At 34.1% G+C, this 59,404-nt stretch overlaps 3 protein-coding genes and 1 non-coding gene across 4 annotated transcripts; 3 read left to right on the plus strand and 1 right to left on the minus strand.

The window, feature by feature from the left end:
• Positions 1 to 1,427: 1,427 nt before the first annotated feature.
• Smp_070030 (snf7-related) lies at positions 1,428 to 6,866 on the plus strand. Its single transcript, XM_018797052.1, has 3 exons — positions 1,428 to 1,512; positions 4,064 to 4,410; positions 6,441 to 6,866. Exons 2-3 carry the CDS (start codon positions 4,072 to 4,074, stop codon positions 6,696 to 6,698), a joined length of 597 nt encoding a protein of 198 aa, XP_018652132.1. The 5' UTR covers positions 1,428 to 1,512; positions 4,064 to 4,071; the 3' UTR covers positions 6,699 to 6,866.
• Positions 6,867 to 31,142: 24,276 nt separating this feature from the next.
• Smp_160180 (hypothetical protein) lies at positions 31,143 to 41,977 on the plus strand (the record flags this gene model as incomplete). The annotated part of the gene is made up of 6 exons (XM_018797053.1): positions 31,143 to 31,151; positions 33,786 to 34,056; positions 35,469 to 35,605; positions 38,282 to 38,381; positions 40,503 to 40,646; positions 41,895 to 41,977. 6 exons carry the CDS (start codon positions 31,143 to 31,145, stop codon positions 41,975 to 41,977), a joined length of 744 nt encoding a protein of 247 aa, XP_018652133.1.
• Smp_tRNA_00667_Gln_TTG.1.1 lies at positions 37,144 to 37,210 on the plus strand. Its single transcript has one exon. It is a non-coding gene (tRNA).
• Positions 41,978 to 44,629: 2,652 nt separating the features above from the next.
• Positions 44,630 to 59,075, minus strand: Smp_160190 (hypothetical protein; the record flags this gene model as incomplete). The annotated part of the gene is made up of 5 exons (XM_018797055.1): positions 44,630 to 44,985; positions 50,522 to 50,781; positions 52,256 to 52,656; positions 55,874 to 56,045; positions 59,032 to 59,075. 5 exons carry the CDS (start codon positions 59,073 to 59,075, stop codon positions 44,630 to 44,632), a joined length of 1,233 nt encoding a protein of 410 aa, XP_018652134.1.
• Between the last annotated feature and the right edge of the window lie 329 nt (positions 59,076 to 59,404).

A 59,404-nucleotide genomic window follows, 5' to 3' on the forward strand; every position in this document is an offset into this window, starting at 1 on the left:
AATATAGCGAATGAATTTATGCTACGTAAGTTAACCATACATGCAATTTTTTGTTTGCTCAAGTAATACCACTTACCACTGAGATTGACTTTCAGAAACCAAATAGTGGAAAATCACAGTCTTTTAAAACCTTAAATAGCTTGATTCGTGAAAAATTTTAAATTCTTTTCATTGTTTACTTGAGACGTTGTCGGAAAAATACGTTGTCATCATATCTTCTCACTCTAGAGGTGATACTATTGCACTTCGACTAGTTCAAACATGAACAAGCCAAAAAATATTTGTACGAGGAAGTCAACTCTCATCAGCTCCTTCAGTGAAATTAGAGTCGCAACCTCTTTAGTGAAGATGAATATAGGAGGAACAAATTCACGATACATCATGCGATGCATAGATCTTTTTGTCTAGACAGCTCAATAATATGATTCGTTATTAAACCACACATAATCAGCATTTGCTTAGTTACATCCGTGGACCTCGATCTTGTATTATACTACAGAATTTCAGATAATAGATCCCGATAATCCATTATATTCTAACCATAAAAGGGTATTCCAGAAGTCCTCAAAACGTATTGGCTAGGTATTAGCCTTTACATTATAATAACAAGGAGGTCAGTGCAAGGTATGGGGCTGTGCAGTAAGTAGGTTCTCGTTCAATGGCACATCACGTTTAGGTTTAATCGTTTACTAGACATAATAAATCGATATGATTCTCGATCGGATTGTCTAACTCTGCAGAGTTTCAAGTTGGAGTTCTTTATAGACAGGCTATTACAGATGTCTGGGACGACAACAAGATGTTGAATGGACACGACTTTTTTCTTGTGCAGAAGCATACTCATATCTCAATATTCTGAGACTTCAGTTTTTACAAGAGCCAACTTCTCTGGACACAGACGCTGAAGAAGCAAGTAGGAGCCGTCGCAGTGAGATAGGGTATCCACTGAAATTTATCAATTTGTAATCACAATTAAGTCTTCTTTGCTGATCATGCCAATATAGGCTTCTATTTTGTTCGTAAGACTGAACTAGAACGCCGCGAGAACAAAAGACTCTGGAGCCTTAAGCACTGAATCAATTTTGACTTAGTGTGCCTGAAGGTCTGTCCTCGATCCAAAATAAATACTAAATAGAAGTTCTTATTGAAGACGTTGTCAATCAGTCTGACCCACAATCAGTTACTAAGACTTTTAGATGTCCTGAAAACATCAGTGATCACATTTTCAGGTCGCCTAAATGGAAAACTATTGACAAAATACATTTGGGCTTATTTCGTTGACCGACTTCCTTTCTAATAAACCAGCTTGTCCCTTGATTACAAAAACCTAATCACCTGGATAACTATAATGCATATTTACCAGAGCTTCTTGTTGAACATTATATCCAAACGTTTAAACTCAAGTCTGTGACTAACAGAGATGCTGGTTCAAATGCATACTCAACAGATATTTTAGTAATGAAGTACTGGACTAGCTAATAGCAAACTAGAACGATATCCTTGATTGTAAATGTAAGAACCATCAAATGTATTTCAATTTCTTGAAAGCAACTGACTGACCCAATTATGTTGTTATTACCAATAGTTACAAACGTATCGCAATTTAATCACAGTTTGTCGAATGCCTTAAATTACTTTAAAGTGGTTGACTACGTGATATCATAGCAGATTGTAGCTGTAAATAATTCCCCAACATCAATAGCTTTATAAGTGTTCGACATTGGATGCTGACCACATTGTTTTAAGTCGACTCGTTTAACTGAAGGCTTTCGATCATGCATCCGTACCAGATCACGTTTCGACCCAGCGTGGGACACTGCTCCTACGTTCACTAGCCAGATTAGAGTAGACGTTTCTCGATATATTGATAACGCATCAAATATATCTTTCCTACCTCTTCGCACCTGACTTCTGATTTCGATTGGTTGGGGAACGCTTCGTACACGGAAGGTGTTACTGGTAGCTAGTTGTAAAATTAGAATACTAGTCGTATCTTCAAGATTATTTGTTCCTCAGGATATACTGATGGATTCCCTCTGACCCCTATATTTGAACTCCTGTTATTCTTCCTTCATGTAATTGAATCTCTTCACTTTGTGGCACACAAAGTATCTCACTCTGGTAAACAAAACTTTGGCACGAGGTTAACAACTAGAATGATAGGCTTACACTTGATGAGAATCTGACTACAATTTGAATCTGAGCAAATGTCAGCAGCCTTACTTTCGATCATTCAAGATTTAAAGCTGAACCATTACGGGAAAGTTCAGGTCATTATGCATCCTAAGTATTTGTTTTCAAGAAAAAGATTTTCAACATTCTGAACCACTTGAACCATATTCGACCTCGATTCAAGGATTCCATTTGAACCATTTCATAAATAGGATCAATTCTCGCTACAAAAGAAGTAATTAATTAGTTTCTCTAAGTTCAGTATTCTGTTACTAAATTTATGTTGCTTTAAATTGTTTTCTTCAGTCATACCTCGGCAATGGCTTTAAAATGGCCTTTTAATGCTACCAAGCACATGGAAAGATAAAAAGTTAGACATTGTCCTACACAGATAAATTACTTGAGAACCTTATTCTCGCTACCTTAAAGTTAGTTCTTCAGGTGTGACATACATATGCTAGCGCTGATGAGATATTAAGCTCTCTTCAAGATGTTTTTAATGACTACTTAACGAGACATTATTTTCAGCTGAATCCCTTCCAAAGTCTTCTATGTAACTTGGTTACGAATGACAAAATTTCAGGCGTCTTTACTGGCTCTCGAGAAATCGCCATATATATTCACATTAGATGACCATATAAAACTCACTTTATTAACATTGTCGTTGTCACATTTACCCCACAGTTAAACGGGACCATACTTAACTTTTTCTAACTTTTCTCTTCCATGTTTACAACCACCTTCAATACTTTTTATTGATACATTTTAGGCTGGACAGTAACTGGAGCGGAACGTTGGTATATTAGCAATTGCGGATTTCCTAAAACTAACTTATAAATGGGTGGTTTATTTTGACTGTCAAGGGTTTTTTGGCTGCAGTTGTTGACATTCATTTATCCAAAACATACCGATATAGGCTCTGATATATTTGTTAATTTAACTAGCACTATTAAGCCTTATTTAGCGAACTCAGTTGTGTCAGAAAACAGGGAACCAAGCAGTTTTAGATTAATATGACGGTTTCATTTCAATAGGTAAATTTTTGACTTTACAGATGACTCTGGATATTACAGTAGCTCTATTTTAGTGACCTGACAGACTTCAAAAGTCAACTATTCAACATATAGTTTCCAGAACGCATTAGGTTAATTATTTATGACAGTTGCTTGGCGTACTTATCAAGCCGTCGATAAAAATACATCTAGAAGTTATAGAGAAAGCTGATAGCCAAACGTTCCATTCCATTTGAGTTCCGTGATTACTTTAAAACTGAGTAACGTTGTCTTGATTCACTTACATTTATAATCGTACAGGTAGATTGCTCATTTGGGGGAAATATCTCGAAGCCCGAATAAAGCACCACTGTTAAATTCTAAGGGGTATTTAAACTTTTTGCACCAACAAGTCATTATCCTAATGCTTTTATTAACTCCGTAAGATCAGACCTCATGCTATACAGTTTAGACCGCTAGTGTTATTTACCAGATTCCAGAATTGATCATTACCGGCTTTTGGTAACTTATGGCCACAGCGTTCTAAGAACGGATGTTGTAGAATGAAATCGCGAATGTATGTTGCATCAAATTTCAAGTATTCATAAGGGGTAATAAAATTTTGCGCTAACTCTCCTTGCTCTTGCTTTCAGTTACATTTGGAGATAGATTTACGTATGATAATTAATTACAACTTTTATGAGAGCCCTTTCCCTTTCAAACGAACAACATTTTTTAGTGACTGTCCCTAAAATGACGCCTATATGGTTGAATTCTAACAAAGTTGGTTTACTTTTCAGGCTTTCGGCTCACCGTTTTGTTAATATCAGTTTTAATAGCAATATTAATAATATTTTTATCACATTATTACAGTCGGAAGAGTACTTTAAACTTTTTAGATAAACCAATGGCATCTGTGGTAATACAAAAACTCAAAAAAGCTCAAAAACAAGGAAAAGAAGATAATCAAGCTATACAGAGGTCGATCGGGCGAAATATTACTGAATTGGAAAGGGAAGAAAAAGATTTAGAAGATGAGATAAGAAGAGCTGCTATGAAGAACAACAGAGCAGCTTGTACTATGTTAGCACAAGAGTTAACAAAGATTCGTGCTTTAAAGTCAAGAAATTCTCGTTTTGCAGATCACATGAACATTGTGCAGAGAAAACAAACATCTTCACTGTACGCAGCCAAATATGGTGAATCACTTGAAGCGGCTGCAAAAACCATGCAAAATTTCAACAAGGTATCAATTAATTCAGTTACATTACTGTAGTAACCCTTAAATTTGATACGTTAATTGGACCGAAAAATCGATCCCTTATCTTGATCATATATTCCAGTCATAACACACAAGTCATTTTGTGCCTTTATTTGGTAGTTAGTTGTTGGCTAAAGGCTGAATGTAGTACCAGCCAATCACGTGGTGGAACTATAAAAATAATTGTTTTGTTGTCCAGCTCCAACGTTTTTAAAACAGTAATCTAGGTATTGTGATTCTTCAGTTTATACGAGAATACGTGGCATTATATTAGCTGAGTAACGGGATTTGTTGCATATTCCTATTTTTCTTAGTAAAGTGCTTGTTGCTTTTCAACATCAATCATACTCAACTTTCTGCTAATCAACTAGGAAATTAGCTATGAAGTTTTTGAATCCACAACCCGAACATAATATTCAGAGCCAGCCATATTCAAGGGAGTTACAAATTACAGACCGCTATATATGGGAAATAGCCGTAAGCATGATTGTACAACTCTAATAAACGATATCGTAGAAAAAAATACAATTTTTAAAGCATAAATCGTTATTCAAACTTAAAATTATCTTTTTACTCACACAAGAAAAATTTCAACCACTAAAGTGGCATTCCTGGAGCGGAAAAATGTATATATTATCTAAATAGGAGCCTCTTTAGGCATTATTAGACTATTTTAAGTCTAAGGATTCTGAATGTTATTAAAAAAGATTAATGCTTACTATAAATAGCTGATAATTTAGTTCCATCAGGGAGTTTCAACCTTTTCTGATGGAGTTTTGTCCTCTGACCTGGATGGTTTGGTAGTGAAGCTTTCGTATTTATTCTGAATGACATCATCAGCACAAACTTCAGGTAAAAGTGAAGTAGAACAACATATATAAGCGAACAATATTGTTTTCGATTAGATCCTCATCAGGCTTTACTCTAATATACAGTAATATTTATATGCATATACGAAATTATTAAACCAATCAAGGCAGTTTATGAGTCAATGATAACAGTGGAATAGATTACATGATCAAAATTAATAATAAGTGAAAAGTACCCATCGCTATACCATCAATTTGTCTATAATATGTATTATTAAAGACAAAATGAACATTCATTGTACATTTCAAAAGTAACTCTTTAAGACTGACCTCAGGAATTCCGACATTGATTTGTTTTTCATGCAATTGTTGACACACAAAATCAATAGTCTTAGTTAGTGGAACGTTGGTGAACAGGGAAGCTACATCTAAAGAATGTTCATTTTGTCTTTAATAATACATATTATAGACAAATTGATGGTATAGCGATGGGTTCACCTCTAGGTCCTATCCTAGCGGACTTTTTTCTTGCGAAACTAGAGAATGGACCCCTCAAAGATGTTATCAACAAGCTTGACTTCTATTGTCGGTACGTTGATGACACTTTTATTATCGTGGATCAGGACATTGGCAAAGTCGAACTACTCGAACAGTTTAACAATAAACATCAAGCTATTAAATTCACATGTGAAGAGGAAATAGATAATAAATTAAATTTCCTTGACGTATTGTTAATAAAAAAAGCGAACGGTTCCATCAGTAGAAGTGTGTTTAGGAAAAGCTCTTCATCTAGCCAGTACACACACTTCTTAAGCTTCGTACCTATCTACTATAAAAGGAACTTAGTCAAATGTTTGGCAAATAGAGCTAGGAAGATTTGCTCAGTCGATTCTATCAACAATGAGTTAGAGGTTATCCATAATATGTTGATTGAAAGGGGTTATCCACAAGGATTCCTGAAGAAACATTTACATTCAACAAATAAGAAAGTAAAGATATCAACAGCTGCGAAGAAACCACTCTTCCTGAAACTACAGTTCAACGGCGATTTAGCTGATGATGTACTACGAGATAGACTGACTAAAGTCAAAACTTCTTTCCAGGAATATCATCATTAAAGTCAATTCAGCAAATACAGACGGTTATTTAGGACGTGTAACTAAAAGACATTTAATTTTAATCAACCTGGTGTTTCCTTAATTTTAGGCCATGGACAAAACGAAGGTCTCTGGTCAACTTCAACAGTTCGATAGGGAAGCATTACAAATGGATATGTCTGAAGATACCTTAGACACCATGCTATCTTCACTATGCGAATCTGACGAGGAGGACGTTGATGAGTGTATAACAAACATTTTAAGTGAGTCGCCAAGTTACCTATCTGATATATGGCCCTCTCTTCCTGATACACCTTTAACAAAGTCCAGTTCTACTTCTAAACAATTTCGTGATAATATAGTTTAATAACTTCTATGCAAGTATGTACACATTTTAGTCCCTCCAAGCAAAAACATTCCTAAGATACATTCATAACTGTGTACGTTTTTGAAACGAACTTCAGATAACTCTTGCCTTTTTTATACTTAAATTTTTGACTTTATGATTCAAACATAATAAACGAAATTTCAGTGTAAATTTTTAACTTCTATTATATATGACCATGAGAATTTAGTTTGAAGCTTCTGGTATATAATGTTTTACTTCTAAAACCCAATCACATTTGACCGACCATTTTATGCCTTTTAAATGTTTACATCTTCAGTCATACTTTGAATAATCGATTTCCATCTTGAGGTAAGTTTTCCACAAACTAAAAGTAAGAGTTTTAAGTATCACATAATTTTTGGAGTATAAACGTGTTTCATGTGATCAGAAAGTCGCTGGAAAATTATAAAAAGGGATCTTAACTTTACTATTTACTTAACATCTGTAAGGTTGTTTGCGTTACTGATTGGGTTCAGGGTAATATCTTGTTACCAATGATGAGAACCAATCAGGCTATGTTTGATAAAACGAAAGACTTTCATTGACATTTACTATATCCAAGTAATTTGCCACAACTCAACCGAAATTCCAACCAGATATGTTTAAATTACATCCAGTTGTTACAGATCATTTTCAGCAATATAACTCTTGACAACCTCTGGGTAGCATTCGATTCTTAACCCAATCAGACTTAACACAGTGAATGAAAATATTCATTTAAAGGTAGATACATTTCAAATTCATGATAACTTGAATTATTTTTCTCAAAAAACGTACTTTCTTAAATACGAAATATGAAAAATAGGCAGTAAATGAAATTATGAGGCACTGGTTATGTTCATCAGGAATTATTATTGATATAACTTTGAATATATTGACCCTTTAATAGCTCTATGCTCTGAAAAAAGTTTTCAAATGTTGTTTACAGTGATCGCTATGGACTGTAGTGTTTAATCTTTTTTATAATTTGATGGGACCACTCCGAATATTTTAAATGTTTCTTCATATCGTACTACGAATAATTTCACTGACTACATAATTAATGTTACCTTTATACATGACTTTAATTTCGTAATTTGGGTTCACACCTTTGGATTGAATATTACTCCCAACAATATGATCAGCAAGTAATTCAGTTAAGGCAACTAGCTATAGATCCCTCTTATTAAAGTTTTTCGACAAGTCAGAAGGGTTTTCATCAACAAACCATTTAACGAATAAGTGTAAAAATATGAAAATAATAATACTAGACGACTAAATCTGCTTTTAACAAACTAACATATCATCTATATACGGGATCTTCATTATTAATTTATGTTACTATAACCGTAAAGTGGCACAAATATTCACAATTAGACTGTAACGAGTCTAAAGAGGAAAGTTACTTAAAACCAATGAACAATAGTCGTTCCCGATGACGATTAGTCTCTTTATTTACCAGTAGATTGTAGTCTTTACTTAGATACACAGATATTTATCTAAAATGTAAATAATAAGAACAATTCCAGCTGATAATCAGTTAAACTTAAATGTTTGAAAAAGTATGACTTCCTTTAATTTTCAGGGCAGTCAATAAAAATCAATATGGGACCTGAAGCATTTGTAAACCAATACGATATACCACATCAAGTCATAGACATACATAGATTACTGTTATATCTCGATGCGATTTATGAGTGGTAACTTTGAGAATTATTTGTGGACCAATATGATATGTGTATTTCCTATTGTATAGTTGTTAAGTAACTTAAGTATTCATATTAATGTTCCATTTATTATGAGCTTTATTTTGACCCATGGACCATTACTGTACGATTTACCATTCCTGAGTTATCCGCAGTCTATTAATTACTGTTCCCCCTATTCACAGCCACATTCGGCCAAATCTTGTACAAATGTTATTTTCTATTTTATGGTACGATGTGGTCAGGCTGTTTGGTATATAAACCCAGTATGTTTGTGAATAATGATTCATATTGCAGAGGCTGTTATTGGTGTTCCGGACTTAACTGGCTAAACTAAGCAGAAAGCAGGACTGATAAGTACTCAAGACTGCTCATACAGTTTTCGTGTATCACTTATCCGATCGATAATTCACTCCTTTCTAATTGGCGGTCTTATCACGTCATATATTAAACAGGGCAGGCACGCACTCACTTGATATAACAATTACGAATCCCAGTTAACAAAAAAGCTAGATACAGAGTCGTTTATGCTGAATAACTATCTTAATATATTTAAATTTATCTGGATTACATGTAATTCAGCTGGAACTCGAATTTAATGGATAGTGTAAGTGTTAATGTTTATTTGCGAAAAATAACATAACTACATCAAATCACGTACGTTTCAAAATCCTTATAGGTTGTTTAACAAAATAACATTCATCAGTCAAATAAATGACTGTCATTCGTTTTGACACACTGAAAATTAAATAAGTCAAAGATCTAAATTTCAGAAAGACGATCTCGTGAAATAAATAAATTTAAAAAGTAAGGACTGATTTGCAGAAGTTTACTAAGAACTTTCGATTTGATCGAAATTAGCAAAGAAGCATAGTATGTAAATAAATATTGGACTGACAAGTAAAGTTAGTCTTCGGATAAATTTAAAGTTTAATATTTCCCAGATAATGAATCAGGAAGAGTAGAAGTTTTGTTCTCTGACCTGGATAGCTTAGTCACAAAGTTTTCATAGTTCCTCTAAATAACATCAGCACAAACTCTAGGTAGAAGTCCTGACGAATTTATTCAGGGGAACAATGAAATCTTTGTTACTTAACAATCGAACTATGAGATTGAAACTCTTCTACAACCTTTAACCTGACCTACAAATCTTCCCTACTATCTCGAGGAGTTAGTTCATAATATCAGCTCAAAGTGCACCTACATGTAGGCGGTCAGGTGGAAATAAATTTCAACTATTGCGTTTTTTTAAATTTTTTTTATTTTCGATCTTTCAAATTTTTCAAACTTTGGTTTTGTTAACGTTTTAATTTCTGATCTTAATCTGATGTAACTAGTCTGATAATCTTACTACATTATTTTCATTGCACCCATTTTACGCATTAACAGATAACGCAAAACATTTATAATAATAATAATATATTCTGAAAATAATAATAACAGAATTCACACCAGTTTACAGGCTTGATCAGTTTGATATAAATAGCAACATTTAATGTAGAGAACAAACATGAGATTTAAGATTGTTTTATGTTTGCTGGTTCAGTAATTGTTAAGTAGTTTATTTATGACATGTATCACGGCAATCCAATGCATCAGCAGGGAGCTTTTAATTTTTTCTTAAGTGGATAGCCTAATGATTTATGAACGTTTCTCTTTAAGGTTATTTCCAGTGCCAGTACGAGTTATTGATAAATATCTACAACTAGAGAAAGTAAGATTAAAGCAGAGAACACGGAACAACAAAACAATGATTGCCAAAATATGCCGGTCAAGTTTACCCCTGTTTATGTTAGAAATTATTCAAACGTGCTAGAGTTACTAGTGACAGTGTTAATGTAAAGTGACAGCAAGTAAGTGGTTAAACATTTAAAGTTCCTATAATCTCACTTGTGAAGTAAGATACACTTACAGGCGCTAGAGCATTTAATTCATTTTCAGAGGAGCAGTATGCATCAATGGAGCGAACAAATAATGGGAGAGATTTTAACTGCTTATGCAAATTCACTTAAGTTTTAATTTCCGAATTTTTTTTGTTACTAACTGATTATTATATTGTTAAATTCAATCACTAACATCATTCTACGATCGATTTTCTATTAAGTTGTAAATCTTATATATTAGTGTAGAGGCCTAATGGAGTACGAATTAAAAAGAAGTATTTCATCAATCAATTTTTATTTTGAAGTAAATTTCATTAACATAATACGTAATTTATTTATTTACTTTACTTAAAAATGTTCAAAAAACTTACTCATTTAATAGACCTTTAAATCAGATGATGTCTACGTAATCAATTTTTTTATTTTTGTCAGAAAATATGTAAACAGATTTATGTTTGTTTTTATGGAGACGACTTAATTATGTTATAATAAAAAAAACGTGTACTGGTGTTTACATGAATGATCAACTCACCAGTTTACTATTTTAGTGATCAATTACAATGTAATTCACTTAATAAACATCTATCATGGTAGAACTAAAATCAATAAATTTGAACTGTTTTGTTTGTTAACAGAAAATATGGTAAATATCAAACAACGGTCTTATTAACCTAAATTTCTTGTGTGTTGATGCTTTGCGAAGAAGACGTCTTCAACTAATGATTTCTTCTTTGAGAATGAATAGACTTCATTATATTAAGTTGTTTCCAAAACCACATAAACCTTTACTAGTTGACTAGTTATCTCTCCAAACTGTCTATCAGAAATTCAGTCTCCGAATAATTCACCTTCACTGAGTCAAAACGAATAACAATATTTCGTTAGACAACTTGTAAAAAACCTCAGAAGTGTATGTGATACGGAGTCGTTACGTTATTTTTCATGAATAAAAATTAGCTCTTACATAATCCATGGAATATTGTTGAAAAAATTATTTAATCCAAAGTCGAACCACGTCTTTAAACGCTTTACAGCTAATTAACTGTTCAGGTTATCAGCAAATAAAATCGGATGGTAATAAAAACAGTTAAACAAACTTATCTCACGAAAACGTTTGCTGAAAAAACGGACTTGATTCAAAATATTTTCACGAAATAGTTGAATACAAAAAAGAATGATGACTGCTGTGACCTGATGTAAAAAGTAATTATAATATGAAAAATCATGAGCTAACATCAGATAAAAGATCATTGAGAACAATAGAGTACTAAATAGCTGTTAACCCCAGTGTTACTCCATATACAGTATACATAATTACTGTAGATGACTTCAATTTTAGATTGTTCAAATGTGTTGTCGTCAAAACAGCATAAAACACATAACTATCTTGTATTCCAGATTCTGTGAACCATAATCATTATCATGAATTAAATAATAAAAACATATACGTGTGGTTTGTGAAAATTTTTGATATAGATTGTTATGCTCAGGAGATAGAATGAATGAATAGTTGATAATTGTCAGAAAAAGCCCTATGAAAAATGGAGTTCCAAAGAAATTCATTGCGAAATATGTAAAATGGTATCCTAAAAACCATGAGCAACTGACTATTTTCAAAATACTTATCTTCATATGTTTTCCATCCGAGTGAAATAAAATGTCCAGAAGGATTGATGAAAGATTTAGAGTGGCACCGAAATTAAGCCTATCTGAAGCTCTATTGGTTCACTGAGCAATAACAAACGCTTGTCAAATCATTCAGTGTTAGACCAATAATCTTCCGACTTCCACCTTCTGTTACATTTATCAATTTACATGTAGGGAAGATCGATAGAAGAATTTCTGCTAAATTTTCTGGACACATTCCTAGGAACCTATACTTGAAAGATAGCGAAAGGTTTACAATTGTAGTCAATAGGCACCTGATGGACTGTGAATATAATATACCTTTAAGGAGGCCTGCTTGAATATCTGGGCTACCTGTTCCGATCGATCAAGATATGAGAAAAGGAAACTTGTTGAAATACTTTGTACGGATAATTCTATATTATACCAAAAATATAATATTGAATAAATTCATTAATAATAACAACAATATGATTTTCAAAGCGTTCAAAGCCATCGACAAACAGCCATCACCAATTATGTTCCATGTGTCAGAGGTAGCTGATATCAGATAATTTCAGTCTTATCTGTGGGAATGGAATGAAAGCGTGGAAAATCTTTGTTTGTCATGGCAATCGTGGTTTCAATCAAGTAATCTATGTTTCTTACATTGTCTTATTCACGCCCAAATATCAGCTTAATTTTAGTTCTAATGATGTTGGTCAAGAAGATTTTATTCGAGTTTAAGAAGGTATAGCAGTAATTAGTTTGGGCCAGCACTTTATTTAACATTTTTATTCCGAACTTGGTGTAGTCAACTGACTAAATCTTCATTCTGACTTTTATGGTTTTTACATCAATGAAATCCTTACTAATGTTATTTTTGAGCCAGTCTCAAGAATAGTTGACAGTACTTAAGTGAACCATACATTACTTTACAATTCCATTTACCTATGTACTTCTAAATAGCTCCACAAATGAATATCACTAATCACTGTGCTCAAATATAAATTGCCAGTCTAATATAAGTCACATATTTTTCCACTAAACTTTATGAAATTACTTCGAAACCATTTTGATAATGTAAATAAGAACATGGTTTATAAATAAACTGTCCCGTTTTGAATGAAATCATTACTAGGCGTTGCTTGAAGATACAGTAATAATAAAATGTATATTTGAAAAATATAAAATCGAGTTGATGATAACAGTGAGATGGATTATGTAAATGATCGTAATAAATAAAATGTAGGAATCAGTGGTACGATGGTATTATAATAGTACCTTTTTTTAATAATAGTAATAATGAATATGAAGACAAGAAACAAGTCGAAATCGAGACGATAAAATTATCAAGAAACCATTACAAATTGTGTTTGCAGGTTTTAGTATAATTGGTTTAAAGAACAAATACCAATGGTACACAAGAAACTGGAGAAATAAAAACGGACAAATCGGTAAGAAGAATTTGAAAACCCATTATCAAGCCTTCTCTAGCCAAGAAATGAACGGGGATGTTACAAAATTCTTCCAAATAAAAAGCTGAAGAACACTGGTTTGAATCGCTAGAGCTTCAGAAATGCATGAACCCACAATTCGATGTTCATCAGTGGTATCTGTAGTGGAATAGTACGTTTGTGTTTTCAAGGTCAATATTGGATTCAAAAGAATCAATAGAAACAGCATTAGGCAGAACACTTGAAAAACTAAATTTTAACAAACATTTTCTTATTGTACTGCATTTTTTTTAATGACTTTGAAAGGTATAACAGTAAATTATGGAAATTTCATCTGAATTGTAAATCGTCTTTTAATATGCGTATAATTTGTAAGTTAAATAATACTTTTACCTAGTCATCTAAAAATGACATTTTTCTACTCACATGAGTGTATGCATCATGATTCTCCACAACCAATACTTTACTTGCAGACTATTTAATATAGTAAGTAGTGCTGTATACGTGCAACACATAAAACTTGAAAGCATGTGATATTTCTAGTCTGTACTTAATATTGATAATAGGTGTCGAAATATTGTTTATTGATCTGCTCTTTTAAAAAAAATTTGAAGCTATAAAGGCTGAAAATTATCACCGGTCTGTTCATCTGATGCGTTTTACAAACTAAATTTGAGTTAAGGGATTCTTCACAAATTATCAGAATACACCAAAAAAACTGGAATCTACTTATATGATAAAAAGTGAATGAATTATAGATAAACCTAATAGATTAATACTAAACAATCGATAATTTTCCAGTTATACATAATTCATTCGATGTTAATTAACTTGACAAGAATAGAAATCAATTAAATTCTTTTGATTTTAATAGTTGAGATCATGAGTCAATTAAAGCTAGACCATTATGGAAAACCTGGAAGCACTGGAAGGCCGTTTCGTCCCAGTGTGGGACTCCTTAGCACTTCTTATCCATGATCCCGCCTCTTTAAATTCGAACCCAGGACCTATCGGTCTCGTGCGCGAACGCTTAACATCTAAACCGCTGAACCGGCATCCAACGGTGTTAATGTCTAACTTCGACTAATCCATGAAAGTGAGTGACACATCACCATTGTCTTCAGCGAGTTAATATCTCACAACAGATCCGGTTGAACTCCACTGGTCAATGCTTCTCACTAGAACTCCATGAAATACCTATTGAAGCCAGTCACTAGTGAGTAACTATTAAAATTACTAAAATATCTACAAACACCCCTACTGATATTAATTTTTGAGTTTAAATGGATAGATAATCAAACTTCATTAAATGGTAGCCTTTGATTTCTCCTATGATCAACGGTTAGCGAAAAGAGAGTAAATAGTAAAGTACTAGAACTAACAGTTGAAGCTGAACAGACAGCAAATATGGATAAATAACACATAGCGTCACATATTTTAAATGACATAGGTTACTGGCTATCTACATACTTCCTGGAATGTCTATAACCAATCTAATGTTTTGGATAGAAACTTTGTAATATTCTATCTATTTTAGTATTTCTTAATTCTGCTTTAAAATAGGTATATTTTCGAAGTTTAAATCAAATTATTTTTCGTGGTTTACACTAGACCTGAAATTATACTTTAATTTACGGTTCAGCTAGTCACAAAAAGCATTTAAAACTTCATTACTACACACCATTCTCAAGATAATTCACACTTATTATATTGTGAAAAATATCGTTGGTTTGTTGAATGATCTAGTCCTAATCTACTGAAACTATATCGATCATTAGTGACTCAACTTGGTTACCTGACCATATATTTAGGCAATGGCTCAATTATTAGAACATTCGGGATTCAAGCTGTAAGTTATAGATTCTAATCCCGATCCATCTACTTCCTTCTGAGCAACCGGATAGTATCACTAACTCTCAGTTAAATAAGATGGCTTATACCAAAGTGTAATTACGTGTACTTGTTAAACGAGTGACATTCTGATAAGTCTTCTAACTGAACACTAGATTTGGTTCCTAAGTTCTTCTAGTAACCTCCAGGCTAAATCTACGCAGTAACTTGGACACGAGAGAAAAGTCGCAAAATATGGAAGAAAACGCTTTACTCCAAAGGTTCATGCCTGTACAGAAAATCTAGGATTTTCACAGTTCTTTAGATGGCCTTGGGTTTCTAAAAAATCCTGGAATGCTACTGAACATAGTAGTAGTAGTAGCAGTCATCCAATTAGAAACTCAGCATGTGACTTTCAACTTTCTAGTGAATGCTGATCGGATAGGATGCTTCTCAGTGTTTTCAAAGCCTTTTCTAGCTGTTTTTTTAGTTTTCTGGATCTCCCCAACACATTCAAAGGAAGTGACAGGAATTATTGACGGAGGATACCATCTATTGGATGAAATTAGTTCAATTTATTTTCCAACCTGCCCCATGTCACTTAAATAACTTTATCACATTAATATTGTTATGAGTATAAATATTTTTTGCATTTATGGTATAACAATTTTAATAATTTAAAAGAAAATAGATGATTACTGTAAGTAGTTAAGACAATTATTTATACAACAAAACTTTGAGTATTGTACAATGAGCAACAAGAAAACACAATACATTTAACTCAGAGGAAGAACAGATACATATTGTTACATAAGCGAAAGATTTAGGAGTACATCTTTAAAAAAATGCATAGCGGTCTAAAGTTATCTTACTAAACGAAAATCTGTAAATTAAAATTCTCTAGAATTCTATTGTCAACTGATCATTTAAGAGATTTTTGGCAAAACGGTTATATATCATTAATTGTGTTGATCCACAGTACTACGATAAAACGTGACTCCCTAGAAAAAGCTCAGTAATACTTGGTAAACCTACAGATTTGCGCAATTAAAATATATTGGTTTTTATGATGCTTGTGACAGTTGATAAAATATTATTATTGTACAGCACATTCGTTAAAACTCAACTTTAAGAAAACTAGTCCACTAAGATGAATTCGCTATCAATTGTTTACAACTTAATTGAAAAAAAGATTTATGAGATGATCTTCACCACCGACTGAGAATAATAATAAATCTAGCATCTTTGGACAGTTTATATTACAGTATTTTGATAATTGTCGTAAATTCAATCCTACATAATATCAATACTAATCATATACAGGGTCATAAGTTGGGGTTTTGCCCTTATTTATGATCCATCTGTTTTCATTATTTTTTCATTTCCTTTCATTCAGTGGCAAAGCTGTCACTAAGCTCAAGTATATTGGAACTTATTGTAACTGTGAATGATTTCACTGTAATTCTAGTTTAATCAAACAATGCCCCCTTCACTTTAAGCTTTTGTTAGTCTAGAACGTGGATATTTTCGAATTTTGATAACTAATCATACCTCAGTAGAAAATTTCACATGAATTTTTTCTCAATAATATTTCCTTAATCGTCTATGCTACTTATTAGTAGCTTGTTTACAGAATAATAAATTTAGTGTAAGCCTGCAAACATAATGGCAAACAGCGAAATTTATCATGTCCATGTTCTTTTGATAGTTGCTTACACCATAAAAAATTAACTTTGGAGGAAAATGTTGAACCTGCAAGAATTATGTTTCACAGACAAAAATAAAAAAGATTTTGATTGCTGTTACGTTTTTGGTAATTCACCTCATTAACTTTTGTGTAATTTATAGAGGATAACGTCAGTTAATGAAAGTTTAAAGCGCATTGTTAATACGAATACAGACTTTTGATACACATTTCCATTAGTCTATAACACATGAGAAATAAAGGATTCGTTTTTAACCATGTGTATCTGACCAGACATAGAGACGATAACAATCCTTATCAGTTCATTCTATAGACTAGGTGTACATTGATGATAAATAAAAAATGACTTTCTTTCTGATAAAATGTTTTATCTAAAAATTGAACATGTGTATGCCTTCTAGGCATCACAATATTGAAATGCTGCTTCCAAATAAACTAGTTGTATGTTACCTGTGTTTAACATATCAATATCAACACATTATTAGTTTGTTTATAAATAACCAATGTTGTGGTAACTATTCCTAATTGTTGGTTAACTTTCTATAGGTCAAGCTGTAATAAGACTAACAGGCGTTACTTACCCTTTGATGACTGATCATTATGTCGTAAATTTCGACTTACAAAATATCAGTAATGGGTAAAATAATTCACTGGTTTTATACCAGATGACTTTATCATGATCTTATATGTCTTTTAAATGTACTATTTAACATAGACCATATATCCAAGGTTTTATACTCCATATTTTATAAATTTTCACCGAGATTTTTACTCCTCTCTGTTTTTCTTTCATAAACGTTCAATAAACCTAGATCTACCCATGGAAAACTTACGTAGTTCCATTCCATGAAAAGATGATAGCAATTAACATTTGTTTACACTTTATTCTGAATATTATTTATTTCTATCTTTTATGTTATCCATAGTACATACAAAGTTGAAGATGATATATACTTTACTACTACAGAATTTTTTTATAATCATGGAGGAGTTTTTTTGAAAGAGGATAAAGACCATTAGGGTTACTTTTTAGCGACAATTAGTTTCTGTGAATTAAGTTTTGCGGTTTCAACAAGCTATATGAATTTATGAGTGTTTGTATTGATGGACTAGTTGACACCACATTGATTCTAAACTTAATTGTAATATTATAAATTTAGACAAGTTAATGAACCATCATAACTTTAGTCTACGAGTCCATGAGATGTGTCTAATCTCATTTACTGTATAAAATTAATTGAATTAAATTATTCTTTTAAATTAAAATATTTGAAGGGGAATATTTAGTTAAGGCTATATCGAGGCAATACGCACAGTAAGCACATATGCCAATTAGAGACTGAGCAGTTGCAGTCCTAACACACCTATGGGAAGATTCAAACAAACAATACTAAATGAAATTATATTTACTTATTGTTTAAAATGACATTGCGTCATTTAGTTCATAAGAACGTGAAAACATTTGTCATATTTATATACAGGGAATCGAAATAGAAAAACAGATTAATCAGAAGGCATAACAATTGATCCATAGTTTTCTAACAGTACGTCATAGTAGCTCAAAGGAGAGAAAATATTTTCAAAATGAAGTCGATCAACCAAAAAAGAAAGTTGATTAATGAGTAATTTTTGCATGACTTTCACATCCTTCCCCACCCCCCTTACTCTCTTCCTAGAAACATACAATACTTGTTGTATTCATTTAAAGAAACATTACTATAAATACCATCAAGTATCAAATGGGATATTATCTGTTCACATGACAATGAACAAATCATTGTACTCAGTAAATACCATCTGATCGGATAAAATTGATAACAACTGAAATCATTAGTTGCCTATTGATAGATTAATCACGCTAAAAGTCCGAACATTTATTATCTATATTCCACATAACATCGTCAGTTCTAACCTAAACAATATTTCTGAATTAAAAAAATTTTGTTGTTGTTACATTTCAGCATGAAACTATGTAAAACAGAATAGAATTATACTCACTTAGTATTGTTTGTTTGAATCTTCCCATTGATGTTTAGGACTGCAACTGGTCAGTCTCTAATTGGCATATGTGCATACTGAGATGCAGGTACATCCAGCTGAGGAGTCCCAAATAGGACGAAACGCGCGTCCTAAATTCCACTGCTAGCCACTATCCATCTTTGCTTAGAATAAAATTATGTCATTAATAATCAATAGATACATTATTTATTCAAATGTTAAACAATTTATTCTCGACATTCATTCTTTTAAGGCTATTTAATGTCATACACAGTATAGTATCATTTTGTACAATTATTCAGTTAATTATTATGAAATTACACTGAACCTAGTTTAGTCAGTTGTATATTCTCGTCAATATGTGATTCATCGTGTTAATTAATAGTATTACAATCATCTATTCAATAGTTGACAATGTTACTGTCATCTTCTATTTTTCATTATCTTGTTCTATTTACTGCACAAAAATGATGACAGTTGTGTATATTAATCACTACAGTTAATTTTTTTCTGGTGCCAATTTTAAACAAAACAATCATAAAAATGAGTTATTACTACATTACTAAGAATATAGTCAATGTCTGCATAGTAATTGAAATCGATTTCACTAGATTTATATTAGTAGAATGAAGATAGTAAACAGTGAAAGTTCTGATCACCATATATTTCCTTTGATTGTTCTATAATTTGTTTATCTATTTCTGTGACTTTGTTTTTAAGTAGGTAATGACGATGATGATGATAATAATCTTGAGTTGAACGAAGTTACATAATAGTTTCTTTGTATTTTTACTCCTGTCATTGTTCTCCCATTATTCTATTTTCGCTAGTCTTTTATTCATTGTTAATATTCATTTCTCATATGCTTCTAGTAACAATACAATGTATACAGATATTAGAATGTCATAAAATTACAATCGGTTATATAAAATGGTAACTATATAGAATAACAGTGGAATTCAAGAAGTACGTTTCATCCCATTTAAGACTGGTCGATTGGATATCTCTCAATACTATATATTCACACTCAGTACTTTTCAATTCAAACAAGATAACTCAAACCCTTCCTAGTAAAGATAAAAAAATAACTAGCTTCTGAATAAAAAACCGCTGATTAAAAGTACAAATAATCGGGTTCATCGAATTATTTTTCTGGGTTCGAATCTCGCGAGGCGGGATCGTGGATTCGCACCGCTGAGGAGTCCCACAATGGGACGAAACGACCATCCAGTGCTTCCAGGTTTTCTATGGTTATCTAGCTTCAATTGACTCATGATTTCAACTATACATAAATAATTTTGATTCAGTTTGAAAAATTATTTATCCTTACATGCATTAAATAACACATAATTATGTGATGACTAGTCAATCAATGTATATACATTGTCAACTTGTTTCCTGAGGTTCAAAGTCATCAAGAAGAAGAATGGTAATAAAGAAAATAGCAACTTTTAGGTCCGAGAATAAAGTCACCAACTATACCAGTGCGTATCAACAGTTAACAATTATTGATGGTTAACCCAAATCTTAGGTCTTTCTATACATGGAGTGATAGATTGGGAATGGATAACCCCGAAAATAATGCGCTCTGCCCAGATTTTCGATGCTTATGGGCGGTTAAGAATTATGGAGCTTATAAAACAAGGATAACCATTCATAGTAAGTTGATGTACATCGGCTCCACACAGTTATCCGCCAAGTTCTTTGGTTATATCGTCAGGCTAGTGTGACTATTTCAGGTCTCTTGAGAGGAAGCAGTGTCCTAACCTTACACAACCCCAAAAGTCCTCGTCTTTAATTCATAAATTTTCTCCTGCTCATCTAATCAACCTCATATTTTTAACTTCATCTTCTCCTTTGGAAGAACACGTTATAGCTCCTACAGTGCGTTTGTCTGCGTGTAATTAGGTACCAAAAAATCTTGACCGTAGCATTTCTTGTAGTCCTGTTATGGAGGAGATATTTCGTTTATTTAATAAGACAAAACTTCGACTGTCAAAATCAGTGACTAGATTTATAACTAATAAATGAACTAAGTGATATAATATGACCGAGTAACAGCTACCGACGAAAACACATTATTGTATCAAGCTCCTAAATTATTAGAAATCAAGGGCAAGAACATTACCAAATAAACAGGTTTCTTGGTATCGCAATCTAATATGTTTATGTACAGAATCAGAACACAAAGTAAGCGGGATGAAACCTCAGAGGCGATTAGAACAAACTAGCTTGCAGGTCGTTAATTTTTCCGTCAATTAAAATCTGCCGGTTAAGCCAAATTGTTAAACATAATACCAAGTCCATTTCGGCCATAAAAGTTTCATAAGTGTTTATGGAAGACCCAATCGAATATTGAGAGCAAAGTGAGAGAGACTTGTATATCGAGGTAGCTTGTACCAATTAATATTCCGTTGTTGAAACAGCACTGACATCTTTTAGAAACCTTAAACGAAATATAAAAACTCGATGAAATTCGAAGGTCCCCATCAATTTAATAGATGCTTAAAACTTATCTGAAACGTAATAATGAGAGGAGGTAACCGAAATAGAGTCACAAAATGTTTGCGCAGTTATCATAAACAGTAACGTACGGAGAGAGATGATATAGGCCGTGATGATAGATAACACCTGTTAAATAATTAGGTTAGATAAAAAAAACAGGAATAAAAGAGCTGGTTATTAGTATAGACCAGCTGGCAATCCGCTGGCATACTGCGTAGCTGAAACGAGGAGTAGTTATATTTACATCTAATCACTCTCCAGATTTCCCTAACGAATTTACAGCCTGAATTTAATGTTGACAAAATTCCTTCAAATATTGAAAAATTATTCAACAGTAGAAATAACTTAAAGTATACTATAACGACTTGACCCAAGTGGTCGTTAGGGACAGTGGATCAGTACTGACCGATAAATCTAAATATAAGAAGCTAAAAGTAATTTCACCAGACTGCTTATGATTGCTGATCATCTCGGCATATATAAAAACTAAACCTGGATAAATGAGGTGAATTTCGATCCTCGGAGTAGATATGTGGATCAAATATTCATCGTTTAATAGGTTTTTTAAAAAGTCGACACGCAAGTAATCGCTTTCAGTTCTATTTTGTTATCTGAAACCGATGTTTTGATGGACAAGCTATTTGTCAGTGTCTGTTAATTTAGGCTTATCATTGAAATATATCAGCCTACCTAATGATCATTACTAGGACTTCATTAGTTGAATCAGAACGACCAAATCAAGTGACCTTAATACCCGCTTTTTACTTTTCCCGATTTCAGCTGTTTTGTCTAAGATATGTTCCTGCAGATTTTGCTCTTATTTTTCTCTTTTTACGGAACAGTCTTCTGACTGTAACCTTCTAGCCAACCAACCTAGTGTACTTAGGTAAGTTAGTTATATTTGATGAAGATGCTAAGAATGTATGATATTCCAAGCTTCTTGAGCGACAGCGCAAGGATGATTGAAACGTAAAGTGATACTTCGAAACATCTTTGTGCCAATGGCTCTACTGAACATAAGTAATGAAGTCGTCTGGTGCACTGACAACTACCCATAACTCATAGGTCTCACCAGTTTCACCGAAATGATGACTGAATAACTCTCGGTACTGGTAATGAATCTCTCCCAGACCTTAAAAACTTGGACGATCTATGATACCTGTGAGATATTCATCTGTCGATTAAGGTCAGTTATGTTGTTCAGCATTAATTTTAGCTGTGAAACGTGGTATATGAATGTAGATAACAGGAAGAGGTTGTAATTTTACCACAAAAATCATCGAAACATCCCTTAATTATGGTGCAGCTAACATGAGAGTAATCCAAAGGTTAGGCACGGTATATCAGTCAACAATAATGGATTGGTGAGACTGTATATATTCACTGATTTAAGTGTTTTCCGCTACCTTCCTTAAAGTTAAACCTTGGCTTGTATTCGGGCAGGATCGAATAAATCTTTTCCAAGCAAAAGACACAGCCTCAACTCACAAAATCCATTGGTTGCTGATCTAAACGATGCCGTTAAATACGGGCTGCCCGGATGGATTCATGATAATTGAAATAATTAAGCTAGTATATTATTCAATACCATTACTACCTTGATATCGTTTCTTCCTTTAGAGCTATCTTTCTTGTACTTCTCTCTCCTTTTCTCTTCATTTTGGCATTACAACTAGAATTGATACTATTACGTCAACTGAATATATCCATTCCAAATTATATTGTTTGTTGACCTCTATTTTCACCCTTGACTATTCATTTATTTTCTAGTAATTCAAATTGTCCTCATTGAATATTTCGTATAACAATGGCTTCCCAAATGTATGATTAATCAATTTGTTTGTTGCTCTGTCAATCGAAATTCATATGATGTGTATTTGAGGATTGACTCTGTTAACAAACTACTCACAAACCAACTTTATTCAGTTCACTATTCCAACAATTAATTTTTATCATAACAAGTAAATTTAAAATCAACTCCCCGATCATTTTAAATCAATCAAAACAGATAAGTTTGAAAAAATGATAGTAGGAAAACATGTCTGGTAAATTTGACCAAGGTCAAAGTTGACTATAAATGTACTAGACACAAAGAATTCATAAAGTGTTGCAAATATGTCTATTTTAAGGTTTAATAACAGTTTTGAATTTTCTCTCCTTAAATAGAAAAATATTGATTTGGTCTGTTGATGTGTTTTTTGTGTGGAGGTGAATGGCAGAAAAATTTAGCATTCCATGCTTTCTCAGATATATTTGATTCCCACCAATTACGAGTTCAGAAATCTGTCGCAAGGTAGCCATTAGTGAGCCCGAAAGGCACTCAAATAGACAAACAAAAATAAATAATGTTGGACCTAAGAGGAATATGAAAGTATAACTATCAGCTATAAAGAAAAACATTGCATCAAGTCTAATTAAGCATAATAGTATCATGGTTACCATCTAATTATTTATGGAAAAACAATGTCTCAGAATAAACTCAAATCGAAGTAATAATTGACACTAGATAATTACACAAAAATTCCACATATTCTTGAGTCCAAATGTATTTTTATTGGTTTTTTGAATCTTCCCATTGATATTTAAGACTGCAACCTATCAGCCTCTTTTTGAATATATGCCTTTTCTGCAGATTGTCTTGATATTGATATTAAATCATCAGCATTATAAGCAGGTTCGGGTGGTGGTTAGAAATAAAATCCAAGTCGCGTATTTCGTTCCATTCAGGACTCTTTAGCTAGAAGTACCCGCATCCCAGAGTTTATTAAAACCATAGGACTTGAATCCAGTACCATTCGCTTCAAACGCCATTGTGTTGTCCACTTGGACACTGAGTCCAGATAGCCACTGGCTTTTGCAAGTATATTTTTTATTGTGAATGGTAACTATTTTAATATGTTAAAAAATGATTAATTTCTCAAGATTTCTTAGAACTATAAAACATCAACCTATGTGAAAACAAAAATCAAACACTAGGAATTTCAGCGTACAATACATATTTTGACAAGTGGATAAGTAAGAAGACGAAGATAATCTTTATCAGAATTATGTGATATATTAGCGCAACACATTTCGAACAATCTGATCACACATATACTTGTTAAGAACATTTATATATAAAAATAAAAGGTTAGCTAGACAAATGAAGGGTGACAAGAGATAAAGATAATAAACAAAATAATATGAAAAACAATTTGAAACCTCATCACGCTGGATAATAAGCAAATATTACCAGGGTAAGTTTAAGGTGATGACAAACTATTTTTAAATACATAAAGGAAAATTAAATTTTCGTGTGGATAAGGCTTTAATGAACCTAAGTATACGCCCTTTTACTCTTTTGTACAACACCACAAAAGCCGTGTTAAGATCAATCTTATGACCTGTTTCAACTGTGTCTGGCAATAGAGGATGATGGATGTTTATCATCTACTCTTATTGGGTCATTTGATTTTATCTGCTTTTGCGATCATTTATGAACATGTTCAGACATCCTAATTTGGAGATCATGATTATTCCTTAGAATTCAAACTGAAAAAAATCATTCTGTTACTGTCTTCCCAAAATATATGCAATAATCAAGAATCTTTGATGGGAAATACCATATTCGAATGATTCTTTAAAATTTTCATTAATTACTTAACCATGTTGCATTATCTAAAAAGTTTGTATTTATACTGACAGCATACAATCCGTATAAAACGCATACACACATGTAGAAGGGCTGCTTATATGTCTGTCAAGTACTAATAACGAATATTTTTTTATGATTTGATGTGTATTTAGTATAGACATGAAAATTCTGTTAGAAAAATTAAAATTAATTCGATTACCTGAAGTAAAACAACAACTTAACAAATAGATCAGAAGGGGTTTTGTGGAGATTTCAGTATTTTCATAGTTGAAATCATGAGTCAATTGAAGCTAGACCACCGTGGAAAACAAATAGAATTGTTTGTAAAATAAATTCTAAGTATTATGCAAGATTTAAAAAAATAATTCATATTAAAACCTTTCAATATAATCTTTATACTAGAAGTAAAATGGTTGAATACAACTTATATCTACACTTAAAAATAATTTTCAAGCGACAGAAAAGATTCATGATGTAATTAAACGTCCCAGCGATAAGAGTGTCCAGTACTGCAGGATAAAAGATTATTAGAATAACACAGATACGTGTTGTTCTAATTGAAATTATGGAAATGTTTGATATTTAAAAATGACTGCAGTCTTAATGTATGTCCGAAGGGGAACGGACATACATTAAGGAAATCACCAATGTGTATTACAAGGCAATCCCTAACTTGGAATCCGGAAGGGAAGCGGAAAAGAGGAAGGCCAAAGAACACATTACGCCGGGAAATAGAAGCAGATATGAAAAGGATGAATAGCAACTGGAAAGAACTGGAAAGGAAGGCTCAGGATAGAGTTGGATGGAGAATGCTGGTGAGCGGCCTATGCTCCTCGACGAGGGGTAACAGGCGTAAGTAAGTAAGTAAGCAGTCTAATACCTATAGACCGACATGCAATGTTTTATGGCGTAAGAGTAGATTGGAAGAAAGCTAGGGGTGGATTGAACCATGTTGGTAGGTGTAGACTACCTGGTTGGGATTCGTGAAATGATAGAAATCGATGGTTAGAGACCTTTAATGACATGGCTCAAAATCGTTTGCAAAGGCGCAAATGCATCCACTCTTTGTGTTCTGCCAAATTCTAATCTTCTGAATGCTTCATGTCTCTATCTTTTTCTCTTTCCAAATTTATTTCACTGGATTATACTCCTTCAATAACATCTTCAAACCCTCATCTTTCACATAATGCTTATACTCTTACTACTTCTACCACTATGGGATTTGAATCGACAACTTCATCTCTGTACTAATGTGGTATGGCAACTCGAACTGATGTACGTACGTACGAAGTTCTACGTTTTGACTGACTGACTGACTAATACCTATTGAATAATTTACCTACAGAAAAATATCTTTATGCTGAAGTTGTTTTCCACTACAGGTCGTACCGTCAATAAGGATTGACTATTGTAATGTAATGTTCTTAATTCTGACACTTCAATTTAACGTTAATTAAATACTCCATCCTATAGAAATATGATAGCTAACTATCAATGCGACTGATAAATTATTATTAGTTATCAAAAATCTAGAGGGCTTTGTTAAAAATCGTTTTATATATTCTCTATCCTCATTTTCATTTAAGAAAATAAATTCATTCATCACATAAATGACTATAACTCTGTATATCTTAAAATACAGATGTTTTACTAAACAGAAGTGATTTTCAATTTTTTTTCTCCTCTCTGAAGAATTGAAACAATTAATTTCAAAAGAGAAAATTAACAGTTAGTTGCCATCTATCAACACACCTGTAAATAAACATGTAAATTTGCTTAACAAACAAATGAATGCATGGAGAAAGAAAAAAACTTCTGTTCATCTTTATCATTATGTCTGCCATTTCTATAATTTTACAAGTGCTTTCTTTTTAGTCCCTAAACATTTGTTCACATATGGCCAATAGTGAATAACAGGCAAATTAATACTACTATTCAATTTATCTATATAGTATATTTATGCACACATGCACATATATACAATAATGCATAAATCATATTAACAATCAGTTATTGTTTTTTTTACTCCATTTATTTGTGTTGTGCTGTAAAGAATTCACAGTTGTGCTTTGTTATTGTTGTTTTCTTTCATTGTGTTACTATAAGTTTTATGGGTTGTAACAGAAGATAAACTGAACTGTTCATTGGTTATTAAATCTTGTCTTGATTCTATTGTTCTTCATACCATATCCTATTTCCTCATATCCTTATTTCTTTCTTTTTTTCTCCTCGACATTCTTACACTCTTGGTTCTCTCTATAGTATAGTTATTCTTAATGAAAATCTTAGCACCTTAATATATACATGTAGATATACGCACAGAATGACAAGTATCATAGTTATATAAAAGCGTGAAAATAGTTCACTGATCATAAAATAAACTATGAAACATTGTACAGATTAATAATTATGTTATGATTAACAGACAATCGAGTTATTTCTATTTAATTATCAATTTGTACATAATCCTGATGAAGTTTTAACCAGTAAACACAAAACAAGGATGATAAAAATGTTAGACACTGAGAATAATTCATGACTGGTGAGTTAAAGTCTGGTTACTTTTTAGTTATCTTTTTGTTTGTAACTTCCTATTTAATAAATTTGAGAGGCGAAGCAAATTTATAAACAATGAATGGATTTATGTCAAGTAATTGTCGACAAGTTCAATTCGATTTACTTAAGATAGCTGACAATAAAAATTGGAGGCAATGAATGAGATATCCCAGTATCGGTCACAGTTGTGCAGATACATTCAATCTTTGAGTGCCACTTGATATCAAGCTTAAAAATTGTTTCGGATATTTTATTCGATAGATTCATTTCCCTCAAATATTATTCTCTGTGCATAATCTTTTTACTACCACGGATGCTACTAAAACTTCGGCAATTATCGTAAGTTCGTCTTGTTGTCCTAATGCAGCGTGGTAACTTGAGTTGATCCACGTTTGTACCAGTTTATTTGGTTTTTATGACTGAATGACAGTGAAACTTAGGCTTTGATTAATATTGGTAATTCTAATCAGCTGTTCAAGAAATGTAATTTTGGTTTTGTAACAGACGATCGGTACATTACCAACATATACAGGATTATATAAGCATTTGAATCTGATGAATATCACAAGTTCCGACAAGAAACAATGTAAATATCACAACATTCATAGAGAACGAAATATTACATTTACCTTAATAGGGTTCGTAGCGATTCCAAATAAACCATTATCGTTATTAGGAAAGTTTTATTCTGTGTTCCATTATTTGTATCCTGAAATTCATTCTTACAGCATTTTTATTGATTGTTATGATGCGAAAACTAATCACTCCCACAACTTTGGTAAAAAAAACGGTAACGGAATTGTATTCTGAGAAACTAGAGCTATCATCTGTAAATTTAAATTATCAGAAGAGGTGCTTCCAGGTTTTCCCTGGTGGTCTAGCTTCAATGGACTCACGCTTTTAACTATGTAAATTTAAACTCAACGCAATATACCATATATTTAAAATAAATTGTCCGTGAATCGAATATTAGGTAGTCCGAAGAAAAATATAAGAATAATAAACAATTTCAGGAAGTTTCTAAATTTATTACACAATGAAAACATTTTGTTTTCATTATATACTTTTCACATTATCAGACTATAAAATAACTATAGTATTATACAATTTTCGGCGGCCTATACTCCATTGGGAGTAACAGGCGTAAGTAAGTAAGTATGTATTATACAATTTAACCCCTAAGTTGAATTCTTATTTGTGAATATGCTTTGATTAATATAGTACCCTACTTTATAAGATACTATTGGTAAATACTCCTACAAATCAAACAATAGATTCCTTCATTAATTTAAATAGTTCTAATTCAAATATAAAGTTTATTGGCATCAGATAGTCTGAAAAATGTCTAAATAAAAAAAGCATGAAAAATAAAATCATGTAACAAATAACATGACACCAAATTTAAATAATTTTTATAAGCTAATGAACCAACCATTCAAATCATCTTGGAATTCTTCTCTTATTATATAATTGTTATTTCTATTGTGTCAGTGAAAAACTTGGATTAATATATGAATATTTCTATTTATAGAAATGTTATGGCTCGTACGTTGAAACGCTTTATTCGGATCCTAGCTATTCGGATAACCCCAGGATAGCACTACTCAGCGACTTGAAAGACCAGAGAGAAGACACGAGTATCAGAGAAGCACTTTACTACAAGGTTCAATTATGTACAGAAAAACAGGGGTTTTATAGTAATTAAAAGACCTTGAGATTCCATAGTAACAGTATGTAACAGCCAATCAGGACCTTGTTATTTTAGTAGCATAGCTTCTAACTAATCGCTGATTGGTTGGGCTCTTTATGAGCCTCTCTAGAGTTTATTGTAAGCCGACCTAACACCTCCCAGTCCAAGAGTTATCTTGAACTTGGAGATCGTCGATTCTGATTTTAAAAAATTATCTGTAAGTTGAAATTCTCCAACATTTCCTCCCCCACGAAATAATGTTGGATCTTCATATCTCCAAAACGGGGGGGGGGAGAAATATTCTATGTTTCATAAAATCTTTATATGAAATGTCATATTGAAATAAACTTAGCAACTGTATTCAGCTGTTGCTAGTTTTTGATAGATTGTTATAAGACTTTATAAGAATTTTGTGTAACAAAATGCAAGCAAATACATCAGGTATTAAAAAAATATTTTTTATAAATTTCCAGTAAAAACATTAATTGTACATCAAAAAAGTAATTCGAATTAAAACATTCCAGCTGTTTATCTTTTAAAGACATGGTTACAAGTGGATTTCCTTACGCCATAGTTACTCATTTTCATATTATATAACGATAGTTTGTGTTTTTTTTCACCATTCGTCCCTTGTCTGCAAAAAAAGTGAATTTTATTTATCAAATCTGTTTTCCCTAAATAAAAAGGCAATAAAGTAGAACATGAAAATTTGGAATGTATGGAATGCAAAATGTATGTATGTGTGTATGAAAAAGTGAGTGTATACATGAGTGTGTCAATTTTTTTAAAAAAAAGGGATATGTAGCTTTTCAGTACCTTACAAGATGGTTTCTAGCATTTTTATCGTTATCTTTTGAAGAAAAACAAACAATTACTAAAAGGCAACTATACAGAGAGGAAATTTAAATAAGCAAGCTTTTTTTCAAAAGCAGTGATCTACTTAATTTAAATACAAGATTTATTGTTAAAAGAAAAGAAAATATATTGAATTCAAACTATCGAGTTGCATTTGTAGCAGGTTATTGTAGGGTAGTTAGTTCGAAAACATTGACTTTATGAAAGATGTTTACCGTTTGGAAAAATATCATATTTCTGTATTGATTACTTTTAGGTTTTTATATATCCATGGTGCTTTTGTTGTATTCTTGGTAGCCATGCCCACTTGTCTATTCTACATAACGCACATATATTTGATTATCAGAGTTCAGGAAATGCCATGAGTGGAGAACTGGTTCTTAATTCATTCTAACATTACATTACAAATATAATAACTCAAAATGTAATTTTAATAGTTGAGATCATGAATAAATTGAAGCTATACCATCATGGAAAACCTGGAAGCACTGGACGGCCGTTTCGTCCCATTATGGGACTCCTCAACTGTTAAAATTACTATAATATCCACAAAACCCCTTCTGATAACTCAAAATGTCCAAAAATCAACAACAAGAAACATATTAGACGATATAAAGGTATATATCAGAAATGCTGTGGATAGATACATGGTTGTTTTTTTCCTTATTACTGAAGACTCAAATAACAGCGACGTAATTTATTAACAAAATTAAAATATCCGAAAAAATAATAAATCAAGCAATGATGGAGATCACAAACTAAGATGCATTGATTTGAGGACTGTTTAACCGTTACTTATAGTTTATAATGTTTTTAAATCTTGCCAATGAAATAATAAAAGTAGCTTATGTAAAACAATGGGTACTAAGGCAATAAACATGCAGTTTTAACAAATATCATTGAATTTATAATTAGATTTGGATAAAAACTCATTAGCTTTTAATATGCAGTGAATTAAAGTTACGCTTTTCCAAGAAGTTTACAATAGTCTGTGTCACTATTTTATCTGAAATTCGTTCGATGGACCCGGTACGCGGACGATGATAGTCTTCTATTTAAATCCCGTAAGCTGAGGATAAATATTACCCATGTTAGCCAGTTTATTCTCATAGCTAGCATTCTTTAGCGCCACTGGGTTAACAATGTTCTAGTCTTAAAGTTGAGCATCTAATTAAATAAACCGAAAACTCCACAGTATAGATTTACGTTACTGGTGAGTATTCGATAGCAGTCAAACTAAACAGATATAGTTATTCGTTTGCGTATCAAATACGAATGATGAACCCAGGGGACGTACTTAAAATGAGATTATTTTCTACTTTGATTTGAATATTTCACATAATGACGGGTAAATCTGACTTATGCTCAATGAGTCATCACATCTAACTAACTGTATATTTATCGGCTTACCTGTATCTGAAACACTAGGCTTGTAAATAATCAATTTATACCATTACTCTGTATAATTTAAGAGTATTTGAAGAGCAGGTAAGCATTACACAACAATGAAGATCTGTTATATCTTTTATTTTTTACCAGTATTATGATCGGAATATACATTTCTAAGTTCTTTGATATCGTCTATTTTATAAGTTCAAAGCCTTAGTGAATTACATTCTTCTAATATAGTTATGCATAAAAACGTGGCTAATTTTATCCACTTAGCCACAATAAGCATGAAGTCATCACCCTTTTTATAAACACACAAATAAATCCTCTCATTTCTCATTTATTTTCTTCAATCAGCGTTAGTGATTATCATTTATATTACACAACCTTTATATCAGCCCATTAAAGTCATTAATCCGATAGTTAGTATCCCTACTCTTATAATATACCTTTTATCTTTAATAACCTGCTTAAATAACTAAATATTGTAGAAAAGTCTTGACCATAACGCATAACATTGATATTTTCATACCTAAAGTGTCTAAATTAATGCTTGTATACTAAATTACAGCTTTCGAAAACCTACTCTTAAGAAACAATCCTTAAGTGGAAGAGCTACTTTTTCGAAATTTTTTATCATAATTAGTGTCATATAATAAAACATAGTTGCACCAATCGAATCACACTTGACGGAGAAGTTTTGGAGGATGTGAAAACCTTTACATATCTGGGTAGTATCATTGATGAACACAGTGGATCTGATGCAGATGTAAAGACGGGGATCAACAAAGCAAGAGCAGCATATTAACAACTGAAAAACATCTGGAACTCAAAACAACAACTCAAAAACCAACATTAAGATCAGAATTTTCAAAACAAACGTCAAGACAGTTCTACTGTATGAGGCAGAAACCTGGAGAACTACGAAAACCATCATCCAGAAGATACAAGTGTTTATTAACAGTTGTCTACACAAAAACCTTCGGATCCGTAGGCCAAACACTATCAACAACAACCTACTGTGAAAGAGAACAAACCAGATTTCAGTGGTGGAAGAAATCAGGAAGAAGCGCTGGAAGCGGATAGGACACATATTGAGGAAATCACCCAACTGCGTCACGATGCAAGCCCTCACTTAAAATCCTGAAGGTCAAAGGAGAAGAGGAAGACCAAAGAACACATTACGCCGAGAAATAAAGATAGACATGAGATGAATGAACCAAAATTGGATAGAACTAGGAAGGAAGGCCCAGGACAAAGTGAGTTCGAGAATGCTGGTCGGCGGCCTTTGCTCCATTGGGAGTAACAGGCGTAAGTACGTAGTAAAATATACTGAAATATGCGAATAGAAAATGAGAGTACACTCGTGTTTTGCCTTCAAAGTACATTTGGCCAAATCAAAATAACACATTACTTTAGCAAATTCCTTTAACACTTAAACATTCAGACAAACTCTTATGATTCAAAATTGTTTTCTTTAACATTTTCTTAACTCGAACAGTCGTTAAAAATCAGTCGAGTGTTGTTTATGGATGAGATCATGAGTCAATTGAAGCTAGACCACCATCGAAAACCTAGAAGCACTGGACGGCCGTTTCATCCTATTGTGGGACTCCTCAGCAGTGCGCATCCACGATCCCGCCTCGCGAGATTCAAACCCAGGACCTACCAGTCTCGCGTCAGAGCGCTTAACCACTAGACCACTGAGCCGGCATCCGACGGTGTTAATGTTAAAGTTATTATTGTTTAGTAAAAGTTATAGCATAAAACTTTTAAAAAAAAACTAACACAATCTGCTAGTAGGATTTTATCAAAATATTTAATTTAAACACTAAATTAAGTATTTACCCATATAACTGATAGTAATATACTTGACAAGTAGTTTTTTTCGTCTGAGTACTAAATAGTTGATTGTCAATTAAAAGACATTACCAGTATATTCAGCTGAATTTCAGTAATATTCAACTTCTATACTATTGGAAGTTTTCTTAATGTTGAACTGAAAATTCCCAGCTTAAAAAAATTGTGTACTTTAACTTTTTCATCATGTGACCTTATTTATCTGAGTTTATTCTCCATGAGTATTTAAACTACATCCTCAGTTGATTGTACAAGTTCAAATTTATTACTAATTAAAGACTATTTTGTTGGTCAGGTCAAAAGCTAATGAGTATTAAGAACCTTCAAGAACAGTTGTCTCTTCAAAATGTTGAACACTTTCAATACATTGATAACTTAATATCATGGTTTTGTACTATTTCTTCTTTTCTATAGAATAAAATGACAATAATGTACAACGGTTGGATATGGAGAAAATATAATTCCCTTATATTTATTGTATTACTTACAGAAATTTATATATATTTATGCAAATATTATTATCCAGATTTATTGTATATCAATTTTCTAAATGGAGTTAATGGTCAATTAAATCTTTGGGTAGATCGTCAATTAGTTATACAGATTATTGAATCAATGCCAAATAATCAAAATATCCCAAGTAAATTACGTTGTCCAAGAAGACTACCTGAAATTCATAGACATAGTAAGTTATGTTCATATATTTTTGATCTGCTTAAATGTTTTTTTTTCATCAAACCTATAAAAATGTAAAATATTTAAAAATAAGCTGACTGTGAAAATCTTTGATAGTCTCATATCGACACTTACTTGCTTACACCTGTCACCCCTCGTGGAGGAACATAGGCCACCCACCAGCATTCTCCACCCAACTCTGTCCTGGGCAATCATTTCCAGTTGTTATTCATCTTTTTCATATATGCTTATTCCTTCAACTCCCAGTGCAGAGTTTAAATGGTCTGAATTATTTTTTCTGGTTAGCGTTCTTTTAGCGAGTTAGTTTTTCTACAAGAGGGGGCCGCCAACCCCATGCCCAACCCTCCTCCCTTACCGGGCCTTGGGACCGGCAGTAGCTCTAAAAGAGCTGCAGGCGGAGTTTCACATCGACACTACATATTTATAATTAATAGTAAATTCCAGCAAAACTATGATTTGATTTTGCTGTCAAAGAGCTATTAACAATACATAAACAGAATCTGAGTTTTGTTCACCAACAAAGAATTGATGAGTTCGAGTCTCAGGGTTACCACTTGACTAGCTACATATGCGCATTATGGATCCCACTTTTAGCAACTATCCTAAATAAAGTATGCTCATTAAGATTGTTAACCACATGAGATCTAACTGATCAATGGTTCATTTTTTCAATTTAAATAACATACTCGAGGATATTATGAGTTGTGTAAATTTAAAATAAATCATTCAAATAATTTTATTTACGAAAACTGAACAACAAGAAACTGACAAGATAATTCATTCATAGAATTGAAGTTTCAAGAATTAATTCTTTACATTTGATTTATAATGTGAGATCCTTACTGCTTATTGTTCATTTTTACATCTAAAACTAATGTGACTAAAGCCGGAAATTATTTTTCCCACGTTCATCACTATTATTGTAGAGTGTATGTCTTCATTAGTCGACCAGATCCATTTTATTTAGTGTGGTTTACAAAAATAGTTAACTCACTAACCCACTTCAAGCTACAAAATATAATCCAGTTGGCAACTATAAGTTATTGACAACAAAACTCAGTGAATCAATGTACAGCTTCACTAAGAAGTTTTTCAGAGCTATGGCTGAAGGAACAGATGTTACACAAACTGATCAGTCATTCAAAAGTTAGTATTCTCAAATCGAATGTGAACCACCTTCTTAACCATCTCAATAATATTCTCGCCATAGTTACAAAAGCAACTTGGATCACTTATGGTGGACGTGTTAGAAGACTGTGGGCTAAAATTACACAGGACTCACATTTCGAGATTTCGTCAGTTTTTGTAAACAAGTGTATTCGTTTACTTTTTGAAAGTTCGCTCTTTGAACACTATGGTAATACGATACCGTCGTCTACTTATTGATTTTTATTTACAAAGTACCCGAACATTTGTTCCTTGTTTTCAATGGACTACTTTTACACGAAGCACTGGATCGCATTTCATTATCTGCCCATAGACCTATCCCTCCACGCATTGATATGTTGCGCGTTAAGTGGAGAGCTGGTTTTGAACGTGTAAGTAATTTAAATCCTACATTTTGTAAATCTGACGGCGATGTTTAAACTAAGTATGTAGACTTGTGTAAAACAGAGATCGCTAAATATGGCCTACCTACCCATTAGTTAAAGTCACCCACTATGTGTACATAACTTAACGCGTTGGAATTGCGTTATTTTCTTTTCCCACTACTATCAAATTGATGTCATCGTATTTTCGTGTTTTGTCGATATCTTACTGGCGATTTGTTTACCATACCGTATTATAGATTGTTTACAGTCAGTTATTCCTGCCTTCTCCTAGCTTATATGTTCTACGTTTGGGATATAATGCACTGTCATATAAAACGATTCCAACAAGTAGACTTCCTAAGTCTGACCACAAATATGTCCTCACCTGAATTCTCAAAGAATAATCTTCTAGCTGAAAACCCTCAAAAATTTGTAGCAAGTATATGATATACTTCAATTTCTTAAATATGTTGAAAAGATGTGGGGTTTTCTAAATAAATTGAGTAAGAACGCTAAAATGTTGGGAATACATTGAACTTTTTCCAAATGTAAAATATTACCCGAAGACCATTTCACGTTAAAATCTTATTTTGATTTTCGTGAGTGAAGTAGTTGACTGTTTTGATCACTCGATTTTCTATACTCATAGCGTAACATCTGGCGAGATTTCAGCCTGTATAGAAAAACCAGTCTAAGTCATCTGTGTCTCATACTTTATTTCGATTTGGTCATCTGAAAGTAAGTATCCTGCTCAGAAGCCTTCTCTGTATTACTCCATGGTCACGGAAGAGAAACTTTAAAGGTACTCCATACGTGTCTACTGGTATGTATATTCGAGGCACTCTTCATGAATCCTGGAATTACCGGATGAAATAATTCAGAAGAATATTAACGAGATATAGTGCATCGGTTGATATAATTGTGAAAATTTAACTGCTCCAATGGTTAAAAAAGGGCCTTAAGCGAATTTCTTAACCTCCCCACCCCAACATGCTATTCTGACTAAAATGGAAGTTAATTGAAAGAGAATCAAAATTGATTACGCCAGAATAACACCAGTCTATTAAGTGATTCAATGATGATAAGAACTATGCAGGAATGTCCAAACAACTCGTTTGCAGTTCATATGATAATTATGATTAATAGTTGAAGCATATAACTAATATAGATGAAAATCAGTCATATTGGGTCAGCTAAACTGATTTTTTATTCCCTCCTAATTTTGACTACAGTATTACCGCTTAAATTCTATTTTTTAATTACATCTACCTCGACTATATCGCTATCATTTTTTTCTTTTATTCTCTCACTACTATACGTATTATTATTTTCACATCACTTCATTTTTTCACTAGTTGCCAACAGATTTTATTCAAACTAAGCTTCATATAAATTCATTTAGTATTGTTTGTTTGAATCTTCCCATCGATGTGTTAGGACTGCAACTGGTCAGTCCCTAATTGGCATATGTGCATACTGTGTGTATTGCCACGATATAGCCTTAATTCAAAAGCATGGTAAGCAAGCAAGTGGCTATCAGGACTCAGTGGCTGAGTGGATAACGCGATGGCGTTTGAAGCGAAAGGTACTGGGTTCGAGTCCCAGAGTGAACATCAACTCTGAGATCCAGGTACATCCAGCCGACGAGTCCCAAATAGGACGGAACGCGCGTCCTGGATTCTAATGCTAACCAATATCCATCTCTGCTTACTAAGCTTCATACAATTACTCATTACCTTTAAGATAATCTCAGTATTGCCGAATTTATTCAACAGAAATATTGTTTCTTTTTGTGATAAAATTACATAAAAATGAAAAAAATGGAAATATTCAGTTATCCTCATTATTTGTTATTTGTTTGGTAATATTACTTAAAAAGAACGAACAAACAATATTTTATTACAATATTAACAGGTGCAACATTTCAGTACAGTAAATTGTTTAAAACACATAAAATTATGAATTTATATTGTTAAACTAAAAAGAAAGTTGTTTTAATAATATATGGTGTATTTAAACTGATGGCCTTCAAATGCCCTAGTACGACCGAAAGTGGGGAGAGTCAGCTCTCCTTCTGGAAATGATCTCACATGGCCACGTGCACACAACAACCAGCAGGGAAGCCCTACTCACTGACTTCTCGTGGCATTACTGTTGTTTACGAAATTGAGAGGACAAAAAGCGAATGTCCGGCGCTTTAACCGGGTTGGTGGATACGGAGGATCCACTTAGGGGAGTTGGAAAACCCTTATTCCAAACCAATTGTGAACATGGGCTCCAGTGTCCTGAGGGAACAGATGGCGTATGAATCAATCGTTGATCACTGGCCACCATGGGACTACATCTCCTTACGTTGTTCCACTGCCTTGTGGATTAGACCTGTAGGTCGAAGGCTCCGGGTGTGGCCCCCTAGGAAAACCACCTGCTTCGGTTTGGGCACCCGGATAGTATCCCAGCTCTCACACAAATCGAATGATTTATGTGGCACATATCTATTTGGTGCTTCCTTGTACCTATGCTTACGTGTTTAAATAATAATAATTTAAACTGATATAAACGCTCAATAAAAATAATGACCATTTTTAAAATAATTTTGTAGGAGTAATCATATCTACTATTTATTACATTGAAATTTTAATGTCGGTCATAAGTTTAACATGCTTTTTATTGATTTATTCATAGTTAACTTACAATATTGATTTGAAGTCAATGAACCATACACTTCTGCATACCCCACTTCTAAATATTGCCAAGTCTGGTTATATACCAGCTACTCAGTCAGGTAATTTAAGTTTTTAAACACAAAATGAATCGTTTCAATGTTTTTAGAGACAACTTAATTACAAAAGTTCGATTGTTTAATGTATTCTGAACCTTTACTTTCAATGATGACCAATATATTTGATGATTCTGTTATTGTACTCATAACATATTTGTTCATTTATATTTGGCTAGTGAAATAGATTTAGCAACCATATAAGCATACTACATGTTTTTTCTCGGAAATGAATTTTAATGTGCTTCACACAAAACTACTTATTATGAAAGAATTATTGTCTGTGACTTGATCATCAAATCCTATTTTTAAAACAAGGGAAAAACTAACCAACAAAGATTGTTGTGTATATCTCCTTCAAATAACAAACTGGGTGAAAACACCTGGATCCTGACGACATTTAGACGAGTGGTCCCTATAAAAAACGAAGAGATCTTATTTCATTTCATACAAATGGAAGCCGGTATGTGTGAAGGGTAATTTTTTGATGGACTAGTTTTCATGGCTGTACATCCATGAATACATAGTTCGAAGTTAGGTCCCAGAACTCAGGAGTTAAAAAATGATACCAGTGAGTGTAGAACGAAGAAAATGAGATATTTAACTCATTCACTATCAAAGTAATGAGTGATAGCACGTGGATCAATGGGCCTCATAACCAAATATTAAGAAATAAAACAAATCAACCCAAAAATTTATTCCCAAAAATCATTTATGAATATTCAAAACTTGACTACTGTTAAGCAGAATCTAGAATCGTATCCTTTAAATTATGGGATCCGAAAAAAATATAATGATCGCACTATTAAATGGAAACTTAAAACCTTTAGATGAATCTTACAAACCAACAGATACCTAGCTGAATTTACTTACCAAGTAACAAATGATACGAATGCAATAGAGCCTCCCAATTCCAAGCCTGTGGAAAATCTGCAAGTGAAAACATTCTTCGCAAACGTCTGCAGAGATAACCAAGCAAAACATTCTATGCTGTAAGTCTCTAAATTTCGATCTCCTACCAACAGACAATACATCAATAAATGGTAGATAAACAGGAGCACTTTAATGTGCATTTACACATCTACTTAATTCTGTGAAGTTTAATAGGTTGACTATATGTTGTATCTCCCTGCTACTTGTGTCCGGAAACAATCCTGCATGGGTGACAATACATTCTAATTAATTATTTTCAGATTGACTATTAAACACCATAAGAACTCAGGAAATTCTGATTACATTGACAAATTATACAGTGCTTAATGTAGTTTGATGAAATTGTTTAGGGAAACCCGAACTAAGATGTTTATGCGCTGCAAAGTGGGAACTTTTCCCCTATGACTTTAGGGTAAAATAAGTACATTAAAATAAATCTTTCGCTGAAATACCTCATTTAAAGATATTTTATGGCTACATAGTTCAGAATATTAGTTTTATTCGATTGTAAGTTCTCAATGTAAACTAATTAGCAAAAATATTAATGTATTGAAATGTATTTCTAAACTGGTATCTCGAATATTCTTACTTTAAGTACTCACTAATGAGTTAATGATCATTTTCAGTTATAAACACAAAATTAAGCAAGTTATAGAAGTATATCTTCATAAGATTATTATTATTATTAGCTTTATTCAATATTATATTTTTGGTACAATATAGAATTCTCAGCACAAAGTACTTCAACAAGTTTCCGTTTCTTACTTCTTCGTCCTTCCTGACGATGAATATTGAGTGATCGCCAGTTAGAACTTAGCAGCCCAGTCAATCGACATCTGGATAATGTACATTCTTGTCGCTGCATATTGCCAGCAACCACGATATCTATGATTAAGCCTTCTGTACCTTTTACAGCGAAAGGTCTTACACTTTTCAGAAACGCACCTGAATAGGTTGTGCGATTAATAGGCATAATGATGTATTAAAGCAAACGAAATCAGATAACTTGTTGAAATATCTAGATGACAGGAACAGGTAGCTCAGATGTTTAAACAGGCCGCCAATGTTCACACACAAAAAATTATGCTACGTTTCAGAAATATAACAAACAACGATATAATATAACAATTAATTGTTCATTATAAAATAATTCTAAATTTCATTGTCAGTAAATTTTTCTCTACTGATTTCCAGATGTACAAATTTCCCTACCATGTACTGGAAAATTTACTGGTATAGCTCCGTTTCAAGTGAGACTAGATGTTCAAAGAGAATTTGAAGGTCTAAGGAAAATTCCACCAATTTCATTTATCGTATACAAATACTGTCTTAGTGCATGTGAGTTAAGAAATAATATTTTTGATTTTATTTCAGATTAATCGATAACAATTCTGGAAACACCCTATTATACTAAGACATTTAGTAAGATAATGAACTTATTTGTTTGATGGTTTACCTGTTAAGTGATATGAAGCAGTAGGTGGGAAGCCATATATTAAGGTGTCGTGCAGGTAGCGACTGTTTACAGCTGTTATTAAATGCATAGATTTAACACCATTAGAATGGTTATTTGAAATATTTATCATAACCCACAAAAAGCTTAGAATGACTGTTCAGTATTCAAAGGGATTTAAACATCATCAGTTGAGACGGCTGGGACACGTGTTACACATGCCCAACCACCGACTGCCCCGACGTGCAACGTTTCATGGTGTAGGCATAGGTTGGAAGAAAGCTAGGGGCGGCCAGACCAAAACATGGCACAAATCCATGAAGTCACTGACAATTGGACTGAGCCATGTTGGTAGGTGCAGACTACCTGGTTGGGATTCGCGAGATGATAGAAATCGATGGTTAGAGACCTTTAACGACATGGCTCAAAATCGTTTGCAAAGGTGCAAGTGCATCCACTCTTTGTGTTCTGCCAAATTCTAATCTTCTGAATGCTTCATGTCCCTATCCTTTTTCTCTTTTCAAATTTATTTCACTGGATTATACTCCTTCAATAACATCTTCAAACCCTAATCTTTCACATTAATGCTTATACTCTTACTACTTCTACCACTATGTGATTTGAATCGACAACTGAATCTCTGTGCTAATGTGGTATGGCAACTCGAACTGATGTACGTACGTACGAAGTTCTACGTTGTGACTGACTGAACTGAAGATATATTTACAAAACAACTTAACATTACTTTTATTCAATAATATTCTATAAATTACTGCTAAATTATCATTAGTTAGATAGTATACAATGATTATAAATAGTGAATACCAGGGATATAAATAGTTCGTGCAAAAGAGCAACTTATTACATGTGGATTGATCAGAAAGTTATGTACTCAAAGTCGACAGTTAATATAACCTTGCTAATGAACGATAAAGTCAGTAATTAAAAGAATATCTCTTTTGCAATAATTAGTAGGTAAAATCATTTCAAATAATAAACCACCAGAATACTAGTGAGAAAAAAATCTTAAAAGTATGGCATTTCTAGTAGTGATGACCAGACGTTAGTTTATCATGCTGATAGCGAAATTAATGTAAGACTTTAAACATCCACTCAGGTTAATACAATTGGAGACAAAAAAGAAAATGTTTTTTTAGAAAAAAACGGGGAAAAAGGCTATACAAGCAGATACCTTAATCACAAAGAGGAAAGGTAAAATCCCGAAGCCACTTGTATAATTGCAACTAACTGCTAGTTATATACCACTCAAGAACATAATCAAACAACCTCGATCAATATAATTTCGTTACAACATAGAAAAACTCATTCTTTTTACTCAGACCTATATGGTTAACTCCAAAAAAATCATTTTTAGCTTTAACAAAATGTTGACAATGTCTCCAATATATACTTAACTTAGACATATTTTGCAACTCTAACAACTACTCCTCAGATGTAGAATATTATGAAACAAAAGAAATGGATTCATACAATGTGTAATGTTATTTTAAAAGTATGTAGACCTAGGAATCAATGAAAGAGAACCACTTCAGAAACATCTGCAAAATATTGACTAGACTACGAATGAAAGTAAATACAAAAAATACAAGCACCCACGCAAGTGAACTGCTAGTTAAGAGTATCGAGACAACCATTTGTCATGTTCAGACTATTGGTAAATTTGTTTACGAACAAAAACACTAATTTGAGAGAACGCTTCTTTGACACAACTTATGATTATCTTATTTTTGCTGATATTTTCTCTGGATTTCATTTCCATCGACCATTTTGTGTACAACACTGTATTTAAACAAACATATAATAACGCAAAGTAATTATAATATTCTATCCTCTTCCCTCTCAATTAGCTCAACACACACGATTCATTATCAAATGCGAATGTCGCGCTCAATGCTTACAATCAAACACATACAACCAGCGACATTCAATTCGAAAGCGTTGTATCCGACGTTGTAGAAAACGTTTTGGACTAAATAATCCAAACCCGAAACAGATTAAATGAACACCAATATTCGGAGGACAAAGATGAAGAGATTGTTGAAAACTAGTTTTCCATTTTGACAGTTACAAACGTTACATGATAAATTTTCAAAGGATAAATTCTTTAAAACTGCTAGACATTTAAGTGCTTCTGAAAAACCTAACGTAATCAAATTCCTCTTCTCCACAAATTGGAAATTAAAGCTATCAAGATTTAATTTAGATAGCATTATACCTGAGCCATATACAGTATATCTGAAACACAAATCTAAAAGTGTAATTAATATTGTTCAACAGTGATATCTCAATAACTTAAATACAAGGTCTGGACATTAATTGTTATTAATTTAATTATACTACTCTTTACTAACAAATAGTATAACTGTCGTTTAACAAGTTACAGAGCAGAAGAGACGGGTATTTTTTACGTTATTTTATTTTGAGTAGAAAACAAACAGGAATACATTTGAATTTATTGATTTGGAGGACATGAGGAGAACAATGATATGGTGCAAGCAGAATGAAGTTATGGTGAGAACAATAAACTTCTGTAAGATCCTTAACGTTTCAGAAAGTTGACTGTCACCCGAACAGTAATCTTAATTCCAAATCTGAATATTTTCATGTCGTACTCTGTAGGATTTACTAAAAAACTAAAAATTCCCAGTAACTCCTCCCAAAAGACATATTTTAAAACTATTTGGTTACATAGTTCCTGGAGATTTGAGACAAAAACTATTACAAAACTCTAGGAAATTTCTGAAAATATCTAATGGCGAATAAAATATTCTACAATTGAGACTTGAAAAATCAACGTATTTAGTTAGCTTTTAGTATGCAAAAGTGAGTAATTTGAGAACCACTTCGATAATGAACTAAAAAATTGAAGAAATACCTTGTTTGTAAGTGTTGAAACAAGTAGAAAATGGCAGAATAATTACGTACAATTATCATCTACGCCATTCATATGTAAACATGGACCAACCAACGACCAACGACTGATTCATACGCCGTTCGTTCCCTCAGGATACTGGAGCCCATGTACACCAATGGTTTGGAATAAGGGTTTTCCAACTCCCTTAGGTGGATTTTCCGAGTCCACCAACCCCGTTAAAGCGCCGGACATTCGCTTTTCGTCCTCTCAATTTCGTAAATAACACCCCCGCCACGAGGAGGCAGTGAGTAGGACTTCCAATATGATCACAAGTACAAAAATGCATTACTAAGATAACTATTGTAAAATGTTGTCTTATAAATTTTATGCTTCATCTTCGTCTGTCCATTATTTCTCACTAAGACAGTATCTTTCAATACGATTTAATTTGTGAGCAACAGCGTTCGTCCATGAGACATAACAACTTATGAGAAAGGAAACCAATATCGACTAGAACGAATTTTCACCGCATTAAATTGTTCGGTATGAAATATGCTCATAGAATTTTAATACATTTTTACTATGATTTCTACCATCTGATAAAAACTCAGTCCATAAATCTTAATCATTATACTTGATACATTGAGATTATCATCAAAAAGCTTCAATTACTTAGCTGATCCTATTGACTTTAGTTAGCAGGATAAGAAAGAAGTAGATATAAGTAATGTTGTTGACTGTAATGAAGTCGGAGTTGCGAAATATTAACATAATGCACAAACGTATCGTATTGTCGCTCTTATTTTATGTATGAAACATGTAATCAATCATAAACAATATATGATCAGGCACGAATCTGCTTACATTGAAGTTATCATACTATGTAAACTACTGAAAATAAAAAGCGCATTCAAATAAAAATAATATTTATCTAATAACATAATTCATATACAAAATCTTTCAAATCTCTTTTACAAAAAGTATAAAAAGGTGTTAAAATGCAGGGATAGGTTTAAATGAATCTGAATTACCTTCAACTTGATCAACATTCATACATGAATTTTCTGCTTTTAAAACATGTTTTATGAAAGTCTCAAAATACTCAATTGAAGACCTTAAAGAAGTATTCTTAAATGATAATAAATGTTTATCATTGGATGAAATATTTTCATCATTATTACTACAATCATGTTCATCATTTGTTACAGAAGAAAGCTGTTCCACAAGTTCATTTAATGTTGGTACATTAAATGGATCAAGTTTATCAACTTCTTGTGGATTAAAAGGTATACATATATGACCAGTTTTTGGATGTACACAAAATGGACTCTTCAGTAAATGGTTAAGACCTATAAGGAATGATGGATAATAGAAACCCAATAAGAAAAAAACAATAAAGTGGAAAAAATATCTAAATATTAAAACTTATTTAAAGTTATATAAGAACTCTCGTCTAAATTAGAACGAATAGTTTCACAGTATTTGAGCGCCGAGTTGATTGGATGACCTATTCAGTGTATAATGAACTCGGAGAACCATGTACCTATTTATATTCGATAATTTTAATGTTTGATTATAATTCCTTGAAAAAGCTTGGACCAGATTGCCAGGCGAAACGTTGGATTTACTACAAATTCATTCGCTGAGATTTTACAAATATATTATTCCTATTTAATGTCTTATTTAAAGTTACCTTGAATTAAAAAGTTTTTGATGGCTTTAGGTTCTCTGAGTTGATTGGTTTAATTGAGAAGTCTTTGATGTTATCCTGGACAGTATCAATAGTCCCTACTTCTAGTATTAATTGGCTTATCGATTATTTCACAAGCACTATGTCAGTCCTCTCTGATGGTTGATGATGACTCATTGTATTCCCAAGTGTTATTATCTTTATCTACCCACTGTTTTTCTGTGTTGATCTCTAATCGTGTGATTCCATTTATGTCGATGTGTCTATCGATTCGGACAGAATGGTCACTGAAATTATTGGAATTACCTCGATTCAGTATTTTGACATTTATTCATCAAATGTAGCCCGACCGTAGCTGCTACCTTGAAGTGGTGGTCGGGCTTGCCTATCATGATGACTCAACCCAGCTACATTGACTGGAACACATATCCCTTTGGATCCTACCATGCCAGGCAGGTCAGTCAGAGAAAGGTAAAACCAAAAGAAGCCCGATGGTGAAATCCTACTGTTGACTACAGAGGGGTGTGACAACAGTAAGGTATTCCCTCGGACATCCAGCATCTGAGGTGATGCCTTCTTTTAAAATGGAAGGAAGGGGCTAGAAAAGGTCGACCCCAAAGATATCACACCTCACCTTACCCCATGGATTTCCGTCTCCGGTGGTAAGGCTTTCTGAAGTAGAGAGCCAAAACATCAAAATTTTCTCATAAAAAGGTCGTGCGAGACCGACCTCAGACAGTTGCCCCTTGGGCTCTACAGTCACGCACCCAGGTCGCTAAGACAACTACTAATTAACCTTCCTTTTCAGATCCCTCAAGAAAAATCCTTTCACAGTGTGGGCAACCGGGAAGTAACAACCGCCCTCACACCTCTATCAGAACCGAAATCATCTTGTTGACTATTACATCCCTCCCTGATTTCTTAACAAATCTTCTATCCCTACGACTAACCCCTCTTATTTATCTTAATCACGCGTCAGTAATGCTTATGACTTGAATTCATGAAATATTATCCCTGGTCTCCTAGAACTAAGCTCTAAACTGAACGATGGAGCTTTTAATGTCCGAAACGCACATACAGGATCCAACTATGGTCATTCATTTGAACTCACCTTGTCAATATTAAGGACCGGCGTGATTTACCCTTTGTGTATCTGGAGACCCGACTGCTAATTCCCATGGCTTCGCTGGTGTAGGTATAGCACTAAGTTCCAAAGTAGAACAGACTCTCCTAGACTGGATTTCAGTAGACAGTTGCTTGTGTGTTGTTCGACTAAACAGGATGGTAGGAACTAGGAAAGATGAATACACGCGCTATTGTCTTTTCGTTGTCTCTGCCTACGCTTTCACTGATTGCAGCTCAGATAAAGTTAAAGATGAACTTCGTAATAAGCTATCCAACCTCCTTTAAAAAGCTAAACGATCTGATGTAGTAATAGTAGCAGGCGATTTTAATGTTCAATTAAGTATACTAAACCAAACTGGAAAGCACTTAGGTGGATCTGACGGTGTTGTGACTCAGAGAACAGATAATGGAGATCGTCTGTTGCAACTATGCTTATACAACCGTCTATTTCTGACAAGCACCAACTCTAAACAAAATGAGAACCATCGTCTGATGGGGAGACCTCCACAACAGACTCATCGACAGACTCAAATACATCATATTGCCTTTAACCATGGTTGGAGGGGCTCGATTGAAGACTGTCGTTCATTCTGGAGCACATTTTTTAGACTCAGACCATGCTTTAATTCGAGCCTGTATTTGTCTGCGCCTTACTGAACGTAGAAAGGCCACAGAAAGAAAACCCCTTAGGGTACAACTTAATGATGAAAAAAGATGGGACTATTGTTCTTTCCCAACCCAGGAGTTCGAATCGAAGAGCAGAACACTTTAAAGAACAGTTCAACTGGCCTTTAGCCACACTTCAGTTACTGACTGTCTCCAAGCAACCTGAATGCCAAACTGATGTAAGCCCTCAAACTCTTAGTGAGGTTGAAAAAATTAATCTAAAGCAAGGGAGAGCAGAAAAGCCTGATGGACTAATCCCTGACGCTTTCGATAATAGTAGTTTAGTTTTAGCAGTTGGATTAACTGAAATCTTAGCTAAAATATGGGAACATAATCCCATCTGACTGGTCTTAATCGTCCCAATTTATAAGAAAGGACAAAAATTCTCTTGTGACAATCACGGAGGAATAAGTTTAACTAATATAATGTCTTAAATATTAGCCCCAATAATACTTCGACGTCTAACTGAAGCTTGAGAAAAGCAAACCCGAGAAAGCCAGGCTGGATTCAGACCTGAACGTGGATGTATAGACTATATATTCGCCTTTCGGCAGATTCTAGAATATAGACATACTTTACGACGTCCTACTATAGTTGTATTCCTTGACTTTAAGGCAGCGTTCGACTCTGTTGGTCGTGAGATTTTACGTCACTGTCTGTCATTGAAAGGTGTACTAAAGAGGTACATTAACCTTGTACAGGCTGTCTACTCAAACCCTTCTGGTTGAGTCATAGCTTATGGTGAACTTTTAGTGACCCAGTATCTGACTCCAGTTAGATCGTTTGTTGATCGTTATCGAAATATACATGCCACTAATCCTCGTATATAATTGTCGACTTAAATCGCGTTAGCGAATAACAGAATTAAATAAGTCAAGCATGAGGATGAATCATGAATTCGTATATTTCATACGACTGTGGATCTGGACATACAATCAAGGAAACGAAGTAGAGAAAGCGGAACAAAACGAAATGACGTGCAATGGAGAAGGCAAATGAGCCAACTCGATTTAACCAAACATGGATCGATATTTATAGTCACACAAAAATAATCTACAGACATGTGACGAGTAGGATAAGCAATGTACACACACATGCCCACACAAAAACAATCAAGGCTGATAAGGGAATAAGTGACAGGGTAAAAACATGGCTTGAGAAAAATGAATAGACTGGTCTGCCCAGAGGCTAGAATAACCTATGTGGGCTTGACATAGTACCAGCCCCTACAAACTATCATCGGAATTAGTTACTTCAAGCGGTGTTCGTCAGGGTCGTCTGCTTTCTCCATATTTATTTAACTTTGTCATAGACATGCTTTTGGAAACAACACTTCCATCGTCTGATTCTTTAGGCGTTGATCATCTACCAAGATTCACTTGTTCAACTAGAGTATGTATATGACATAGTTCTGTTTGATGAAGACACTGACAAAATGCAGTTTTCTGACCACTTCAAACAATATAACCATATTTGGTATGCGGTTCTCTCGCCCAAATGTAAAATGTTACTTCAGGAATGGGTGATAGAGAATGAAGTAGTTAGGCGTATCGATAGCCTCACCTATCTTGGGAATCCCATTAGTCCTGGTTAACTGGTGTCTGACGAAACCTCGGCATCGATCCAAAAATCCCGATTGGCTTTTGCCAACATGCGCACTTGTAGTGTAGGCGAGATATCTGTCTACCCGAAAAATGAGTTTACTGCACGGTAGTTCAACCCGTTCTACTTTGTGAGTGTGAAACATGGTTGTTAAGAGTAGATGTTACTAGTATTCGATCATAGGTGTCTTAGGAGCATTGTTCGTGTACTTTGGGACTACCGAGTAAGCAGTGGCTAGGTTAGGAATAAAGCAACAGGCGAATCGACTGGTGAGGTAGTAAACTTTCATCAACTGAGTTGGTTGGGAAGTGTTACATATGCCTACCAACCATCTACCTCGACGGCCGATGTTCCCTGGTGTAGGGGTAGGCACGAAAAGAGGTAGGAGAGTCGTACGTTCGATGGCGAATTTCTCTTATTACCACTGATACTGTTACGACCCCTGCTATTCTGGGATTGGGCCTGACATCTCTCTGTGCTAATGAGGTATGGCAACTTGAACCAATGTACATAAGTACAAGTTATACGTTGTAACTGACTGAACCAAATGTGACATACGAGAATATCGTAAAACCCGTGAAAACAACTAGTCAAAAACAAGGTCATCCGAAAGGTTTGACTGAATATATGTTGAATAATCAAAAACTTCATCCCGATGATGTTGCCTAGAACGACAACGAAAGCTTTCCACTTAAATCACCCAACTTAGAAAATGCAACACTATCAAAGGTATTTATTAAGCTACAACTTCGCTCCATCATTTCACAACCAGTTTTGTTGAGGCAGAGTATATAAATCAGGACAAATAAACGTTGCTTTACGATTTCTAACCAAACATGAGTAAATTTCTGCAACGATGGGGTGGACCAGACGCCCGTTTTAGTAATTATATATATATATATATATATATATATATATATATAATGTTATTGACCTAGAATTCAAAAATATGAGAATGTAATGGCTGGAAAAGAATGACTGTTAGTTTAGATAATCTATTCCTAAAAAAGCCTAAGTATAAATGAACCACCAAGTTATACAGTCAAGCTTTTATAGTCCCAGATTCTTCACATTGAAAAGTTATTTTTGAAGTGAAATAAATAACTGCATACTGCTTAATTATAGTTAAACTACATGGTCGAACACAAGTCAAAAAACCCAGTAGTATGGTACTTTATGGCTACCAAAGCGGCTATACAGAAAACTAACTTTTATATATGTGAAAAATGATTCAATTAGTAAGTCGTTAAGACTTATTACAACCGGTACGCTTTGGAATGATATGAAAATCATTCCAATATATATTAATTTTAAGTGAAAATATACCCTACTGAAGTACTTCAGTAAGCTAGGTAAAAAATAAGGTCGCTTTGACTACGAATCTGTATGTTTAATGAGTAAATGGTCACCTGTTCAAGCAATTGCTCCTTTTACAGTTAATAGTAAAATAAAGGATCAATGGTATTAATGAACATGAATAAAACGATTTACTGAAACAATAAAAGCCAAGAACCTGAGTGAATAATTAAATCGTACAAATGAATGCTATTTAATGATCAGTAGAAGTGTGACAAAAAGATAGTGCATTACCATTAGTTAAAATTTGTGTGGTTTGCCTACTTGAACTTATTTTGCTTAGAGTATCCTAACTGATACTTTCAAGGTGATTTTTGAGTGGTGATTATGGACATGTTATTTACCAAAACATGTAATTGATAAAAATAACCATATATGTGTAACCATGATGTTTAGTAACTTAATGTCAATTTGACGTGACAAACAAACCAGTAAAATAACCTTACCTGTTGACACATTAACATCTAGTCTAGGGTATGTGAAATTTAAGACTATTTCTTTCAAAACATTTGCGCGACCATTTTCCTTCAAAAACTTTCTTAATGTGTTCCATCTTTTTGTTGACACTTCTTCTTTATTGTCTTGAACATCGACAGACCACTCATCTGAAAGTCGTTCACGAAGATCTTTTAACTCAACCGGTAAAAATGACAGTAACTTATCTAGACGTTTTTTATTTCCGAATAAATTTTGACCATTTGCTGTACTGCAATAAGTTGTGAATCGATGCATTAAGATATCACAAGCTGCATCCACACAAGGATGAAAAATTGGCTCAATATTCCCATGTGTATGTGAATCATAAGATTTTGAGAAGTTACCAGCAGTAAGTGTTGGCTAGTTGAAAAGTTTAATGAATATAAATCTATACAACTATCTCGAAGCTATTTCAACAATTTTTTAAATTCATATTATTCACTTCATTAAGAACAAATCGCACAATATATATTAAATGATATAAAATTAAAAAACACCACAAAATAAGTAAACAAAAATACCAACAGTGCGGAAAGTAATAGAGTGAAATTTTAGAAACTAGAGGTATTATCATAACATCCAGGCATAGTTGTAGCTACATTTAGGTTGAGGAAGTCAAGAAAGGTCAGTAGTGTGACATGAAGATGGAGATCCTTTAGCCAATCTCGATCAATGTGGATGCTGGGATAACTTTAAGCATGTGAATAGCTACTAATTGTGTAGAAGACAACATCACTCCGAACAGAGACCCGATGTGTAATACGTCTATCTAGGGATATCACAATGTTGATCTGACAGTAAAAGACAAAATGTTCAACATGATGGTGCAAAAATGATGGCTTAATTGCACTATCTCTGCCTAGGTCGGTAGATCATGGCCACATAATTCAGTTATATGAAAAATAACTAAACATAGCTAAGGATAGAAACGAATTTTCCTTTACGTTCTTCATTAGTAGTAAGATAACATTTAAAAATGGGATATAATTTGATTTTTATTACCACCCCTAGTGCTCTTATTTCTGTTGCTACATTACTAGCTCCACACTTTTTGTAAAATTGTTGCTACTTCTATGAAACATCTACTGTTGCTTCAATAAACCAAGCTTATTTGTTCTAAATAGAATCAAATACGTTTAGGGTTAAAATATTTTGGTTGGTCCACCAAGCCATGAATACTGAGAAGCCATTATTCCCTCTGTTTTAATTGCTGATCCTACGAACTGTAGCAATTACTTTTCAAATACGTAAAAAAAAATTACTGCAAACAGAAACAAGGATAGTTATAGATGAGAAAAAATGCAAACAACGATCTTTGATGCATTCTTGGTAAAATACATGTTTTAACAATTACTCGAAATCATCTATTTTCTGGCTATAAACCTTACGAGAAAATTCATGTGAAACAATCTGGAGTGTAAAAAGGCAAACGTAGAGAGGAAAGCTCGAGTACTTTTGTGCACGAAACAAGAGTATCAATTTGTCTCCTCAACATAACTCCTAATAAAACAATTTTTGACATTCTGCATTGGCAACTGTTCACATGTAACAAAAAGCAAACACATAAAAATTTAACCAAGTTCAGTAGTGTTCATGTTTCAACTTTGAAATTTGTAATACCAAGTTCAACAATAACTGACTGGTTTCTATACTAGTTAAGTGTGTCCTCAACCTTAATATTGTTCTTCATAATCATAATAAACGCCACTATTGAAAATACAAGTGTGATGTTCATAAGCATTTTCTCTAAAGTCGAAGTCCATGCAATAAGAATTAAAAATGGTAGAATTACCTTCTTACTGTTGCCCCCTCTAACCAAAGTTAAATACTCCGCGATAGCTGTACGCGAAGTTTGATCTAAATGCCGAGCGGAACGATCACATACCCAGCAATGAACCCCACGACGACCTGAATACACCCACAATAAATGCTGAAAGCCAAAGTCTTCTCTTAAAGCGCGGTCGATACAGAGGACTGCAGAACGAGCAAGTGGCCAGCATCGAAGACAAACAGGAGATCCAGAAGTACTTTGTTCACCACAACAATAACGAACTTCATCATAATCAGTCAAATCAATATCGAAAACTAATTCTTTCCATTCAGGCTAATTATAAAAGAAAATCATATGCATATGTATACAGTTTGCAGCAATACTTGTGCTCAACTCCACTCCATATGACCTGTACTTTTAAGTAATATAAGCGTTTAAAGTTTCGTGTTTCGGTAAAAACAGATATATAACTGCTAAATAAAACTATGTATTACTATTAAAAGCTGTGATAATTCTCATTTTTAGCCGACAGTTTATTATATAGTATAAGGAACTTGATTTCAATCACTGAAATACAGCCCGATACCTTCAATAAGTATCCCGATACATGTACAAGATTAGTGTTTTAGTTCAGAAACAAAGTTTCAAACTTAGGAATTGAACCTGTACCTGAAATATTATCTACAAAGGCGAAAACTAGGTATCATGAAAAATATGAACTTTGAGTGCAGGCAAGAAAAATCTGTACACAAGTTATGAAAAGGTCAAAATTTTTAGTTTTGCCTGCAGAATAAAAACTCAGTAATAATTTGATTGACTTAAACATTCTAGACTGCTATCTGTTGTCGTGATTCATGTATAAAAAACTTCATATCTAATTCTTGATACCAATATATACTTGATAACCATAAATATCGAATCAGACCAAGAATTATTAACACATTTATGCTAAGTGCAGGATCATGAGCCAATATCGAGATGGAATAAATTTATTTGAAAGGTCAGAAGTATCATGATGACATGAACTGAGAGCCACTAGTCATCAAAGCATATCGTCACGTAAAGTAAAACAAGGAATAACACGGCTAGCAGAAACTTTACTTTGCTCGCTTACTCAGAAAGGATAAACTATGGTAAACGGGCACACAACTGTGCTATTACTAACAGCCAACACAAGATGAACTACGTTTATCACACGCCGAAGAGAACTAGTCATTAAACGCAGGTGTCTGTCTAGTTTTCATTCATAACTTACAGATACATACTGTAGACTACACAGGTAGAATTACGAAATAACCTGTCAGCTTATTAAGCCAGTCAGTCAGTTACAACGTAGGACCAGGCACAGATATGCGTCGATCCAAGTTACCATGCCTCATTAGCACAACAAGATCAACACCAAATTCATAGAAGTAGTTAATTCAATGGTGGTAATATATAAAAGAAAAATTGAATATAACGATATAGTATAGGAAGAAAGATATGAAGCAATTTTAATCTCATAGTTTAAGGGAAGACAAAGAGTGTGTACACCTGCGCCATTGTGATAGATTCTAAACCATGTCATACAGAGTCTCCAACCATTGGTTACGATAAGCACGCGGACCCCAACCAAGTAGTCTGCTCAGACTAGAAGTTAGTGACTTCAAGCACTGATGCCACGTTTCGGTTTGGCCGCCCCTAACTCTCTTCCAGCCATCCCCAACACTAGCCAGCATTGCGCGTCGTGGTAACCGGTGTCCAGGCATACGTAATACGTGGCCCAACCATCTCAAATGATGACGATTCCCAACCTAATCAACTGATTTACCGTCATTCCCTAATATTTTGTGTCTAACTTCAATATTACGTACCCGGTGATCCCAGCAGATGCGAGCAATATCTTTAAGGCATCTGTGGTCAAATACTAGTAACTTACGAGTATCCTTTACTCTTAACGGCCACATTTCGCAGCCGTAAATCGGAACAGAACTATCGAGCAGTATACTCGTCCCTTAATTGACAGACTCAAACCGCTGGCTTAATAAGCCAACAGTTTGAGTGTCCTGGTGGTTGTCCTTCGTCAAAGTAAATGTCAACACTTGTTTTTTCCTCAGAAAAAATTTCTTATTTGATTTGCTTTCAGTAAAAATAAACTTGCGACATGAAGCATGAGATTACAATGGTTTAAAAAAAGTTAGTCATGTATCCATCCAATGCGGGCTACATATGTGAAAAAAGTCCACTACAACCACCACGACGTAACAGCCTACTAAAAGCAAGAATTTCCGACTAAATAATAGTGACAAATCGAATTGACCGACAATTTTTTTTCGGAACTATACAGGAATGGATAGGAAGCTTCTTATGTGACCGCAGACAGAGAGTGAGAGTCAATGGAACTCTATCCGAATGGAAACCGGTCAAAAGTGGTGTACCCCAAGGCACCATCTTGGGCCCTTTACTTTTCCTTCTGTATATTAATGAACTACCTTTATTACTTAAGTCGTCGACGTTATTGTTTGCGGATGATGTTAAAATCTGGAGAACAATAAGAAATGAGACTGATCGTTGTTATCTACAAGCAGATTTAGACGAATTAGTTAGGTGGGCTCATGATTGGGGCCTGGAAGTTAATTCTAGGAAGAGCGTGTTCATGCACATCGGGCACGATATTAGTTACCACTATACCATTAATGGTACATCTCTGCCACGCGTTCATGCGCATAAAGACTTAGGAGTAATTATAAGTCACGACTTAAAAACTACAACGCACTGCAGTGCGGTTGCTTCCAAAGGCTATCGCGCGCTATGGTCGCTTCGCAGAGCATTTAAATGCTTTGACGAGGATATTTTTCGAATTTTATATCCCACCTATGTAAGGCCACACTTAGAATACTGTATCCAAGCAGCTAGCCCTTGTCTGATAAAGGATACTAAATCGCTTGAGCGTGTCCAGCGTGTAGGGACAAAATTAGTAAAGGGTCTTTCCAAACTCCCTTACGATGAGCGTTTAAAACGTCTAAATCTTTTCCCCTTATCTTATCGTAGGACGCGAGGTGACCTTATACTGGCATTTCGTATCTTTAATTATGATCTGGGTGTTAATATGTCTTACCTTTTTGCTCCCTCCAGCACTAATAATCTCCGGGGTCATAGCAAGAAGGTTCTGAAACCGCGATCTAATAAATTAAAGGTGGGGTCCCGTTTTTCTCATCGAGTGGTCAATGACTGGAACGCTTTACCAGAACAAGTGGTATCAGCACCATCAGCGAACATTTTCAAGAAGAAGCTGGACCTTCACTGGAAGGAAATCTGTCAGGATTAACACAGGTTCATCAACCTACTATCCTTATTACTGAAGACTGAAGACTGAAGACTGGAATGATATGACTAAGTGACTGTCTTACGAACCTCAGTATACCGAGAACTCTAAGTCGACATAAGAAACTGTTACAAATAAGTCGTAAACAACTTAACCTGATGGACTACAGACACTAGCTACCCTGGAACAATATGGTTCTACAAGACAGCCAAATGATATAATCAACAAAGCACTGAGAAAGCTCACCTTGAGTGAAGAAGATAGAATTGAACGGTGAAGCCTCGGAGCATTTGAGTAAACTGCCCCAATATCAATCTTAATAGGGCATAACTTGACTAGCTCCTTTCTAAGGTCCGCCGACGAGTCAAAACTCTGATACCGAAGATAGATATCACCGTTTAGTGTGAAGCTAAATTCTCTTTTAGAAAGCTACCAAGATTATATAACACAATTTACTCCACTACTCCGAGAATTATATGTAAGCCACTGTGCAAGTAGATTGCACGGGAAAAGTCGCCGATAGTAGACCCTCAGTAACTCCTCTGAAAAAGTAGATTCCATTTGAATCAAATCTTGGACTTGATTTCCCCAAGGTCAAATGGTTCAAATGGTTCAAATGGTTGAGGACGGAATAGAAGAAGCTTTCGCTTAACGGGCTTCCATGTCTGATAGCAGTGGATCACCAATACCTCCAGGCAAGAACCTAGGTATATGAACGATAATAGAGGGAAAAAAATAATTTGGTAAATCATAATAATATGTTATCCTCAGTCCTTAAGAATAAGTCAAGTTTTCTCTTAAAGGACTCCTGGGAGGTCGCTTGGACTAGCTCAGTCGGCAGCGAATTCCAGCACTTGACAACTCTAACGGAGTAGAAGTTGTGTCTGCAGTCTGTTCTGCTATGTAGGGTCTCCAATTTCTGGGTGTTACCTCTGAGGTTAGTGTTATGACTAAGCTTAAGAAGTTGTTTAAGGGGATGACCAGAAGTATTAAGGATACTATAAGTCATAAGAAGATCACCTCTAAGACGCCTATACTCTAACGGGTAAAGGTTAAGTGATTTGAGGCGCTCTTCATAAGGTTTGAATTTGAGACCCCGAACTGATTTCGTGGCTCGACGTTGTATACGTTCCAGAGTGACCTTATCCTTTTGGAGGGAGGGAGGAAATACTATGTTTCCGTACTCTAAGTGGGGACGAATAAAACTGTTGAAGATTATGTGGAAGGTTCTACCGTCAAACTGGCCAAAAATGCGCTTCAATGTTACCAGTGCAAGGTTTGCTTGAGAGGCGTTTTTGTCACAGTTCGCATACGATTTCAGGTCGTAGGGTACCAACACTCCTAAATCTTTTTCAACTTGGGAAACTTCTAGAGGTGAGTTACCTAAGTTATAACTATAGTCTGCAACATGTCTCAGATGGACTACTTTGCACTTTGAAGTGTTGAAGGTAAGTCCGTTGTCGTCTGCCCAACTTTGAAGTCGAGTCAGATCCTCCTGCAGAACTAGTATATCATTGTGAGTACGTATCTCTCTCCAAAGTTTCACATCATCAGCAAAAAGCAATAAATCAGATGAAACTTGTTGAGGAAGATCGTTAATATAAATCAAGAAGAGAAGAGGTCCTAGTATTGAGCCCTGGGGGACCCCACTAGGACATCCAATAGCGTGAGAGAGAGTGAAGTTAACCCTGACCTTAAAATGTCGGTTTTCTAGATATGAAGTGAGCCAGTTAATCAGAGAGGGTTTGATACCCAATCGTCTAAGCTTATTGACAAGACATATATGGTTGACCCTATCAACGGAGTACCAGGTCAGCGCTCAGGTCCACTTCAGAAAGTCCTGTGCAGGCGCAGGTGAAGTTTTCATCAGTGTAGTTGATGTGGGTCGGTTGAAATGTCCGAGAGTATTGTTCAGCCAAAAGATTAACACCATCACCGTCGTTATTGTCCGGACCATTTGGACCTAGCAGCTGGGAAACTCCAGTTTTGCCTTGTCGAAGAGAAGCTGCATAACGAAATAAGCTTTTCGGATTGGAGACAAATCTATCGATAAGCTTGGTCTGGTACTGAAGCCTGTCTTCTCTTATTGCCTTTGTGTATATGTTCCTTGAATGTTTGTATTGCCTGTACGCGCCATTGTTATCAGTTCGTTGGTATTCTGCCCAACGGTGCCTTTTGCTGCTTAGCAAACGACGAGTGCGGTTCTTAATGATTGTAGGTTGTTTGTAGCTTTTGGGGACCGTTTGAGGAGCTGAATGCTTCGTAGTACATAAGAGTGTGTGCAGTAAGAAATCCCAATGAGCATCCACGTTAAGTTGAGGGTGAACATCCCAATCCACCTGTTGTAGATTGTCATGTAAAGCTAACACATTCAACCGTTTTAAATTCCAGTGCCTGTTGTTGGTGGGATATCTTAGCTCAGTTTTGCTGACAAAACTGAAGGATAGAACGGCGTGATCACTTTTCCTCCAGGGAGACAGAATTGAGAGGTCGTCGACTAGGAATTCTTCATTTGTAAATACCCAGTCTAAGCGTGACAGCGTCTGACTGTTTCTCCAACGAGTTCCCGACTTCATAATTTCGAATAATCCCAGATCCTCAAAGAGGTTGAAGAACCGAGCTTCAGTTGAGTTGTCACCTCCAATATACGTATGTTCCGCGAAACTGACTCTAGGAAGATTGGAATCCCCTAGAATCAGGATATGAGCGAGTCCGAGAAGCGTTCATCGTACTCGATGTCAGCAGTGGGCTTCCTGTAGATGATCCCAACTAGGCACCCCGAGGTGGTGACAATCTGACTGAGAACCATACGGATTCGTCAAGATTAATAAATTCTTGGTTGTGAACTTGGTGTACCTTCAGGCATGATCGTATGTATAAGGCTACTCCACTCCCAATTCCTGTTTTTCTGTCGCTGCGAAACAAAGACATCCCGGGTAGTAAGCTGGGGCAGAACCACAGTTAACTATTAAGTTGGGTGAAACTCAAAAAAAAGTAATCTATAGAACGTATAGCTCAGAATAGACTCTCTAGATCAGGAATGGTACTTTTGCTGCGTAAGAACACAGCATAAGTTTGAGGAATGTAAATCACGTTAGGACTAAACTTCCCGTTCGATTGGATATCAACCCACTTTTAGTCTCATCACTAAACGACGTGTCGAACAGGAGGAAATTGATCCACCTTTTAAGTCCCCTTAGCATGTAATTTATTGCGCTATCAGTTCAAAACTCTGGAAATAAGCAGAGCAGTTGTTATACACATGCAAACTTTGGTTTTTACATCAGAAATGCCTGTTGAAACCATACACATGGCAAAATAGTGTGCTAAATAGTAGAATGACGCTACTATCGAAGAAATGATCTCTTGATGGACATTAAATGTAGTTTAACATGTTTGTTTACTGTTTTAAAACCCTCTCAGCAGACTTATGTTGAATTGCATCCATCTCAATTGCGAAATTTCCTATAAATATGCCTTTTGAACCAGACTTGCAGCTTATCTGATTCCAAACTAATTACAAGATCGACTATTGACATGTAGTCTATCTTCTAGTTAGGATCTTACTCCATTGATAGATAAAGACCAATTTTTCGTCTCTGTAAGTTGTGATGGAGGCTATCTTGTCCGTAGTTATTGATTTCCATATGTTCTTCGACTGTGGGAATGCTGCTCCTACCTTTCCAATCGTTGCCTTCACATCTGTAGTAAACTCTCCTTGTTCGTCGACGATGCTACACAGATGCATGAAAATTTCCATCTCTTCCAGAGTTTCTC

Source organism: Schistosoma mansoni, chromosome 4 (genome assembly GCF_000237925.1).
Source record: "Schistosoma mansoni strain Puerto Rico chromosome 4, complete genome".
Lineage (NCBI taxonomy): Eukaryota > Metazoa > Platyhelminthes > Trematoda > Strigeidida > Schistosomatidae > Schistosoma > Schistosoma mansoni.

What these genes read in the sequence shown, in the direction of transcription:
- Smp_070030 (XM_018797052.1), top strand. Translation starts at nt 4,072, where the DNA reads ATGGCATCTGTGGTAATACAAAAACTCAAAAAAGCTCAAAAACAAGGA. An exon ending in CCATGCAAAATTTCAACAAG is followed by an intron (nt 4,411 to 6,440) that starts GTATCAATTAAT and finishes CCTTAATTTTAG; the next exon opens with GCCATGGACAAAACGAAGGT.